At 40.8% G+C, this 60,948-nt stretch overlaps 4 protein-coding genes and 1 long non-coding RNA gene across 7 annotated transcripts in view; 3 read left to right on the top strand and 2 right to left on the bottom strand.

Annotated features, from left to right (window-relative positions):
* Window positions 1–390: 390 nt before the first annotated feature.
* On the top strand, window positions 391–16,356 carry LOC125305673. The gene is made up of 12 exons (XM_048260579.1): window positions 391–557; window positions 2,474–2,551; window positions 2,786–2,867; window positions 3,560–3,688; window positions 8,223–8,368; window positions 9,516–9,632; window positions 11,787–11,985; window positions 12,069–12,352; window positions 13,755–14,015; window positions 15,077–15,193; window positions 15,742–15,835; window positions 16,219–16,356. Exons 1-12 carry the CDS (start codon window positions 555–557, stop codon window positions 16,305–16,307), a joined length of 1,599 nt encoding a protein of 532 aa, XP_048116536.1. The 5' UTR covers window positions 391–554; the 3' UTR covers window positions 16,308–16,356.
* Window positions 16,357–22,389: 6,033 nt separating this feature from the next.
* LOC125306342 lies at window positions 22,390–27,999 on the bottom strand. Of its 2 annotated transcripts, XM_048261655.1 has the most exons (9): window positions 27,924–27,999; window positions 27,453–27,770; window positions 27,138–27,342; window positions 24,204–24,358; window positions 23,718–23,846; window positions 23,443–23,474; window positions 23,032–23,131; window positions 22,796–22,833; window positions 22,390–22,693 (listed from the first exon to the last, which is right to left on the bottom strand). In XM_048261655.1, the coding sequence occupies exons 1-9, from the start codon at window positions 27,967–27,969 to the stop codon at window positions 22,556–22,558; spliced, it is 1,161 nt and encodes a 386-aa protein (XP_048117612.1). In that variant the 5' UTR covers window positions 27,970–27,999; the 3' UTR covers window positions 22,390–22,555. The 2 variants fall into 2 exon arrangements, with proteins under 2 accessions (XP_048117612.1, XP_048117613.1); XM_048261656.1 differs by lacking the exon at window positions 23,718–23,846.
* Window positions 28,000–28,782: 783 nt separating this feature from the next.
* On the bottom strand, window positions 28,783–31,137 carry LOC125305863. Its single transcript, XM_048260895.1, has 4 exons — window positions 30,699–31,137; window positions 30,211–30,546; window positions 29,545–29,841; window positions 28,783–29,292 (listed from the first exon to the last, which is right to left on the bottom strand). Exons 1-4 carry the CDS (start codon window positions 30,739–30,741, stop codon window positions 29,174–29,176), a joined length of 795 nt encoding a protein of 264 aa, XP_048116852.1. The 5' UTR covers window positions 30,742–31,137; the 3' UTR covers window positions 28,783–29,173.
* A 4,335-nt stretch (window positions 31,138–35,472) lies between these two features.
* Window positions 35,473–36,204, top strand: LOC125305865. Its single transcript, XR_007195468.1, has 3 exons — window positions 35,473–35,756; window positions 35,881–35,928; window positions 36,025–36,204. It is a non-coding gene; the product is annotated as an uncharacterized LOC125305865 (long non-coding RNA).
* Window positions 36,205–44,086: 7,882 nt separating this feature from the next.
* Window positions 44,087–60,948, top strand: part of LOC125305864 (glutathione S-transferase kappa 1-like) — an 18,544-nt gene continuing 1,682 nt past the window's right edge. The window contains exons 1-6 of one of the 2 annotated variants that reach the window (XM_048260897.1): window positions 44,087–44,319; window positions 54,366–54,443; window positions 54,639–54,720; window positions 55,607–55,735; window positions 56,298–56,443; window positions 56,693–56,809. In XM_048260897.1, the coding sequence (XP_048116854.1) occupies window positions 54,366–54,443; window positions 54,639–54,720; window positions 55,607–55,735; window positions 56,298–56,443; window positions 56,693–56,809 (552 nt within the window). In that variant the 5' untranslated portion in view covers window positions 44,087–44,319. Of the gene's footprint in view, window positions 44,320–52,231; window positions 52,452–54,365; window positions 54,444–54,638; window positions 54,721–55,606; window positions 55,736–56,297; window positions 56,444–56,692; window positions 56,810–60,948 lie in introns of those variants that run through there. The other variant, XM_048260896.1, reaches the window with a different exon arrangement.

Here is a 60,948-nt window from a genome sequence, read left to right as displayed (position 1 = left end):
ATGGAAATTGATATATAGCCATATGTTACCCACAAACTAAAAACACATCACAGAAATTACATTTCGTATGGACATCATAGGCTGTTGGGTGTGTGTGTGTGTCATAGGCTAACACGCCTGTTACTAGTGTAACCGTAGGCTATTTTCTCAATCTGACTAATGATTTGGGATGGGAAGCATGACTAAATTAAAAAAACATCCAGCCCTCTCACTTCGTCCCTTTAAGCCGGCCTTCCACATTTCACCTTTTTCCAACGTGTCCGCTGTCCGAGTAACTGCTGGTTACGCCCTTGGAAGTCGTAAAGTCTTTTATAGAGTACATCTCTGCATAAAGTTTGGGATGTTCGGAAACTGGCGTCATGGGATCCCCACATGCAATGCGTCATGAGCGGAGTGTGGTAGCCTATGACTGCGCCCTGAAGGGAGAGAGGGGATGGAACTCGATTTTTTTAAATCCGCGCACATAAAATGATTGACGTAGAATTCTGTTGACAGCTGATTTCTGAGGATAGACCTACTCACAACAGAAACTGGACCTTGAAGTGCATGGCGCTATGGTAGGCCTAATAGTTTACTTTTGACATTTGAAGTTCCCTTTTGGTAGTTTCAATGCAGAAGTGGGATTTAAAAAACAACAACAACGTTCTAAAATATGTACATAGTTCACCGTACGTTTCAGTTTATTATTAGCCTATATATGATTATCGTAGCGGGATTAATGTTTTTGGAATTGTGGAAAACATGTGTTAAATAAAGCTAACGAAACATGCTTCTGCAGGCAATGAGCTATTGTTCTATATGTAATATTCCCAGAGCATAATGCTGCCTCTGCCTCTGCATTTCTATGATATGCAGGGTTAGGGCAAAGATCCTTGATTACTCCGCTTTAACCCTCTCTGGTTAGGGCCTCCTCGTAGATCAGACTGCTGGTCCGCGGAACAGCGAAGTTATAATTTAATAGCTATGCTATAATATATATATATATATATATAGCTATGCCCGGTGCTTCTGTCACGTCGGATAATTTGCGACACAATTGAATTGGATAATGGAATTGTGGGGCCGAAAGAGAAAAAGAAACTAAACATTTTCCAGATTAGGAAATATTTGTTAATTTAGTGTTATCAAATAAAGAAAAGAGGCATAGCCTACAATTGGGTGGTAGTGATGTGAGCGCTCATACAATGTGTGCGCGTGGGCGCAAGTAAAACTGAACCACGAGATAACGTGGGTAGAAGCAACAAACAACGTTATTTAAAACAACGAGTGAAGTGGATCCTTGCTGTCCATGAAAACAGCACAGAGACTGGCTAGTCTATAAAAACAACAATGGAATAGCAGGTCTTTGAATTGACACTATAAGTTGCCTACAGTATACAACACAATTAGGCCTATATTCCCTTTGCAATTTTTTTTCTTGAGGCAGGCTTCAAAAGTTTATTTTGAATATTAGTTTAGGGCTTTTTTAGCCTAATCTCTGCCTATGTCTTTTACATTTCCTTAAATAGATATTACAGTGGAGGCCTAGCATGCACTAGTAGCTCAGTGATATAGACATGGACAAATGTATGAATGAACTGAAGTCACTTAGCCTGTGTATTTGTTTGATCAAGTTGTTAGATGTCATGTTAGGCTACTATAGAAGCTTTAAAAGGATGTTTACGGATGTTTGGCAGAAATGTTAATGTAAAAAAAATAGTGGCCCATCATAGCCTACTTCTCAAAATTCCACACTGAGGTAGAGGAGTCGCCTTCAAGCCTAACTCCTCCTAACCCCAAAAGTGCTCCCGATGTGCAGATTGACACCGTGGCATGGCCGCCATGGCAGGCCGAGCTGCAAGCTGCAACCAGGGGCTTCTCGTGGCTTCTCGTGCTTTGAGTGCTCGGAGGAGTGGAAAAGCACTATATGATGCAGTTTACCATTTACCATTAGTAAACTAACAGTAGACCTACTGTATACGTTCACTTGTAGTGCACCTAAAACTTGACTACTTTTACACCTTAAAAATATTTTATGTATACTATAATGAACTAATAGTTTACTTACAGTATAGTTCTCAGTACTTACAATTTTACTATTATAGACTGAAAGTGGGCCAATTTAGTCTGAATAAGTATTAGATAGATAGATAGATAGATAGATAGATAGATAGATAGATACTTTATTGATCCCCAGGGGAAATTCAAGGTCTCAGCAGCATACATACAACACAAACACTTTCATATTAAAATAGTACATTTACAAGTATACCACACACACATTTAATAAACTTAGGCTAGTACATAAAGTAAACTTGGGAATTATACTTCAACTGCACTGAAGTTTACTTAATATAATTAACTTTAAGCATACCTTTTTTTGGTGAGGGAAACCTCCTTGTTCTCCTTGTTTCTCTCTTGTTTACAGAGGACTGTGTGTGTTTGTTGCCAGTATTCCCTTTAACGCTATCTGGAAATTATCTCTTATTCCTAGATGTCAAGTTACAGCAAACCAAAACTGGTGGAATTGTTTTATGATGTAATATCCCCTTACTCATGGCTAGCATTTGAGGTAAGTGTTAATATTGTTGTGTCGATATTGTTGAATATCAGTTTTTAATGTTTTAATTGCTTACCCATACTACATGATTGTTTTTAAACTGATAATGTAGGTAGGTTTAACTCATGGGGATCAGTAAACTGATAATGTAGGTAGGTTTAACTCATGGGGATCAGTAAACTAATAATGTAGGTAGGTTTAACTCATGGGGATCAGTAAAAGTGTTCATTTTACCGTCTGCTTTAGGTGTTCTGTCGGTACAGGAACGTATGGAATATCAATCTGAAGTTGCGACCTGCCCTTCTGGGTGGAGTCTATAAAGGTGCCGGTAAGGAAAAGCTCTAATCCTCTACAAACCAACACAGAGATGTAATTCTTCTGCTAATTTCATGACATGTCAGCCTGTATAGCTGATAGTAACACAATCCACTATATCTTGCTTTTTGTTGGCTGTAATATAGTATCTGCTTTGTTCTCTTTAAAAAAAAGAACTTTAGTTTCTGTCATTTCTTTTATTAAGACAGAGCAGTTTCACATTAGGCTACATCTTTAATTGTATCTTCAATAACTCCAATCGTATAGTACTGTAACTCCAATCTTATAAATGTACTGACTCTTATCTAATTAAGCAACAATACTGACACCTAGTGGCAGCAAATAAATGCTCCAAATCCCACTCTACAAGTCTCATATCTTACAGTAACAGGTTGCTTCACATTTGGGGTGCGAGTTTGACAGCGTATGCAGAGCGAATTCAGAAGGTTGGCAGTCAGGCCGAAGTTAACTAATGGGTCTCACCCATTTCAAAGTCCCTGCCTTCACGAAGCTTGCCGCTACCTATATTGCCGACGAACTCAGGCCCTTGGTCTAAGATTATGCTTTAGCTTGTATGTGTAGAACGGTAAACTGATGGCATTTCCTTCCCAAATCACCCCAGCCTTTGATTCCATCAAAGTTGTTTAGAAATGGTGCAATATAAATGAATCAGCTCAGCTCACTCCACTTCACTGTCTGTTGTAGGTAACAGGAGTCCTGATGAGGTTCCTAGAAAGTTCCACTACATGGCAGCAGACCTACTCCGCTTGGGCTCCTACGCCAGAGTTCCACTCAGAGTTCCTGCTCAGCCTGTCAATGTTTTGATGGCCAAAGGTACAGTATGCTCAGGATCATATAGATTTCAGCTTTCATTCAGATCAGCTCCGATTTAACCCCAAAGAGTTTTTTGTACCTTAAAATAATGTTTCCAAATCGTTCCAGTGGTTCATCAACTTGTAACAGGGTGAACGGCACTTCTGCATTCGTTTTGCGGCCCTTTATTTTTCTATAACCGCACTATGTAAGTTTGCCAGATCGGTAGCGGATCTGTAGTTCGATGGAATGAGACATAAGAAACTACAAATTTGACTTGCATCTGATGTCGCAATACATCGTACTTTCATAACATCATGCAACATATTCTACCTTGTCTGTGGACATTGTTATTTGCAAAGCCTGTGCTGGATAAACTAATAGTGCGTGCGACAGAGGAAAAGTTCTTTGGTGTTGCTTTAAATGCTTTTATAGTCAAAAGATTAACATGATATTAAGATTGAGATACTTCATCTTTGCACCAATCTGTTCTGTTCTTATCTTGTCATAACATCTCTTTGCTATTCTCTGGTGATAATTATGACCGCCAAGAGCTTGCCGGGCGGGTCATATAGGTTTAGTCAGATTTTTTTTTTTTTTTTTTTTTTTTTCTTTTTAGCATGCCCAAATTTCCGTCAATGATTCCCGGGACACTGAAAGACCGGGGTACACGAAACTTGGTGGGCATGTAACCCCACATGGATAGCATGGAACCATCATTTTTCGTTTTGATCTGTAGCCCCCCCGCTGGACTGGACCCCCCGAAAGGAGGGTAGGGCAGACACAGTTTTCTGTGAATATCTCGAAAACTGTAGGGTTTAGCAGGACCATTTTTTTTTTGTATGTTGATCTCAAGGGGCCATGTCAACCTATTCCATAACCACTCATTTCATGTATAGCGCCACCTAGTTAAACACAAAAAAGTAAAAATGAGGTGTTGTAATTGAAGGTATCTGTGACCTAACATAGTCAAAACTGCACGAAATTGGAAGTGTAGTATCATTATGACACCCTCTGTATGCACGCCAAGTTTTGTGGAATTCCGTTCATGGGGGGCCACACAATAAATTAATTTATGTTAATATACACCAACAGGCCTGTAGGTGGCCGGAGACAGTTTTCTGTGAATATCTCGAGAACCGTAGGGCCTAGGAGGTCCACCTTTTTTATGTATGTTGGTCTTAAGGGGGCATGTCAACCCATCCCATTACCACTTATTTCATGTATAGCGCCACCTAGTTAAAAATTAAAAAGCAAAAAATTAGGTGTTTTCATCACAATATCTCTGGCTGACAAGGTCAAAACTGCACGAAATTAAAAGTGTAGGATCATTATGACACCCTCCGAATGCATGCCAAGTTTTGTGTACTTTCGTTCATGGGGGCCTTACAATAAAATAATTTATGTGTACATTTAGTGACGTACACCAACAAGGATTCCCGGACACTGAAAAGACCGGGGTACACTAAACTTGGTGGGCATGTACCCCCACATGGATAGCATGGAACCGTCATTCTTCGTTTTGATCCCCGCTGGACTGGACCCCCCCCAAAGGAGGGTAGGGCAGACACAGTTCTCTGTGAATATCTTGAGAACTGTTGGGCCTAGGATGACCAATTTTTCCGTTATGTTTGCCTCCAGGGGTCATGTTAACCCATTCCATGTGCACACATGTGCATAAACAGATACACACGCACACACATACATTTACAGTAATCATACGTATGACACATACTCACACAGTAGACATATGTACGCATGCATGCACATGCACAAACACACATACGCAGGCAAACACACAAGCACGCACATACACACACACACACACACCCACACACATAAACATAAATTTGTACACGCACACAATTCAAGAATTTTTCCCCTGTCATCTACTCCCTGAATTTTTGGTCATTGATACCGGGACACGAACCACCGGGTACATGAAATTTGGTGGGTATGTAGCCCCACTAGACTTTTACGGAAAAATTTCATTTCGTCCCCGGGGACCACCACCAACCCCCCCCCCCCCCCCGTGCTGGGCCCCCCTGAACCGCAAAAAAACAAAACAGTTTTTCCTAAATAACTACCTGAACCGTGGCACTGAGGATGAAGAATCTTTTATGGTATGTTGGTCTCAAGGGCCCACATCAACCTGGCTCATAATCACTCATTTGTGATTTGCACCCCACCCCGGTAAAATGAAAATGCAATATTATTCTGCTTTTAATCGCCCTATCTTCAGTTAAGATGTTCAGAACTGCACCAAATTTTATGTGTATGATTGACCTGGCATTCTCGAGGGGTATGCCAAGTTTCAGAGAATTTCATCCATGGGAGGGTCTAAAAATTAGGTTATGTGTACATTTAGTGACTGTACACTCATTGGCCTGTAAATGGCGGTGCACACATATACACATGCACACACACAGGCACCCACATACTATCGGTATTAGAACGGCCGATACATAATTACAAATTCAGTAGGATTAAAAGAAAGCCAAAATAAATATTCATCATCATCATCATGGCTGCATTTTCAGTATTGGCGAGAAGTAGTCGCTTGTCCACTAGATGGCGATCGTTGCAGTGAGACGTAATTTTGTTGGAAGTTAAAAGTGGGTTGGAAAAACAATGGACGCCCATACAAGGACTGTAATTTACCGCAGCAAACATCTAATAAGGATAGGACGATGTTCACATGAAGTGTAATTCCCATTTCTTCTTGAAGCCAAAATAAATCTGAGGATGTTTATCGGACATGCTTGGTTTTACTGCAGGTAATGCTTAATCTTGTAATATCAATAAGGACCTAGGTAATGTTACCAAGCAAGCGTTGGTTGAGTGATGGAGGCATTTGATTTTTTGCATTTGTAGAAAACTATAAATGCGGTTATACCAAGCAAATGTATAGCAGCACTGTTTGTATCTTTCGACTGTCATTTATTGCACGTGCTACAAAATCATTCTGTGCAATGGAAGATTTACCAACGCTACACCGGGTCTGATACAGTTTTGCCTATACATGCGGAGACTGAGACGCCTGTTTATTTTGTTTTAAGCAGGGTGTGAGAGGGGAATCGATGTGCTTTGATTACAGCTTGGTAGTTGTAGTCTGTGAAATTAAAAAAAAGCACGTGTGTGAAGTATCCAAACAATGACACCTTCATTTCATTATGGCTGCTTTAGCAAAACACCTTAAGCTACTGTGTAGTGGGTCCCATTTAGAAGTGGCTACTTCATTCGCGCTTTCCTTGACTCATGGAGCTGCGTGAATGTTATTACAACTTTTCGCCACGATATGACAGTTTAAGTCCACTTGATACTGTAAGGCGTAAGCCATTGGTTTCCAAAGGAGATTTTATTTGTGTCGCCAGCATAGCCTATTGACAATTTATGTTGTAAATAGGCCTACCTTATAATCCTACCTGTAGCTTAGGAAGCTAACAGCTTTCTATTAGGATCTAGTTTGTTAGTTACCGCTTTGTCATAACTCCCTGATGCATTTTTGCATTTAGAATAGCCAGAGCGTGTATATCTCAATCGAAAATTAAACAATATCGGGTGCCTATGGACTAGGCTGGGTGAACCCAGCCTGATCTGCCCGCTATTTATTTTTTGATTTCTTAAAAGATTGAGCTTGGTCTGATGAAAGCCAGACTAGCCATGGACCTCAATGCAAACAATGGCCTCTTAACAATGTTAAACAATGCAAGGGAACATGAATCAGCCTATATTTGCACTAACAATAACGACAAAAGCTCTTCAACTTTGGCCCGTTAAAATGTGTATGAACAGTCTAGCGAATGCATTTCATCAAGGCCTATTTGGACATGTCAGTTATTTGCACCACTGGTTAGATGTAAAACAGCATTTCGTTTCAGACTAGGCTACTGTTACTTAATTTGTGCATTAACAATAACGTTTCAGACTACTGTTACTTAATTTGTGCATTGACAATAAAGTATTACATGAACTAAAGATGACTAAAATCTTATGTAGAAGAAGAAACATTCACAAAAAATCCATCCATCCAAAAATGACCTTTGTTTTTGATAGCTGTTGAAAACGGCATGGAACTGACAGAGATGTTTTTGTTTAAAAATACATAAAAAATAAATAAATAAATACATAAATAACATTATGCTGATACCTTTTGCTTTTCCCAAATACAATGTAGCCTACAGGTGTAAGTGACCTTTCATCAATCCAGTTGCAATGGATCAACTGTGATGAACTGCCCTACTTGTGATTGTTTAGAGATTTTAAAACAATGCTACATCTTCTTTGGCTATTCTACAATCTATTCACCTTTTCAGCACCAGTAGGCTACTTTCTGTGCAGCCGCACACACACACTCAGGCATGCCAAACAAGCATACACAAAAGTTTCAAGAGTGGGGGATGGAGTAAAATATGGAGACAAATTGAAGTGTGATTTATTTTCGCGGAACGGATGTACAGGACTGAGCGGTGGTCATATTTTGTACCGCTATGCGGTACATCTAGTTATTTATCTGCATTTGTCTGTGTAACATGTTTCTGCCGTTTGCTTTCAGGTTCTCTGGAAGCCATGCGCTTTGTGACTGCAGTGGCTGAGAAGGAGACAGGTGGAGATGCCCAGGTGGAGAAGGTCTCCAGGGAGCTGTGGATGAGAATCTGGAGTAATAGCCAAGACATCACCCAGCTCAGCTCTCTTGCAGAGGTACCATATTAATAGCTACACTATATCCCATCCATCACACATCTGATGTTTGTGTGAATGTTGTGTGTACATGTCTGTGTGTTTAGTCAGGTGTGTGTCTTCAACTTGTTTTTTTTAAATTAAATTAACGTTAATTTTTAATTTGAACACCAATAACTGACATCAGTGATTCAACAGTCCCACCCATCACATATCTGATGTATGTTTGTGTGATTTTTGTGTGTACATGTCTGCGCGTTTACAGCTTTGATCCTCATATCAAATCACTCACTAAAACTGCCTTTTTTCACTTCCGCAACACTGCACGCCTCCGACCCTTCCTCTCTGCTAGTGATGCACAGTCTTTGGTCCACTCCTTCATCATGTCCCGTCTAGATTACTGCAACTCACTTTTCCTTGGTCTCCCCACTAAAACCCTTCAAAGACTACAATATATTCAAAACTCTGCAGCTAGGCTCCTCACCCATACCAGACGATCAGTACACATCACCCCCATTCTCCATCAACTCCATTGGCTACCAGTTCCGTCCCGGATCAAATACAAAGTACTACTACTCACCTTCAAAGCCCTCCACAACCTTGCTCCCCCCTACATCTGCGACCTCCTGACCCCTTACACTCCTCCCCCGCTCACTCAGATCCTCTGACCAAAACCTCCTAGTTATCCCCCGCACCAGACTCTCCACCCTGGGTGGCAGGTCCTTCAGTGCCTTGGCCCCCAAACTCTGGAACTCCCTCCCCCAACCTCTTTGTGACTGTCCATCTAACCTTCTTCAAAGCACATCTCAAGACCTTTTTGTTTATTGATCACTTCTCTTCTACACCCAACACATAGCTCCATACACATAGCTCCATACACATAGCTCCATACACATAGCTCCATACACACAGCTCCATACACACAGCTCCATACACATAGCTCCATACACATAGCTCCATACACATAGCTCCATACACATAGCTCCATACACATAACTTGTCTTGTTGTATTGTTATTGTTTTGTTATTGTTTGTCTGTCTGTTGTTATGCTTTCCTTCTACTATGTTAAAAGCGACCTTGGGTTTGAGAAAAGCTATATAAAAATAAACATATTATTATTATTATTATCTGATATGTTGATTTGCATACATGTTTTTCTCACCACAGGTGGGTCTAAATGCTGGACTATCTGACAAGAAGGTACAAGAATTACTGGAAATGTCTCAGAGTAAGGCAATCAAGGACAAGGTGTGGACAACTACCCAAGAAGCCCTTGATTATGGGGTTAGTTCCTTTACATCCACTTTGATTTGCCTGTGTAAAACTTTACTTTATCTAAGGCCACATCTACACGAAACCAACGGGTGTTCCTTTAAATCCACTGTGATTTGCCTGTGTAAAACTTTACTTTATCTAAGTATCAGAAATGTGTTTCTCGTACAACTATGGAGGCTAGCTTTGAACTAACATGGTACGATGCATTGTTCAACTAACCAACATCTAACTGTTTCCCAAAACCAAGTCAGACCAATATAGTACTATCTTGAACCATGGTTTGAACCATGATAGTTTCCCAAATGTATAGTGATTAGTACTAATGTGGTTAATGACACACCTATACATGACAGAGACTTGTGATGGACTACCAGTTTCATCTGTGATTTTATTCATTTGTTCATATAGGCTGACCTTGTAAAAGTACTTTTGGGCCTTTGGGCTTAGTAAAGAAACAGTTTCTCGATTATTGGTCAGGCTCTACTAAAGATATTCTTTTCTGATATACCATTGCTCACAGTGTCTTTTTTTACCACCCCTCCTTAATGTCTTCTTAGGGTTTTGATTTCCCCTCACAGTCTGCCATGTAAACGGAGAGGCCAAAATCTTCTTTGGATCAGACAGATTTGAACTAATGGCTCACTGTCTCGGGTCAGTAAAACCCACTTGGTAGTATTTGTTAACTAAGCATTTAGAGTTTTAGTATTGTCAAAATGAGTTGATCATATCGATATCTTGCACAGATGGTAAACTGATGATACATGGGGCAACTTTTTGAGCAATGGTGCTGGGCAATGTTCCTCATTATTGTGGTTCTGGCATGTTCCCATTGATACTGGGCAACACTTTCTTTTCTGGAGAACTTTAATCATCAGTAGGCAAATCATCATGGTTATCCAATCAGAATAAATGGAACTGGTTATGTGGTTGCCCAGCAACATTGCTCAAAAGGTTGTTCCATGACTCATCACCTTTAGCCGTATTCAAATCTTCCATGTCTATTTCTCCAATCGTGTCTTTGTCATGTGTTGCAGGTGAGAAGTGGATGGGACCACAGCCTGTGCACCCGTCAGTAACTCTCAGTCAACAACCAGCCTTTATGAGAGCAGCCATGGCCCATTGAGACTTTCTCTTTGGACAGAGACATTGATATCTTCTTTAATGAATTGGATATGGGACTATTGTTTACTTAAGTACATGCTCCTACCGTGCTAATTTAGCCCCAGGCTACCACACCCCAACTCAGACCCAGTAGCAGCACTACTACCGTGCTAATTTAGCCCCAGGCTACCACACCCCAACTCAGACCCAGGAGTCAGTAGCCCTTGGTTGTGGAAATGAAAAAGAAAGTGACTATTAAAAATAGTTTGTGTACATATTACAGATATTTCAGTATTTATATTAATGTCAAGTCAACTTATATATATAAAATAAAATATGTTATTCTTTTCTAAATATGGTGTTCTTAGTTCTGTGAATCTCAGAAACCAATAACTTGGCTTCTGATCTCTTTGTCCAGAGCACAGATGACCAGTTATAAACAAACCTTCTGATGTCCAGAACACCAATGATAACTCACTGTTATGCTTTTGGGAATGCTGCATGCATTCTTATCACAATATGTCTATGGTCATGGTTATGGTTACTGGTTCTGCTACTGTACACTGTCATGTACAATCACTAGTAAACACATAGTGTGTGTGTGTGTGTGCTAAAAGCCCAGACTTCCAACTCAGCGGTTAGAAGCGTTCTTAAGGTTAGGGCTGTGAGGTTTTACACGCCAAGAACTAGCATGCTAGTTCAGGTCATTCCGCTACATTAATAGGCCCATGCCCTGCCTATTGAAAACCGCTGCTTTAACCCAATGAGAGTGACATCTCCCATTCCCTTTAACAGCAAGCAGTGCAACTTTGGTATTTTGACAGCCGCGCATTTGAAGGAATCTGTTTGCATGCGAGAAGTCCATGTATGGAACAGAGGAATTCCAGTAAACCTTGCTTTACTAAAACCTGTTTGTGACTAGCATAGCCTACACGCATCTGCACTCGCCTATTATTTGAACTCATATGCAAAGTGAAACTAACTTCACCGTGGACTCATATGGAATACATGTAACTTTTATCAACTGGATGTGAATGTGATCCTTCATGTATGATGTCATAGAGCAGTGAAGAACAAGTAGATCAGCTTGAGAGTGAACAAGTAGATCAGCATGAGAGTGAACAAGTAGATCAGCATGAGAGTGAACAAGTAGATCAGCATGAGAGTGAACAAGTAGATCAGCATGAGAGTGAACAAGTAGATCAGCTTGAGAGTGAACAAGTAGATCAGCATGAGAGTGAACAAGTAGATCAGCATGAGAGTGAACAAGTAGATCAGCATGAGAGTGAACAAGTAGATCAGCATGAGAGGAACAAGTAGATCAGCTTGAGAGTGAACAAGTAGATCAGCATGAGAGTGAACAAGTAGATCAGCATGAGAGTGAACAAGTAGATCAGCATGAGAGTGAACAAGTAGATCAGCATGAGAGTGAACAAGTAGATCAGCATGAGAGTGAACAAGTAGATCAGCATGAGAGTGAACAAGTAGATCAGCATGAGAGTGAACAAGTAGATCAGCATGAGAGTGAACAAGTAGATCAGCATGAGAGTGAACAAGTAGATCAGCATGAGAGTGAACAAGTAGATCAGCATGAGAGTGAACAAGTAGATCAGCATGAGAGTGAACAAGTAGATCAGCATGAGAGGAACAAGTAGATCAGCTTGAGAGTGAACAAGTAGATCAGCATGAGAGTGAACAAGTAGATCAGCTTGAGAGTGAACAAGTAGATCAGCATGAGAGTGAACAAGTAGATCAGCATGAGAGTGAACAAGTAGATCAGCATGAGAGTGAACTTTATCACACATGCACTGAAACTCTCTTATTATCTCTCATAGCTCATCTCATCTCTTTACAGTAATACCTAATCACTTTCTTTTTCTGCCACTGACTTCCACACACACACACACACACACACACACACGCACACACACACACACACACACACACACGCACGCACGCACACACACACACACACACACACACACGCACGCACACACACGCACGCACACACACACACACACACCATCCCTTACATAACTGCGTTGAACTGGTTTTGCTGCCATCTAGACCAGGACTTCCTGGAAGAAAAGGGGGAACCTTACAGAGCGTGTATATCTCAATCGGAAAATTAAACAATATCGGGTGCCTATGGACTAGGCTGGGTGAACCCAGCCTGATCTGCCCGCTATTTATTTTTTGATTTCTTAAAAGATTGAGCTTGGTCTGATGAAAGCCAGACTAGCCATGGACCTCAATGCAAACAATGGCCTCTTAACAATGTTAAACAATGCAAGGGAACATGAATCAGCCTATATTTGCACTAACAATAACGGACAAAAGCTCTTCAACTTTGGCCCGTTAAAATGTGTATGAACAGTCTAGCGACGCATTTCATCAAGGCCTATTTGGACATGTCAGTTATTTGCACCACTGGTTAGATGTAAAACAGCATTTCGTTTCAGACTAGGCTACTGTTACTTAATTTGTGCATTAACAATAACGTTTCAGACTACTGTTACTTAATTTGTGCATTGACAATAAAGTATTACATGAACTAAAGATGACTAAAATCTTATGTAGAAGAAGAAACATTCACAAAAAATCCATCCATCCAAAAATGACCTTTGTTTTTGATAGCTGTTGAAAACGGCATGGAACTGACAGAGATGTTTTTGTTTAAAAATACATAAAAAATAAATAAATAAATACATAAATAACATTATGCTGATACCTTTTGCTTTTCCCAAATACAATGTAGCCTACAGGTGTAAGTGACCTTTCATCAATCCAGTTGCAATGGATGAACTGTGATGAACTGCCCTACTTGTGATTGTTTAGAGATTTTAAAGGTTTTATAACAATGCTACATCTTCTTTGGCTATTCTACAATCTATTCACCTTTTCAGCACCAGTAGGCTACTTTCTGTGCAGCCGCACACACACACTCAGGCATGCCAAACAAGCATACACAAAAAGTTTCAAGAGTGGGGATGGAGTAAAATATGGAGACAAATTGAAGTGTGATTTATTTTCGCGGAACGGATGTACAGGACTGAGCGGTGGTCATATTTTGTACCGCTATGCGGTACATCTAGTTATTTATCTGCATTTGTCTGTGTAACATGTTTCTGCCGTTTGCTTTCAGGTTCTCTGGAAGCCATGCGCTTTGTGACTGCAGTGGCTGAGAAGGAGACAGGTGGAGATGCCCAGGTGGAGAAGGTCTCCAGGGAGCTGTGGATGAGAATCTGGAGTAATAGCCAAGACATCACCCAGCTCAGCTCTCTTGCAGAGGTACCATATTAATAGCTACACTATATCCCATCCATCACACATCTGATGTTTGTGTGAATGTTGTGTGTACATGTCTGTGTGTTTAGTCAGGTGTGTGTTTTCAACTTGTTTTTTTTAAATTAAATTAACGTTAATTTTTAATTTGAACACCAATAACTGACATCAGTGATTCAACAGTCCCACCCATCACATATCTGATGTATGTTTGTGTGATTTTTGTGTGTACATGTCTGCGCGTTTACAGCTTTGATCCTCATATCAAATCACTCACTAAAACTGCCTTTTTTCACTTCCGCAACACTGCACGCCTCCGACCCTTCCTCTCTGCTAGTGATGCACAGTCTTTGGTCCACTCCTTCATCATGTCCCGTCTAGATTACTGCAACTCACTTTTCCTTGGTCTCCCCACTAAAACCCTTCAAAGACTACAATATATTCAAAACTCTGCAGCTAGGCTCCTCACCCATACCAGACGATCAGTACATATCACCCCCATTCTCCATCAACTCCATTGGCTACCAGTTCCGTCCCGGATCAAATACAAAGTACTACTACTCACCTTCAAAGCCCTCCACAACCTTGCTCCCCCCTACATCTGCGACCTCCTGACCCCTTACACTCCCTCCCGCTCACTCAGATCCTCTGACCAAAACCTCCTAGTTATCCCCCGCACCAGACTCTCCACCCTGGGTGGCAGGTCCTTCAGTGCCTTGGCCCCCAAACTCTGGAACTCCCTCCCCCAACCTCTTTGTGACTGTCCATCTAACCTTCTTCAAAGCACATCTCAAGACCTTTTTGTTTATTGATCACTTCTCTTCTACACCCAACACATAGCTCCATACACATAGCTCCATACACATAGCTCCATACACATAGCTCCATACACATAACTTGTCTTGTTGTATTGTTATTGTTTTGTTATTGTTTGTCTGTCTGTTGTTATGCTTTCCTTCTACTATGTTAAGCGACCTTGGGTTTGAGAAAAGCGCTATATAAAATAAACATATTATTATTATTATTATCTGATATGTTGATTTGCATACATGTTTTTCTCACCACAGGTGGGTCTAAATGCTGGACTATCTGACAAGAAGGTACAAGAATTACTGGAAATGTCTCAGAGTAAGGCAATCAAGGACAAGGTGTGGACAACTACCCAAGAAGCCCTTGATTATGGGGTTAGTTCCTTTACATCCACTTTGATTTGCCTGTGTAAAACTTTACTTTATCTAAGGCCACATCTACACGAAACCAACGGGTGTTCCTTTAAATCCACTGTGATTTGCCTGTGTAAAACTTTACTTTATCTAAGTATCAGAAATGTGTTTCTCGTACAACTATGGAGGCTAGCTTTGAACTAACATGGTACGATGCATTGTTCAACTAACCAACATCTAACTGTTTCCCAAAACCAAGTCAGACCAATATAGTACTATCTTGAACCATGGTTTGAACCATGATAGTTTCCCAAATGTATAGTGATTAGTACTAATGTGGTTAATGACACACCTATACATGACAGAGACTTGTGATGGACTACCAGTTTCATCTGTGATTTTATTCATTTGTTCATATAGGCTGACCTTGTAAAAGTACTTTTGGGCCTTTGGGCTTAGTAAAGAAACAGTTTCTCGATTATTGGTCAGGCTCTACTAAAGATATTCTTTTCTGATATACCATTGCTCACAGTGTCTTTTTTTACCACCCCTCCTTAATGTCTTCTTAGGGTTTTGGATTTCCCCTCACAGTCTGCCATGTAAACGGAGAGGCCAAAATCTTCTTTGGATCAGACAGATTTGAACTAATGGCTCACTGTCTCGGTCAGTAAAACCCACTTGGTAGTATTTGTTAACTAAGCATTTAGAGTTTTAGTATTGTCAAAATGAGTTGATCATATCGATATCTTGCACAGATGGTAAACTGATGATACATGGGGCAACTTTTTGAGCAATGGTGCTGGGCAATGTTCCTCATTATTGTGGTTCTGGCATGTTCCCATTGATACTGGGCAACACTTTCTTTTCTGGAGAACTTTAATCATCAGTAGGCAAATCATCATGGTTATCCAATCAGAATAAATGGAACTGGTTATGTGGTTGCCCAGCAACATTGCTCAAAAGGTTGTTCCATGACTCATCACCTTTAGCCGTATTCAAATCTTCCATGTCTATTTCTCCAATCGTGTCTTTGTCATGTGTTGCAGGTGAGAAGTGGATGGGACCACAGCCTGTGCACCCGTCAGTAACTCTCAGTCAACAACCAGCCTTTATGAGAGCAGCCATGGCCCATTGAGACTTTCTCTTTGGACAGAGACATTGATATCTTCTTTAATGAATTGGATATGGGACTATTGTTTACTTAAGTACATGCTCCTACCGTGCTAATTTAGGACCTAATCAGGCTACCACACCCCAACTCAGACCCAGTAGCAGCACTACTACCGTGCTAATTTAGCCCCAGGCTACCACACCCCAACTCAGACCCAGGAGTCAGTAGCCCTTGGTTGTGGAAATGAAAAAGAAAGTGACTATTAAAAATAGTTTGTGTACATATTACAGATATTTCAGTATTTATATTAATGTCAAGTCAACTTATATATATAAAATAAAATATGTTATTCTTTTCTAAATATGGTGTTCTTAGTTCTGTGAATCTCAGAAACCAATAACTTGGCTTCTGATCTCTTTGTCCAGAGCACAGATGACCAGTTATAAACAAACCTTCTGATGTCCAGAACACCAATGATAACTCACTGTTATGCTTTTGGGAATGCTGCATGCATTCTTATCACAATATGTCTATGGTCATGGTTATGGTTACTGGTTCTGCTACTGTACACTGTCATGTACAATCACTAGTAAACACATAGTGTGTGTGTGTGTGTGCTAAAAGCCCAGACTTCCAACTCAGCGGTTAGAAGCGTTCTTAAGGTTAGGGCTGTGAGGTTTTACACGCGCAACTAGCATGCTAGTTCAGGTCGCCTCCGCTACATTAATAGGCCCATGCCCTGCCTATTGAAAACCGCTGCTTTAACCCAATGAGAGTGACATCTCCCATTCCCTTTAACAGCAAGCAGTGCAACTTTGGTATTTTGACAGCCGCGCATTTGAAGGAATCTGTTTGCATGCGAGAAGTCCATGTATGGAACAGAGGAATTCCAGTAAACCTTGCTTTACTAAAACCTGTTTGTGACTAGCATAGCCTACACGCATCTGCACTCGCCTATTATTTGAACTCATATGCAAAGTGAAACTAACTTCACCGTGGACTCATATGGAATACATGTAACTTTTATCAACTGGATGTGAATGTGATCCTTCATGTATGATGTCATAGAGCAGTGAAGAACAAGTAGATCAGCTTGAGAGTGAACAAGTAGATCAGCATGAGAGTGAACAAGTAGATCAGCATGAGAGTGAACAAGTAGATCAGCATGAGAGTGAACAAGTAGATCAGCATGAGAGTGAACAAGTAGATCAGCTTGAGAGTGAACAAGTAGATCAGCATGAGAGTGAACAAGTAGATCAGCATGAGAGTGAACAAGTAGATCAGCTTGAGAGTGAACAAGTAGATCAGCATGAGAGTGAACAAGTAGATCAGCATGAGAGTGAACAAGTAGATCAGCTTGAGAGTGAACAAGTAGATCAGCATGAGAGTGAACAAGTAGATCAGCATGAGAGTGAACAAGTAGATCAGCTTGAGAGGAACAAGTAGATCAGCTTGAGAGTGAACAAGTAGATCAGCATGAGAGTGAACAAGTAGATCAGCTTGAGAGTGAACAAGTAGATCAGCATGAGAGTGAACAAGTAGATCAGCATGAGAGTGAACAAGTAGATCAGCATGAGAGTGAACAAGTAGATCAGCATGAGAGTGAACAAGTAGATCAGCTTGAGAGTGAACAAGTAGATCAGCATGAGAGTGAACAAGTAGATCAGCTTGAGAGTGAACAAGTAGATCAGCATGAGAGTGAACAAGTAGATCAGCTTGAGAGTGAACAAGTAGATCAGCATGAGAGTGAACAAGTAGATCAGCATGAGAGTGAACAAGTAGATCAGCATGAGAGTGAACAAGTAGATCAGCTTTAGAGTGAACAAGTAGATCAGCATGAGAGTGAACAAGTAGATCAGCATGAGAGTGAACAAGTAGATCAGCATGAGAGTGAACAAGTAGATCAGCATGAGAGTGAACAAGTAGATCAGCATGAGAGTGAACAAGTAGATCAGCATGAGAGTGAACAAGTAGATCAGCATGAGAGTGAACTTTATCACACATGCACTGAAACTCTCTTATTATCTCTCATAGCTCATCTCATCTCTTTACAGTAATACCTAATCACTTTCTTTTTCTGCCACTGACTTCCACACACACACACACACACACACACACACACGCACGCACGCACACACACACACACACACACGCACGCACGACACACACACGCACGCACGCACGCACGCACGCACACACACACACACACCATCCCTTACATAACTGCGTTGAACTGGTTTTGCTGCCATCTAGACCAGGACTTCCTGGAAGAAAAGGGGGAACCTTCCTGGTAAAGGCTGACTTTGGTCAGACGCAGCCAGTGGGCGTTGCCCTTATTTCCATGAGAACCAGGTTCATAACCAAAATAAATCTCCAACAGAAAGCAAAAGCGATATCAAAACAAAACCTTGTAGCCTAGGCTATGCAGACAAAAACAGTATAAGAATGTATAGACACTCACAAACAATGACATTTCTAAAGAACAGAGAGGTAGGCCTACTATTGGTGTGTTCAAGGGATATGTTTCCCAGTGAGAGAGTCAACGTGAATGCCATCTCATGTGGGAACAACAAACTTGGGGAAGATTTGGGGAACAGTTTCCCAGTTATGGATTTCACTTTTCGTCACTGTTTAAATTTCGTCCAAATAGACTTTTTGATGTAAACTTGGATAATAGCTATAGGACCATCTCTGCATAACACATCTGAATGCACCACTATTCAGGCTATATGGCCTACCATACCACTGAACTGGCCTCTAGTATAGCCTATCCCATGGCCTCTAGTATAGCCTATCCCATGGCCTCTAGTATAGCCTATCCCATGCTTCTCAAAGGGCAGTGACATGGCAGGTGGGGCACGATGAATAGGAGGAAATGTGTATTTTTGTGCCTTTTTTAAACGCTTTTCCTCATTGACGATAATGATCATACACTTAGAACAAAACAACTGCATATAAACAGAGATCAGCATACATCAGATGCAGGGCACCGGAAGGAAATGTAACATGGAACCATAGAATGAATAGGCCTATAATGTTTTAATGTCATTATCATCTTGCTGGGGCAATAGGGGACAGGTGGGGCTTCCCAGAGTGGAGAATGAAAAAGAAAAAGTAGTACACTATGTACTACTATGTAGTATGGTTTATACACTATGTACTACTATGTAGTAAAACTTTCACAAAAGACTTGGATAATTTAAGTCTCAAATATGGGCTAGTTATCATGACCGCCACTGAATTTTTGGTCAATGATAACCAGGACACTGAAACACCGGGGCACATGAAATTAAGTGGACATGTAGCTCCACTAGACTTTTACGGAAAAATTCCGTTTGGTCCCCGGGGGCCTCCCCCCCCTCCCGCACTGGGCCCCCCGAAACCCAAAAAATGCAGTTTTTCCTAAATAACTACCTGAACCATGGCACCGAGGATGAAGACATTTTGGTTACACTTTACTTGACAGTATCGACATAAGAGTGACATGACACTGTCATGAACATGTCATAAAGAAGTCATAAACGATTATGACATAACGCCTCTGTCATTAAGTGTCATTCGGTTTTTGTCATAACAAGTTAGGGTTAGGGTTAGGATTAGGTATAGGTATGAAATAAGGTATAAAATAAATTAATTTATGTGTACATTTAGTGACTGTACACTCATCGGCCTGTAGATGGTGTTGAGCGAAGGGTTGCTGGTAGAGGATAAGGAAAGGAGCTACAATTAAGTCAAGTCAAGTGCAGGACTGTCTTACACACACTCTCTTTCACACTTTTTCAGATGACCTCAGTAAAACCAGCCAACATCCTGAACAAACAACACCAGCCTCAAGAGCACCACAGCATGCCCGACGCCTGCCATTTATAGACATAAATGCAACAAGAGATTATTTGCACGTACAAGTGCTGCGTACAAGCAGACGAATAGGTCAGGGCTGAAGACATGACAAACGTGACAGAGGCAGAAACTTCAACATTGCACAACACCTCGGAATCACACAATTCTGATATTATTGTGATCATGCAGAGAGTGAGTTCTTCAGAAATTTTAGTAGACAGTGCACCTGGGAGAAAAGCTGATCAACCCACAACATAATCGGCCTCAAGAACAGCAAAGCCCGTGGGTCGTATAGACAGATATACCAGATTATTGGTGTAAATGACTGTGTTGCAGAAAAGCAGATGATCAGGTCAAGGCTGAAGACGTGACAGAGGCAGGAACTTCAACATTGCGCAAAACCTCTGAATCACACAAGTCTGGTATTATCTTGATCATGGACAAAGACACTTCAGTAGACCGTAAGCACTCTCTTTAGACTCTTAGCGCCCTGAAGTCTACATGGTATTGAACTCTAGAGAGCCTTTGAAGGGTTTAGGACAATGTCAAAAACTTTTTCTTCATTGTAAATTAAACATGACATAAAATAATAATGAAAAGGTTGCCAAGCTAAGCTATGCTAACAAAGCTATGCATTTGAAGCACATTGTAGTTCACTTGGATGATGAAGATGGTGCTGGCATAATGGATGTGAAGTCATTTACTCTGAGCAGTAGAAGCTCAACAAAAGCAAACTTATAACCACTGGCAAACAAACAAATAAGGAGCCTCAGTGGGGTATTTTAGATTCTGCTTAGGAAATCGCCTCGTCTTAATCTGCATTGGCATTTGTACTCGTTGTGAGTATGTAGGCCACAAGAAGTAATTAGGGACTTTTTTTGTTGTTGTTGGCTCACAGGACATGCTATCCGGCGATAAAAGATTCCATTCACTATGCCAAGCTAAGCAAGTGGTGGCACTGCCAGACTGACACAGTGTTCCTTTAATATGTTAGGAAGTCAGTTGTGCTGCCGGACTAACACAGTGTTCCTTTAATATGTTAGGAAGTCAGTTGTGCTGGTGGATGCCACCACTTCTTAATTCTGAGAGGTGTAGACATTGGTTTTCCTTTAGATTGGTTTTGATAAGTTAAATAATGGTGGACATAGTATTTTAAAACAGCTGTTGAGGTCGGCTATTGAAAGAACTTTAAGAGAAGTAGGCCTAAGGATTTTATTTTTCTACCAAACAAGTCATACATTTATCAACAGCTTATTGATTTTTGCATCAGTTGGTCAATCTGTTTTCTTTCCATCTTCGTGTTGGAGAAAAATAGGCAGATGAAAATTCACATTCTTTCTCCTTTCCATACCCCCTAAAGAAGTCAATGAAGTATTTCTTTTGAGAATTAGCAGGTCACAGCCAGACTAGCAATCTTGAGTTCAGATCCACCCAAATGGAAATTAAGATTTTTGGTGTAATTTTGTTTTGTGTAACCCCCCCCATAAATAAACAAGTAAATAAATACACAAATGAACATTATAGTGCATTATTATATGTATAGGCATGCAGTAGTCATGCAGACGACCCTTTCCTGAGATAGAGACACATGAGCACTGGTGGTCACAGAGTGACATCTTGTGGTGTTTTACTTGCCCGTGGCATGTGCAAAGGTGCAATGCACAAATGTGCAAGTTCATGCAGCTTGCCAAGATATGTGTTTGACTTGAAAGAGGAAAAGAATGTGCATTAGTATGGTGAGGACAGCTGGTTATGGTGAAGATGGCCTATGCATGGTTAGACACGTCTTTATCGCCTTCAGTGTGCAGGCTCACCAAGGTGGGTGGGAGTGGGTTGACTATAACAGAAAGAGAACAAACAGACCATTAAGCTATCACAGGGGGTGTTGACATTGTGTTGTGCACTAGAAACCTGTGAGATATGTTTTCATTGTTTTGTGCACAAGAAACCCGTGAGATATGTTTTCATTGTTTTGTGCACAAGAAACCTGTGAGATATGTTTTCATTGTGGTCATTCTCTCACCCACAGTCTCATTTGCTGTGGTCACCCACACAGGCTACTGACACATTCTGTTGTATAATTCTGTTATGTTTCAAACACGGACTACATTATGTTTTTTTTTTTTACCTGATTTCTCTGCAGGGTCTCACGCTTAACTGACATTTATAGTAGGCCTACTCTGTCGCTCGTGCAACATGTAAAAAAATTGTCAGAAGAAGCATCTCTGTTGTTTAACATGTTTATTTTCATCCATGGAGTGCAATTTTGACCAAGTAACCAATGCGCAATATCATACAGAATATTGACTTTAAAGTAATTATTTGAAGTGAGAGTAAGTGAGAGTAAATTGTAAAGCTTGCACTCTTGCAGAGCATCCTGTGGTCCGGTGCCTTTGTATTTCTCTTTTTATCGCCTTAATTCACCAAATCATTCACGTGTCATGAGTGTGAACTGTGCTGTAAATGTGAGCGTGCCAGTCTCTGTTTTTCTCTCTGCGTCGTCTCCCAGGTCTTGGTGGCGGCTGCTGAAAGCTCAGGGCAGAGTATGTCACACTGGTTGACACATCACTCTAGAGAGAGGGAGTGAACAGAAACACTCAGAAAGGCAAATTAGAAACGTCTATCTTAGCTCTGTCCCACACACCACTGTTCTGAAACACTCACACACTTACTTGATGAGCAGATGAAGACACTGTATTGTGAGAATGATCTGATGAAACACACAAACACAATCAGTATTCTTCCAAAGCATTGCTTTCTGACTCATCAAACACACTATTCAAATGAACATAACACATGATAGATAGATAGATAGATAGATAGATAGATAGATACTTTATTGATCCTCCAGGGGAAATTCAAGAATAGATAGATAGATAGATATTTTATTGATCCACATTGATCCCACATTTTAGGACGCTGTACACTTCTGAACCACTGTTTGAAGGTTGTCCTGTGGATGTGGGAAGTTGGGTGAGCTGTAATCTCGCTCCTGAGCCAGCACCATCCTGTCAGAGTGAACACGGAGGATTCAGGATAATTGTGTACACATATAAACACCACATTAAAATTGTGTACACATATAAACACCACATTAAAATTGTGTACACATATAAATAATAATAATAATAATAATAATAATATTTTTTTTTATTTGTTACATAGCGCCTTTCAAAGCACCCAAGGTTGCTTTACAGAGTAAACACAGTAAATAATAATAATCAGCACACACTAGACAAACATATAAGGCAAAAAATGCCGGACAGAGCGGCATTTAAACATTAAACACATTAAAATTGTGTACACACATAAATCTTACCTGAGAAGGTGAGCTGGTGGTGACTGAAACTCCTGCACAGTAGAGCAGTAAGAAAATAAATAAACTCAGTTAGCCATCACAATGATTCTGCCAGAGAGTACATACCTTTGACTTTATCATGTATAATGTTTATATCAAATGTCTGAAAGCTTAATGTGTATTTCACCTACATTGTCAGTTAAAATAGAAACATTTCCTGCATATTTCAATACATTGTAATGATAAGATTATGAAAGAGCTCTTGACATTGCGTGTTTCCCTTATGTGCAGCAAACCTCTGTGTGAGTGCAGGAACCAGTGAGAGGTGAGTAGGACCAGAGAAAACACACACAGCAGGACAAGAGACACGACCGCATACAGCACAGCAGAACACCACTCTGGAACACACACAGCAGAACACCACTCTGGAACACACACAGCAGAACACCACTCTGGAACTGGAGAAGGAACATCACACACAGCAGAACACCCCTCTGGAACAGTGAACACACACAACAGAACACCACTCTGGAAAACACACAGCAGAACACCACTCTGGAACTGCGGAAGGAACATCACACACAGCAGAACACCACTCTGGAACTGGAGAAGGAACATCACACAGACCACTCAGGAGACCTCACAGACATCACAGACCTCACACAACATCACACAGAACACAGAACACCACTCAGGAACATCAGTGGACCTTATGACATCGGGGGGGCATTAGTTCATCTCAGTTACGTCTAGAAAGACCTCAGGTAGTAAAGAGATGTTACCTGTATTATTGTCCAGAGAAGACATGGCACTCAATGTGAAGTTGTCATGATGCACCTCACACCACCATTCCTCTCCAGGCCCCTTGGCATTCTGGGTAATGTGGAGGTTCTTGCCAGTGGTCACATTTATTTGTAGCCGGCTTCCAGCAGTGAAACTATTTTAGAATGAACAGACAGGAAACACATTATCTCTTTTCTTCAAAAGCCTCAATGGCTTCATCAATAAATTATGGAAAAACGTATTATTTTATTAACAAATCTATATAATAAACTACTGCATAAACTACTGCATTTCTGATATCAAAACCACAATTCTTATTTACAGATGTCTGGTGATAAACATATTTAATCAATAAATAGAAGTCTTCAAATAGAAGTCTTTGATCCTGTTGTGCAGCTAGAATTTGATCCAGTTGTGCATAGCCTCACATTTTGATAATTGTGATGCTATAACACAGAAATTTTTAGTAGGCAAGAAAATAGAAAATAACTATAATCAATAATTATTCAGTCTAATTTCTCTTTCTTCTTCTAGGCCTACTAATAACAACAACAGGCATAATAATAATAATAATAATAATAATAATAATAATAATAGAATAATTATATTTGTTATTTTGGCTGTATAATTCTGTGAATGATGTAGCGTTCATAGGGCAATTCCATGCAAAGGTCATCCTTACCATGGAAAAAAAGTCGTGCATACACAAATAGAACTGTTGTTAAAATCTTCATTTAGGTCTATATTTTATTGTCTGTAACTGATCTGATTGAATTTGATGGAGAATGACACTCTTTTCACATCATAAATATGGTGTGCAACCATACCAGAAACAACATTTTTCACATGGTAATATTATACATATTTAAAAAGTGGATAAATAGACCCAAGGTTCAAACAAATTGTGTAATTTGACAAATTCCACATTGACAAGGGAATGGTAGAGCAATGTCTATGCTCAGCTTGCCTTTAAGAGCGCAACTCCTTACATTTGTAAGGCTTTTGTTTTTAAGTCAGCAAGTTCCATGGCCATGTCACATCCATAACGTTTTATAGGAAAAGTTTATGCTACACATACAGTGTTGATGTGACAATGCCCATAGTGTCTGTGCAAAGCTGATTTATATCAATGTAAAGTGTGATAACCAAATTGTGCCCCTTTCTTACTTTTAAAACCTTTAATGGTGCGTTATGGATGTGACGTTATGGATGTTACATTATGTAAATTTACAAGACTGGAGACTTTATTATACCTCAAAGCCGATAAAACGTCTGTTCTGGCATGTCAGTTTCAATGCATTTCACCTTAGTGTTTACAATTGACATTTCAAAGATTATTAGGTTGATGAAAACCACAGGGAGGCCTCGCCTAAGCATTAGCAAAACAAACATAATATTAAAATACCTCCAGAGATTAGCCTAGCCATAGCCTATTTTCAAGTGGCCTAATAAAAATCTGAGCCATTATCTTCCCGTAACTGTCATGCTGTTGTTGTACAGTAACTGGATTATCGTGTTAGCTGGTGAAGATGGCTGACTTTGCAGCTGGAGTTAACATAGCATCCTCCTTCTGTTGCAGATCTGTTCAGCCTGCCGTTCATGTCTGCTTAACACAGTTTCATTTTAAATGACGCGATATGCCAGCATTTGGAGTGTCAGGTCCTCTGTAACTAATACCCACAGAGTAACATGAGTAACGGCAGCAATAAACTAGATGTACCACATAGCGGTACAAAATATGACCGCCTCTCAGTCCTGCATATTCTCTTCGCAAAAATAAATCACGCTTGTCAATTTGTCTCCATCTCCTACTCCTGCAACTCATGTGCATGTAAATGAGTGTGTGTATATGTTAGTTTGCTTTTGTTTATAAGAGTGTGTCTGTGTGTGTCTGTGTGTGTGTGCATGTGCGCATGTTCGTTTGCGTGCCTGTGTTTGTGTGTTTATGTGTGTGTGTGTGTGTGTGTGTGCATGTGTTTGCATGCGCACATGCGTATGCGTGCCTGTGTGTGTGTGTTTATGTGTCTGCATTCATATGTGTGTGTGTGTGTGTGCTTGCCTGTCTGTATGTGTTTATGTGTGTGTGTGCTTGCCTGTCTGTATGTGTGCGACTGTGCGTGCGTGTGTGTGTGTGTGTGCGTGTGTGTGCATGTGCATGTGTGCACGTGCGCGTGCATGTACTTTATGTGTGCAAATCACAAATGAGTGGGTATGGGTTAGGTTAATGCGGGCTCTTGAGACTAACATACCATAAATATTTTGTCATCTTGGGTGCAACGGTTCAGGTAGGGCTAGTTATTTATGGGAGTGGCCACCAAGTATCATGTTCCCTGGTGTTTCAGTAACCCGGGAATCACTAACCAAAATTGATGACGGTAAAAGAAAAAAATTAATTCCTTTTATATTTTAAATGACTTGTTGTCCTGATTCTTCCTGTGGATCTTAGTGGGCACTGAGGAAGCAATACTTTCATTGCTAGTTTTTCATGATTACTATTTCAATTGTTTCATATCAAAATTCACTACTTAATTATGTGTTTTATGTAGTTTGTCGAGGACTGGTTCAGACACGTCCCATCCATAACGTGAAACCGTCACATCCATAACGCCAGTTTTTCCTACATAATGCATTACGAAAATGACGCATAGTTTCAAAAACACACTTTTTGTGTTCATTCAAGTCTCCTTCATGCTACATATATCATAGTTTCGGCAGTTTCCTTAAAAATTCACAGAGTTTGTAGAAAACCTGTAATCTCTCACAAAAGTGTGTCCATTTCATGTCACATCCATAACGCTGATAAAATGGCTTGTATTCTTAGGATGAAATTGATTTTATGCAATTTGAGGATTTCTCAGTATTCAGAGGACAGAGGTTACATTAAAATGTATGCAAATTAATTCACTGATAGCTATATATAGCTATTTTGTTACCCTTTGCTTGTGTCAGATACCCAGGTCTGACCAGATGCCACTCGTCCGTGGGATGAATGCCACATGATGATGATATTCGGAGAGAGCAAACCAGTCACAAGGCATAGCAGAGATCCATGTTGAAGCTCATATAAATTTGGTTTCATTGTAGATCTTTTGAATTCTCTCAACAAAGTCACTTCACTCCTGTTGCTCCAGCTCTCATCTGAAACACCATTATCAGGTAAAAACCAATAAGGCTTCGATGTGACTGAAAGACATTTTGCCTAGTTATATATCCCTGCCTTTAATCCATCGGTTTATTGACTTTCTTACCTTTAATTTGAAGATATGTAGCCTTTCCTCTAAATGTGAGAACCGATGCCGTGTTCTTGTCACAGTAATATCGCCCCTCATCATCTCTCGTCACCCGTTGAATAGTCAACTCAATTTGGGAATTGTTGACAATTTTCTGAGAGATTCGACAAGATTGTCCACAGCCGGTGTTTATAATTGTCACACTGCCATTCACAGCGACTTTCATCCAGCGAATGAAATTAGCCTCACACGGTATGAATGTCGGGCAAGGACAGGTAATTGAAACATCTTCACCAACCTTTGCAAGTATTAACCTCCTCTCACACGCAGAGTAATCTGCAAAAATAAATTAAACAATTGGTTGAAGTTTTTTAGCCTGTATAGGCCTATGTTCGTTAGACAATCAAATTTAACCTCAACCAATAGACTAACACTGCTGCATCCAGAAAGATATAGGCTTAAATATGATAACAACGCAAAATGACTTACCAAGGATAAAGACAAGGATGAAAATGGCTATGCCTAATATGGCCATATTGTTTTGACTAAATCTGTGTCTGTCTGCTGCGCAAATTAGGGTCGATTTGTCCACGTAACATAAAAGCTGCGTAATAGCCCTTGTGGTCTGCAGACACCTTTGACACCGATGGTAGAAAACAATACCTGTTGGATGAAACCACATTTAGAAAACAATAGCACTGTTGGATGAAACCACATTTAGAAAACAATAGCACTGTTGGATGACATTTGGAAGCCTGTCATGAATTGGTCTGTTCAAGCAATGTGGTTTCCATGTCCATTTTCTTCAAGACCGTGCTAGATTATAAACACAGTTTTCACCCTGATGGAGACTGAGAACCTTAGATCTTAGTGTCTGATAGTGACACAACAAAAGTTAGCCTAACAGGCGTATTCACTTATTTTTGCAATTAGGCTTATATCTCTTGTAAATGAACGATATTGTTCGTAGGCTGTCTACTTTATTTTACGACTTCTGTATTTTATGACCTAGAGTATGTCAAATGCCCTTATTTTTAGGCTATGTTATCGAACATCAACTTGATTTAGACCAGTCAGAAACAATTGGTGTATTTACAATATTTCACCTGATTTGACTGGAAATTCAAATGTGCCAAAAGTAAGTGAAGTAGTTGATCTGTGTGGGACGGTGCGTCTGCAATGTCGCGCCAAAATATATGTGCAAGTTCCCACAGTCACCCATGAAGAAGACAGTGGGTGGTGGTGGGTGATGAGGCTGTGGTGTTCTGAAAACAAGTAGGCCATCAAAGGTTTGTACAAAAGGTGTTGCTGTTATTTTGTTTACAGGAAACCCAGAGAATTGTTCCGTTAGGCTACTGTCACAGCCACATTTAATTGTGTTAAATAACACCTTTACAGGCCTGATACATTTTATTTTAACAGAAATGAAAGCAATTCCAATGTAAAAAAACACCAATAATACATTATTTTTCCAACAATATCTTCAATTTATCTAACCTTATGATTTACATCACATGTAACATTCTGCATCTCTTGATCCCGTGAGGGAAATTTCATTCTAGCCTACATCTTTACAAAATATCCCCGCCCCAAGCTTTTGCACTTTAGTAACAGTAGGTTATGTGTCTTTTTTTGCTGGCAAAGGAAGGAGAGGGGTATTTCAACTGATAGTTATACAATGTAAGGAATGAAAGACGTTGCGTTCCACACATCGCAGGTTTCAAATGTTCTGCTTTGCATCATGCAGCTCTGAGTCGGCGGAGTCTCCGTGTCCAGAGGATGGCTGCCGCCATTGTGAGCAGAAACAGGAGAAGACACGGAGGACTGAGGAAAACCAGCCAGTCACACGCAGTTGCCCCTGTTGGAATAAAACAGTAGGCCAAAGCATGTTTTTTAGCGTGTCACCTACCCTCTTTCCCAACAAGGCATAGACTACACACACAAACTTTTTGTTTTGTTTTAATTCAGACAGGGTATTTAGATAGCCCACACCAGAGATTAGCACAAAATCTAAACGGCATCAACAACATCCAACCATAAAAAGATTAAAGATTAAAGAATAATGGGGTAAGTAGCCTATCAATAGTCCAAGCATGACTAAAACCCCTACCATTACGCGTGTCTACTTCATTGGAGCTGAAGAGAACGCGTGTCCCGTTCTTTTGGTGACACAGACATGTCACAGCAAGTGTAGAGTTGAGTCTGATGATGGACCATCGCGTGAAGACTCCATCAGCGCCAATCCGTTTTGCTGTCATACCGTCCAGCGTGCTCACTGATCCGTTTGCCTTGATTTGCCAATACGGATCGCTCCAGTTCGCACCTGCCCCGGTCACCTCACAGAAAAACAAGGGAGAGCCAAGGTCATCAGCCCCGCGGTACAAACGCATGGCCGGGCCAGAAGGGTCTGGCAACAGAAAAAGAAAGAATCAGAAGCTGATAACATTGTCAAAATAATATTTAGCCTACGCATTTGCGTTATTTCTTCAGGAAAATAACCAAATGCCGCACGCGTTAAGTTTAGGCTAATTCAAACAGTGCACACATTGCATTATATAATAACAATGCATTAGGCCTAGTTTATGTTTTTGTACAACTTTCAACAGAAAAAAAGCATTTCGCGTGATTTTAATCATTGGCAGCCTAGGTATCAGACCTCTAGATAGCTAGAATAGCCTAGGTCTCTGCTGGTCAAGGTCAACCAAAACGAATGCTTGAATACACACATTCGTAGACTATATTATGCGCATTTGTAAAAAAAAAAAAACTGACCTACCTGTTACAACCAAATACTGCGCGGAGCCGCTAACGTGCGTCCTCTTCCTATTGATATGCAGGGTGGCGAAGTAACGTCCTGCGTCTGACATTGTGGAGTTCCAGAGAGTCAGTGAAGTTTTACCCGAAGCGTCTGGAAGTGTTCCTCGGCCACGCTCAAAACTCAGTGAAGACTGGGTGAAAAGACAGAGCATATCAATGTCTCCCACAGGGCTCTCGTGGTACCAGATAATAACCGGATTGTGTGCTGAGGTCTGTAGCTGGCTGTAGATGGAAACAGTGGACCCGGTAACAGCAAACACAAAATCACTCGGATCAGCCACAACATGTCTGATATCTGGAAAAAAAGAAAGCAAATGATTACTATCTATCAATCAAAATATTTGTAGGAGACGGCACGAAAACAGTGACGTGCCGCTGAAAGAGTATAGGCCTACTACTGTGCGATTCTCATGATCAAACTCCAGATCGGGTGTATAGGCTACTCACTGATGGTGAAAATTAACGTGGAAAAACAGAGAATTGAATTCATGGCGAGCGGTATCTTACTCTTGGTCGTTCTCTCTGTCTGGTGTAGGCTATGAACCCAAGATTATGACACCCGGCTTGAGACATCCTCTCGTTTTCAGCGCTTGAAAGCTTCGTACCCACCCGTCTGATGGTGTGATTAGATTATTACATCCACTTTGTCTTGAAGAAAGTAGCCTACTGTCAGACTGTCGTATGATAAAATGTTTGTACAATATTCACACACACGCGCGCGATATACAGTTTTCATAGCACATTGATATCGGGGACTTATCATAATAAATTTTGAAAGTATGTCCATAGAACATTTTAGCTATGACCAAACGCCAAAGAGCTCAGGGCTTTGGACAACTATTCAGTGTTTCCCACATTGACTTATTTGTGGTGGCTCATCACATCAACATTGACCACCACACAATGATTTTCCAGGTTGTACTAGCCTAAATTGTGCTTAAATCTGGTTAGCATCATAACCACGCTGTGCTAATTTGTTAAAAAGTTAATTCTGCAAACCAACCACCACAAATGGAATTCAATTTTCTCTGAAACACTATTGGTTAGGATTCTCATTGGACCCCTCCTTTTCCATAATGTATTAGGCTACATTTGTTTTTTATGCATTGAACAGATCACTGCACTTTTAAAAAGCAATCTTTAACAAAACTATCCATAAATATTAAGGGTTGAGCAAAGACTAAGATATGATGAAATTAACCTCACACAATGTATGTTTTATATTTAAAAAGATTAAATGTAAATGTTCAGTTGTCTTTTAGCATGTTTGCTTAGACTCCTACAAAATGCCATGGTTTAGCTTTAGTTTGATATTGTGATTCGTTTTTATTATTAATCCAAAATTAAATTAAATGCAGTGCTCTATATGACAAAGAATGCATAAATAAATACATAAATAAATACCCGATAACACTAAAGAGTTACAATTATATTATCATGGTAGGCCTAGGTCAGGTCAGTCGTACAGTTAGTTATTTTCAGTTATTTTCAGAGTTGAAAGGCCTTACCTTTACAAGAGTGAAAAGGGTGACAGTGTGGCTGAGAACTTGATACTCTTGTGGTTAGTAGATAGATAGATAGATAGATAGATACTTTATTGATCCCCAAGGGGAAATAGGTCTCAGTAGCATATACAGACATCACACACAACATTCACTAACAGCAGAAAAAATAATTAAAAGTATATAATATAAAAAACATAACTAAGCAATAAGGACAGTAGAAGATAAAGAATATACTAAAATACAAATTATATAACACTAAATCTAAATCAAGTCTAAAACAGTTACTTTGACAGAATGAACAAGAATAGGGACAGCATGCCCCCTAGTGGTAAGTCTGTGCAGGTAGCCTATAAGCTTTCATTTGGGATGAACTTTCATGCAGTATATAAACACAATGCAAGTGTCAGAAATAACTTCATAACTTACACAAATAAACATGTTGTGTTTTTTTTATCAAAGGGCAGGATTGTTCCAAAATAAATCTGCGAAAAGCCATGTACTGTAAGGTTGGTCTCATAAGGAATGAAAATAATTCTTCAAAATGTACCATGGCTACATGCATTAAACACAAGAGACTGATGAGGTGGAATAGCCTACATTTATGTTTTTGAAGTGCTAACCAAGAAAATCCTTTTCAGCCCAGGTGATAAGCAGGGGTGAAAGTATAGTTTTAAATTCTTGTCGTATAGCCTATACGAAAATGGAACACGATAGTTCACTAGCGTTTCCGTAGGTCGGCAGAGACTACCTGCCCAGTGCAACGAAAAGGTATGCTGAAACCAAAAGGGCTATGGCAAATGGTAGGAACAACGCCTGCAAACACCAAAAAATGCAGTGGGAGAAATGCAAAAAAAATGATTTAGGGACTGTTCGTTATTTATTTAAGAGGTCACCGGAGGAGTTTTGGGAGCGTTAGTCAAAAAAGACGTCACCCTCCCTCGCCAGCAAGAATTTTTTTTCTATGACCCTCCAAAGTGATTGAGAAAAAACACATGACCCTCCCCAACAATTTATTGGTGCCTTTTGTACTGGGTCAATTTGGGAGCTACCACTCCTTCCTTGAAATGCCTTGAAAACTACTCTACTTTCATACCAATACCCAAGAAACCCCGCCCCTCCGAACTCAACCACTACCGGCCAGTTGCACTCACCTCAATAATCATGAGATGCCTGGAAAAACTGATCCTCAGAACCCTCCTCCTAGCTGTCAGCCCACAGCTGGACAGCCACCAGTTTGCCTACAAGGCCAGGAGAGGGACGGAGGATGCTGTGGCATGTCTCCTCCACTCCCTCCTCCAACATCTTGAAACACCTACAAACTTCGCCAGATTACTCTTCATTGACTTCAGTTCTGCCTTCAACACCATCCAACGCCACCTGATGATCAACAAACTCCACCACCTGCACGTCCCCCCGACCCTCATCCACTGGATCCACAACTTCCTCAGTGACCACAAGCCGTCAAGATTAATACAGTCACATCACCACTCACCACAATTAACACCGGCGCCCCGCAGGGGTGTGTCCTAAGCCCCTTCCTCTTCACCCTCTACACCAATGACTGCGTCAGTCCCACACCCATCATCACACACTTCAAATACTCTGATGACACTGCTGTACTTGCACTTCTCAATGACAATAACTCCATATCTGCATACCAAGACTCCATTTCTCACCTCACACAATGTTGCACTGACAACTACCTTCAGCTCAACATCAGTAAAACCAAGGAACTTGTAATCACCAACACCAGAACACCATCTGACACAATCCACAACCCCAACTGCATCAACAACGACACCGTAGAAATAGTGGACTGTTTCAAATACCCTCACTCACCCTGGACAATAAACTCAGCTTTGAGCAACACACCACTGACATACAAAAGCAGTCAACAGAGACTCTATGCCATCTGTAAGCTCAGATCACTTTCTGTTGTCCCCTGTCACTTGCTCCTCCTGTACAAAAGCATAGTCCAGCCCATCCTCCTCTACTGCCTTCCCTGCTTTTTCAACATGCTAACTGCTGCCAACAGAAACAGACTCACACGCATCACCCATAAAGCAGCCAAAGCAATAGGCCTCCCCACCCCTAATTTATCAGACCCCAACAGCACACTCACCAAGAACAGAGCACGGACCATCGCTCATGACCCCACCCACCCCCTCAATCCCTTCTTCATTCAGCTTCCATCAAAACGCAGATACAGGGCTATGGGGTGGAAGCGAGTACGCTTCGGGAAAAGCTTTGTGCCCTCTGCAATAGCAGCACTTAACAACAGATCACAGCGGTGATGGATCACTGTGCCGCCCTCATTCCTCTGTAATGTCAACTGGTGATGGTTTTCCTGTTTGTATCTGTGTAATGTGATGTATATGTGCTGTTTGTGTGCTGTTGTGATATATGTGGGTGGGGTATGTGGTGGCAGGGTGGTGGGTGGTGGGTGAAGAACCGTGACTGTGTGTATCTATGTATTTCATGTCTGTGAGGCTTGTATGGTATGTGAAAACAAATTTCCTATGTAAGGACAAATAAACTAACTAACTAACTAACTAACTAACTAACTAACTTGAAAAGGCTGTCGTTTGCACAATTGCACAAATAATCACCAGGACCGAAACATACCTGTCAACTTTTTCCAGGTTTATATCACGTATTTGAACTTTTTTCCCCGCTGTCTTAGGAGGAGGGCCGTCGCAAGGGGGTGCGAGGCCCTTTCACTTACGTGCGTGAAATCACACGATAGCTTAGGCTACTTTACACGTAGCCTATACCTGTCGGTGCATTTTAATAATAGGCTAATAGGCCACACCAGCTTGTCTTTAAGAGGGGGAATTAGGCTACCTATTAGCTGAGTCACATAGGCTATTTGGCCATAAGCCGTTTATCATAGGCTACATCACGAAACCAAACTAATGTAACAAAGCACTTTAACAGGGTGAATTAGTTGGGCATGAATCATTGTGCTGAACGCTATTTGTCAATGAGCAGAAACACACTCGACATTCAAACCATTGATAAGATGTGCACTAGGCTATGCAACTGGTCTGTAGGCTAACATTGGACAAATAATGAATAATGACATTGACTCGCCATATCCTGACTCAGAATAAAAAAATATTTGCTTGCATTTTGCCGCAGACTGTTTGAAGACCCTTCCATGTATGCTCCATATAGAGGGCTAGACGCTGTCGTCCTGTTTAACTGATTACATACACAAATGTATCTGTGAGAACTGTATATGGCTAGTGACAACTGTATGCATGCACGTAGAGTCATTATAATGATGTGTTTTGGTTGTGCTAGGTAGCCATGTGTCTGCCCTGATGTTGCTAACTACTCTGCATAGGGGGATGTAAGCAGTTAGTGTATGGGGCTTAGGATCAAACAATTAAACGGGGATGCTGGTTAGAACCGGAGACTTGGTGTCTGATATTGCCAACTACTATGCATATCAGGATGTAAGTAGTTAGTGTATTGGACAAAGGATCAAACAATTAAAAACGTATTGGCAGGGGGTGGCGACTGTCTGGATCTGCATTTGTAATAAGGCCTATGGCATACAGTAGGCGGGGTGATGAGGGTCATGGTCGATGTTCCGTTGACCAATTGAAGGCCAGGGGGCCAAACCTACAAACTAATGTAATGACATATTACCGGCCTACATTTTGAATGGTCAGCCCCTAAGGTTTAAAAAAAAAATCCTGTTAGAACATTCTGCCAGGTATTCATCAGTCTTCATCATTGACTTGTCTGTAGTCAGAAGATAGCTGTGCAGCATGGACCTCAGTACATGTGAGTATGTATTTGCATTAAGATCTATTTACCCTTACTGTCAATGGTTGTCTATAACACACATGAAATACTTTAATTGCCATTAACGCATTTTTGTTTTTTTTTGTTTTTGTTTTTAACAGTTTGTCAATCCTTGGTGGTTCATTGAATACAACTGGTGATCCTATAGCATCTAATGTTAGACCCGGATATCTAAGCCTACTTTGTAAGTCCCCCCAAGCTAAATATTACCTTGTGTGGAGATTTGTATTTGTTTATTCCTGTTTCCTATTCTTTTTATTAGTAGGCTATTTGTTAATAGTGTATTCTGATTGTTTCTACATTTTCAGTGCATGGTGATATACTTGACAAGGCAGAGGGTGATTGTGCTTCTGAAGGTATGGTTTCCCTGGAGTTTACTGCTTGATATCGTGTCTTAATCTAAAAGTGTTTCTTTTTATATTTACACATTCAATATCCATTCTATTTCATAGCCACGAGACCGGTTCTATCTGATGATAATCAGGTCATCAGAGACTCCGACACTTCAGACACCCCGATCGGTATATCCAATTCGTGTTCGCCAGGCAGAATGGACTCTGTTGTTGATGGACAACTGTAGACTTGTTTACAGCACCGCAGACTTGTTTACAGCACTGCAGACTTGTTTACAGCATTGCAGATTTGTTTACAGCGTTGCAGCACTGTAGACTTGTTTACAGCACCGCAGACTTGTTTACAGCACTGCAGACTTGTTTACAGCATTGCAGACTTGTTTACAGCACTGCAGACTTGTGTACAGCACTGTAGCATTGCAGACTTGTTTACAGCACTGCAGACTTTTGTACAACACTGCAGCATTGCAGACTTGTTTACAGCATTGCAGACTTGTTTACAGCACTGCAGCATTGCAGACTTGTTTACAGCACTGCAGACTTGTTTACAGCATTGCAGACTTGTTTACAGCACTGCAGACTTGTTTACAGCATTGCAGCATTCAGACTTGTTTACAGCATTGCAGACTTGTTTACAGCACTGCAGCATTGCAGACTTGTTTACAGCACTACAGCATTGCAGACTTGTTTACAGCATTGCAGACTTGTTTACAGCACTGCAGACTTGTTTACAGCATTGCAGCATTGCAGACTTGTTTACAGCATTGCAGACTTGTTTACAGCACTGCAGCATTGCAGACTTGTTTACAGCACTGCAGACTTGTTTACAGCATTGCAGCATTGCAGAATTTTTTACAGCACTGCAGACTTGTTTACAGCACTGCAGCATTGCTGACTTGTTTACAGCACTGCAGACTTGTTTACAGCACTTCAGCATTGCAGACTTGTTTACAGCACTGCTGACTTGTTTACAGCATTGCAGACTTCTTTACAGCACTACAGACTTGTTTACAGCATTGCTTACAGCATTGCAGACTTGTTTACAGCATTGCAGACTTGTTTACAGCACTGCAGCATTGCAGACTTGTTTACAGCATTGCAGACTTGTTTACAGCACTGCAGACTTGTTTACAACATTGCAGACTTGTTTACAGCATTGCAGCACTGCAGACCTGTTTCCAGCACGGCAGACTTTGTTTACAGCACTGCAGACTTGTTTACAGCATTGCAGATTTGTTTACAGCACTGCAGACTTGTTTACAGCTTTGCAGACTTGTTTACAGCATTGCAGCACTGCAGACTTGTTTACAGCACTGCAGACTTGTTTACAGCATTGCAAACTTGTTTACAGCATTGCAGCACTGTAGACTTGTTTACAGCACCGCAGACTTGTTTACAGCACTGCAGACTTGTTTACAGCATTGCAGACTTGTTTACAGCACTGCAGACTTGTTTACAGCATTGCAGACTTGTTTACAGCACTACAGCATTGCAGACTTGTTTACAGCATTGTAGACTTGTTTACAGCACTGCAGACTTGTTTACAGCATTGCAGACTTGTTTACAGCACTACAGCATTGCAGACTTGTTTACAGCACTGCAGACTTGTTTACAGCATTGCAGCACTGCAGACTTGTTTACAGCATTGCAGACTTGTTTACAGCATTGCAGCACTGCAGACTGTTTTACAGCATTGCAGACTTGTTTACAGCATTGCAGAATTGTTTACAGCACTGCAGACTTGTTTACAGCATTGCAGCACTGCAGACTGTTTTACAGCATTGCAGACTTGTTTACAGCATTGCAGACTTGTTTACAGCATTGCAGACTTGTTTACAGCATTGCAGACTTGTTTACAGCATTGCAGCACTGCAGACTTGTTTACAGCATTGCAGACTTGTTTACAGCGTTGCAGCACTGTAGACTTGTTTACAGCACCGCAGACTTGTTTACAGCACCGCAGACTTGTTTACAACATTGCAGACTTGTTTACAACATTGCAGACTTGTTTACAGCATTGCAGCACTGTAGACTTGTTTACAGCACCGCAGACTTGTTTACAGCACTGCAGACTTGTTTACAGCATTGCAGATTTGTTTACAGCGTTGCAGCACTGTAGACTTGTTTACAGCACCGCAGACTTGTTTACAGCACTGCAGACTTGTTTACAGCATCGCAGACGTGTTTACAGCACTGAAGACTTGTTTACAGCATTGCAGACTTGTTTACAGCATTGCAGACTTGTTTACAGCACTGCAGACTTGTGTACAGCACTGTAGCATTGCAGACTTGTTTACAGCACTGCAGACTTTTGTACAACACTGCAGCATTGCAGACTTGTTTACAGCATTGCAGACTTGTTTACAGCATTGCAGACTTGTTTACAGCACTGCAGCATTGCAGACTTGTTTACAGCACTGCAGACTTGTTTACAGCATTGCAGACTTGTTTACAGCACTGCAGACTTGTTTACAGCATTGCAGACTTGTTTACAGCACTGCAGCATTGCAGACTTGTTTACAGCACTACAGCATTGCAGACTTGTTTACAGCATTGCAGACTTGTTTACAGCACTGCAGACTTGTTTACAGCACTGCAGACTTGTTTACAGCACTGCAGCATTGCAGACTTGTTTACAGCACTGCAGACTTGTTTACAGCATTGCAGCATTGCAGAATTTTTTACAGCACTGCAGACTTGTTTACAGCACTGCAGCATTGCTGACTTGTTTACAGCACTGCAGACTTGTTTACAGCACTGCAGCATTGCAGACTTGTTTACACCACTGCTGACTTGTTTACAGCATTGCAGACTTGTTTACAGCACTACAGACTTGTTTACAGCATTGCTTACAGCATTGCAGACTTGTTTACAGCATTGCAGACTTGTTTACAGCACTGCAGCATTGCAGACTTGTTTACAGCATTGCAGACTTGTTTACAGCACTGCAGACTTGTTTACAGCACTGCAGACTTGTTTACAGCATTGCAGACTTGTTTACAGCACCTAACCTCAAGATGAATGTCTGTTCTGCATTAAAACAAGCGCACAAGTTTGAATTCTGGTATGGCAAGAAGTGTTGTCAAATTATCGTACGGCAAGAAGTGAGAATAACCAAACAACTAAACTCACACAGCACATTGCTTTCTGCCCAACTGGTTGGCTATTGATGCCTTTTTCATACAATCTGTAGGAAATCAGTGATAGACTGAAACAACTGCAAAGAAGCCTAATGCCATATCAACTATCAAACTTAATGCAATGACGGAAGGATTACTATTTTGATATAAAATAGCCTATTAACAAGTAAACTAACACCAATGGAGTTTTTCATACTTATATCAAAACTATAGAGACAAAGAAACCTCAAGCAGTTTTTATCATGTGAGAAATGGAGGGAGAAGAGCCACCAAGAGATTTCAGGAAAAGAAGGCCTAGTTTGAGGCCTTCTCGGCCTAGTTTGAGGCCTTCTCAAGTGAGAGATTTCAGGAAAAGAAGGCCTAGTTTGAGGTCTTCTCAAGTGAGAGATGTCAGGAAAAGAAGGCCTCGTTTGAGGCCTTCTCAAGTGAGAGATGTCAGGAAAAGAAGGCCTAGTTTGAGGCCTTCTCAAGTGAGAGATGTCAGGAAAAGAAGGCCTCGTTTGAGGCCTTCTCAAGTGAGAGATGTCAGGAAAAGAAGGCCTAGTTTGAGGCCTTCTCGGCCTAGTTTGAGGCCTTCTCAAGTGAGAGATGTCAGGAAAAGAAGGCCTAGTTTGAGGCCTTCTCAAGTGAGAGATGTCAGGAAAAGAAGGCCTAGTTTGAGGCCTTCTCAAGTGAGAGATTTCAGGAAAAGAAGGCCTAGTTTGAGGCCTTCTCAAGTGAGAGATGTCAGGAAAAGAAGGCCTAGTTTGAGGCCTTCTCAAGTGAGAGATGGTGAAGCCATAGCAGGTCCTGATAAATGCTATTCAGGTGATTTAGAGATCATGTGAACAAGGGCGTAGGTTTGGTCTCAGCTTTGGTAGGGACACATCCACAACTCCTGTTGTCACGATACCAACATTATTGTTTCAATACCAATAGCAAGTGAAGATTAAAGATTAAAATTTGATTTGTGTGATTTGTGAGATCATTCACCTCAGTGGTAATCATAGAATTTGATTGACCCTCCACACACACACACATAGAAAGTGATGGTTGTCATAGGTTTCTTTTTCATATTTTGTAATTCATATAAACTATAAATTTATATTGATAATTATTTATAGTATTTTATGATCTACATGATTACTAATAGCTAAACATATTTAGTAATTTGATTACATCATATTGATATTTAAATTATTAGACTACACTTGTCTATATCATCACATTTGGTGTGTAAATCTAATTGAGTGCCTGTCACTTTAAGAGGAACGTGAATGCTGAAAAATAGTTAGGGATATGTGGATTCAATTCAGCATGTTTGCTATGTCATTAGATAAAATAAATGTTAAAAAAACTAACAAGTCAAAGGAAATCTTTCTGGGATGAGATCATAGAAGAGATAAGTGTCTCGCAATGTTCATTTATGAGTATGGAAATGCACCAGTTTATCTTTTATTTCTTTGCATTGTGCAGGCTACATTCACAAATACATTAGCCTACATAAACAGAATATAGGAACAGGAAAATGTCTCGGATCCATTGTTTATTGTGACTGCAAGATCGGTAGCCCAATTAGCCTAACAGTCAGTGATGGTGACTTATAGCCTATGTGACTGTCCGTGCGGCACACCCTTATTCAACATGAATCCTAACTTTGGTTGAAAGATTACAGAAGCTAGCTTAGCTGTGACAATATCATGGGTAATATCCTAACAGCTAATGCTATTGTACACAGTAAAATACGCATTTGAAAGCCTGGTCACCAGTTGCCAGTTTGTATGGCTAATTATTTTGCCTAAACTGCAATGAAAAAGCTTCCTATTTTGGGGTGGCAAAGCTGATCTACAAACCACAAAAAGGGGCAAAGATGGACATGCTGAAGGGCAAAGGGAATATCACAATGTTTTACTCTGGCCTTTTTTGGGATAGGCTATGTATTGGCAGACAGCCCTAACTTACCGTTGTCATTAACACACCCGCTCGCTTGACTGCCGGTGCAAACAAGTACAATAGCCTTTTGAAACTTTCCGTGCGTGTAGGCCTATTGTAGCGTGCATGTCAGATAACCCTTCCCCCTTCCCTGTTTTTCAGCAAATCATATGATGACGTTTTTTGTACTGTTGTGCTGGCTGTCGGAATGATCAGCAGCACAAATAAGTTCGCTAAAATATTGGTGGGGACAATTCTGTCATCTTAAAATATTGATTAGGACTAGTCCTTAGCGTCCCACCCTAAATCTACGCCCATGCATGTGAAGGCTCTTTGATGTGCTATTCAGGTGATTTAGAGATCATGTGAAAGCTATCTTTGATAATGTGAAGGCTATCTTTGATAATGTGAAGGCTCTTTGATGATGATGTGAAGGCTCTTTGATGTGATTATTTGTAGTCTACACCCCTTATCTCTCTCTTTCTCTCTCTGACCCTGCAGACACCCACAGGCACATCAGGCACATCTAAAACACCCACAGGCACCCACAGGCACATCTACAACTACACCAACAGGCACATCTAAAACGTATCATGTAATCGATGTGATGTAGGCTTAGCCTAAACTGACCGACAGCAGTGAGGTAATTTTTTATTTTAAAATAGGCCTAAATTATTATTTCATAGATAATTATAAAATGCTCACGGCTAATTGTAGGCCTACAATTTTGCAACTAATTGAAAAGTGCTTCAGTACCTTTAGCGCCCCCGCTCTGCACGTGTCGGTAGGACAATGAGAGATTGACAGGAAATGACTGGAAGAGGGAGACTGGAACCTGCTTTCCCGCCGTGGGCACTTGGGCCTGTTTATGGTATGGGCACTGCTGCGCCACAGCACAACGCCCGCCGTGGGCACTTGGGCCTGTATATGGTATGGGCACTGCTGCGCCACAGCACAACGCCACCCCACCCCACCCACAGACACAGTTTATCAGAGGTTCCTCTGAAACCATCAATCAATAGATGATACGTAGTCTACTGCACGTCCGGTGATGTGAGTAATTGTAATCAAAGGTTACAACAGCTATTGTAGACTACAAGCGAATCATGTCGCACACAGGATATGTTGCAACAAAGCTTCTAAAAGAGACACTCCTCCATTCTGGCAAAAGGTTGCTAATATTTGAGCAAAACCAGCTCATTAATTGTCATCAATTTAACATTTAAATACCAAATTAAGTTTTGGAAAAAATGCATAAAGTAAATATTAATGCTATTCTATGTTTATTGTACATATAGGGAGAACCAGAGTGAAAGTAACAGATAACCAAATTATGCACAATGATGATTGCGACAGGCAAGCAAATAAATCAGTTTTCTGTCCTGAATTAAGGTTATTCCCAGTATGTGAAAAAAAACATATTTTTGCTCTGACATGAGAGCAATTCAAGTATGCCACTATGAATGACCTGAAATAATCAATGCATTTCACCCTTACACTTTGCCCTAAAAAACATTAATCACATTATTTAGAATAAAATCACAGAAACAGATGTTGGAGATCAGAGTCTTTTCCACAAACTGGGCCTTTAATAACTGAAACCTGGGCAAGATACCTTAAATAAAACTGCATGATCAGGTATGAAATTATGCTGTTGAAATAAAAAGAAAGTTAAAATTAAAAAGTTAAAAGTGTAACTGTGATGATTTGGAATAGATTCACCATGTCAGAAATGGTAGTTACATTTGTAGTGCTGACTGGACAATGACGTCCCCGACTGACGATGGGTCGACCCGGGTTCGATTCCCGCTGTTGCGAGTCCGTGTCGCTTTGGATAAAAGCGTCTGCTAAATATCAGTCAACCAAAGTGATTTCATACATACATAGGAAATATCTTCAATTCCTTGTGCTATTTTCCACAGTGGCTGATCAACGGCCAAGCCTATTTCAGTTTACACATGAAGTAAGATTCAGTTGTGGCAGTTGCAAACACGCCCCATGTGCAGCATGCGTGCCACAGCGCCCAATCAACACAGCATGCATGCCATAGAGCCCAATCAAAACAGCATGCGTGGCACAGAGCCCAATCAACACAGAAACACAGAAACAGAGCGACGACATTGCAGTGAAGAGTAAGTGGCCTGCCACAGCTTCATTCCAGAGCTGGTTTGGATGTTTGGCAGTAGTACCGCACGCACAGTCATTAGGCATTAGTCATGAATTAGGCTTGCTCAGACAGGTCCATAGATCACACTCAGCATGAGTAAATCACTAAACTGACATTTGAATGCTCAAAATAACAAGCACCTGTATTCAGTTATAATGACTTATTCATACCGAGTTATAATAACTCACCAGGATCAGGTGGAGTTGAACCTCTGGCTGTTGAAGTTGCCGACACTGAAACACAATATACAATATCAATTTGCTATGGCTCTACCATCAAATATATGTATAGGACTAGATGTAAGTTTTATCACCAAGAAGTGAATTATGATCCGTCATGTATGTAGCCTAAGGGATAACGGCCGCCGAGGTGTCCTGTTATACGGAATTAATGGACGAGGGCACTCCTCCGCCCGAGTGAGTGAACTTTTGACTCTGTTTTCTGACTTTTACACACACAAAAACACACACACACACACACACACACTTACACACACACCCCCACACACACACACACACACTTACTCACATCTACCTAAGCAGTGGGATACAACACTTCTCATTGCATCATAAAACAGAATATCATAATCATTCATAAGTATAAGTATATACCTTTTACATGTTAATACAGCATTTAAACAAACAAAATTGTACGATTTGAAGCTGCTGTATAAGAGAGAGCTTGTAGTGGTGCTACACAACATAAGGACTAAGGACAACAGTGATTTCACCAAACTGCATTACTGTAACCTTTCCTACCTGAAGGCTGTGGCGTACATCCCTTACATAACTGCGTCAGTAACTGGTTTTACTGACCAGGACTTCCTAAGAAGAGATGGAACGTTCCGAGCAAGTATTGACAGCAATGGGCATGCCCATATTCCCATGACAACAAGGTACCAAAATAAATCTCCAACAGAAGGCAAAAGCATGTCGAATGCCATCTCATGTGGGAACAACAAACTTGGGGAAGATTTGGGCAACAGTTTCCCAGTTATGAATTTCACTTTTCGTCACTGTTTAAATTTAGTCCAAATGGACTGATAACTTGGACAATAACTATAGGAACACCTCTGCCTGACAGATTTGAACACACTTCTATTCAGGATTTATGGCCTATGTTACCATACCACTGAACTGGGAGTGTTCCAAGTACGTGGTTTAGTGACAAACCTGGGTAAGTTAACTCGTTCGTTTGGACTAATGGTTCGGTGATTTTTGATAGTGTGAACGGTTTGTTAGAACTCTGGAGCAGTTTAAATGCTATCTGTTCCAAAACCAGGAAATAAACTGCCATTTCTGCGACGTTGCCAAGCGATATTGGTAAATAGAAGCTAGTGTTTATGACAAACGGATCCAGGTCAGCAAACTAAAATGTAATGTGAACAGAGACCGGCTGGGTCAGGGCTAAGGGAGAGTAATCGCACTCAGCAACCTTAGTATCCCCTTGGGTTTAGTAGCCCCTTGGTTCTTGGTGTGGAGCAGGCCCTTCAAGTGGGGAATGAGGCATGACAGGTGGGGCGAGACATGGCAGGTGGGGCGATTAATAAGAGCACATTTGTCTTTTTTGTGCCTTTCTTTGTGAAGACTTTTCATATCAGATGCAGGGGACCGGGAGGATAATGTAACGTGGAACCATAGAATGAATAGAATGTAACGTGGAACCATAGAATGAATATAATGTAACGCAGAACCATATAGAATGAATATAATGTAACGCGGAACCATAGAATGAATATAATGTAACGTGGAACCATAGAATGAATATAATGTAACGTGGAACCATATAGAATGAATAGAATGGTTTAAAGTCATTACCATTTTGTTGTGGTGATAGGGGACAGGTGGGGCTTTCAAAGTAGAGAATGACAGAACAAGGAAAGGTTATTCCAGTGAAGTAATATCCCAAAGTCATACAGCCTTCCCAAGTATTTTTTACTCTCTTGACTACCATCCCTTACAAAAAAGAACTATAGGAATCTTTCAATACTTCTGATATGTGGCAAAATGCTATAAGACCATGGACTATAAGAACACTTGGCCTAGACTAGTAGAGGGTCAGGATATTATAGAGGTAGTCTATTACAGAACATGATTCTAGCTCTTATATTCTTAAATTCTAAAATCTTATAGTATTAAAAGTTATTTTCTGTGGGGGAATGTAGCCTGTTACAAGAATAACCACACCTATTGTCTCAATCTGACAAATTATTTGTCAGTAGGGATAAAAAGTGTCCAGCCCTCACACTTTGACCCTTTGGCCCTACCCAGCCGGCCTTCTACATGTCCCCTGTACTTTTCCGCTTCCTGAAGTATCTGTCAGCATAGCCTACGTCAAGTGAATTCATGTGGAATTGCCAAAACGGGAAAGTGTGTGACAGCATTTCCACTAGAAATAAATTGGTTCCGGTCTGCGTGACCGGCAAGGTTTCAGTTTCCTGGACAATTGGGCAAAATGCCGGTGGGCTGGCCTTGTTTCACTGCCTCTAGAGTGCCACTAAGTTTGAAGGACGTGTCTTAATGAGTACCCTTCTAGTGTCGTAAACACAATGCAAGACTCTATAAGGTGCCCTTTAAAATGGTCTATACATGGCATTTCCTGTGTGCCCTTCCATTGGAAAAGGGTGTCATTATGGAGTGGCCTCTATGCTGCCCCAGTGTTCCAAAGGGTGTCATTATGGAGTGGCCTCTATGCTGCCCCAGTGTTCCAAAGGGTGTCATTATGGAGTGCCCCCTCTGCTGCCCCAGTGTTGAGGCAGAAGACGCTTGGTGGCCGTCCACAACGTTATAAACTTAACCTAAATAGTCGGCTGCTGTAAGCTACAATCGGATTTTTTTGTATACCCCTGTTGTCTCAATGATAATAACATCTCATTTCAGACTATATTTCAAAGTTTGACGTTCATTTGGATTATTAATATAACATCGTATTTTGTCATTTTTGGTGAAGACATGCATTCCGTTAGGGATATTGAACATATTTAACATTCTCTAATCATCGTGATTTCGAATTGGTGCAGTTTTCAGCACAAAAATTCATTTTATTCTTTTGCTCTTTTGCATTGCTCTATGCTGTTCTATGGTGCTTTCTGCCTCTTGGTTGCGCACGCATGTTTTCGTGACATTCCATAGAAATCCATGTATAGAGTGTCCCAGTGACTTCCGTTTTATTTCCGCTACAAGGGACCTGTCTTTCAAAAAAATATGAACAGGAGTTAATGGAGAGATAACAATTATTTTTTGGTCCAGTTTGAATTGTGCCACGAATTTCACATATGATGTGTGTGAATTTAAAAGATAATTTTTCACGTCAAGAAAGTACTGTTGTTCGGTAGACTTCAAAAGTTATGTTGGTTTTGTGTGAATCCGCTCAGTGGACTACATCTCTCGTCTCGAACGATGTACGTCACCAACGTAATAAAACGATAAGATTGGCTGTTATGCTAGTTAACGGTTGCATCTTGCTGCCTGCTATGTCACTTAACACAGGGCTCTCAAGTGTCACGCATTGAACGTGACAGTCACTCATTTCAGTCTTTTGTCACGCTCTCCCGCCACACATTGTATTTCTCACGCAGAAAAACTATTTATATATTTAATATGCTGCGGCAGCGCCCAAAATGTCTCTGGCCACGCCGCTCTCACTATGGAACCGGCAGGAATCAAGCGCGTCTCCCCTGGAGTTGAGCCTGCCACTTATCAGCCAATCAAAAATAACGAGAGGGGCTACACAATAGCCAATCAGAAAATAACTGTATTGTATGTGGGTAAGATTTAACGCAACAACCAATGAAAAACGCGTATCCTGGAATTGTTAAACGTGAATTATTACAGTGCATGAAAATGCACTGTACTGTTCTTCCTAGGCAACTTCTTATTATTATTATTCCGCTTACCACTTTTTCCGTACGCAATTTCTCTTGAACAGTTTAACTTAGAAACTTCATTCAAACTTTGTAATGTAGGTCTTCAAACAGATCGGGTTGCTATGTCTTTTCAACTTTGAAACTTTTATACTTTTTAAACTATTAAAGAAAAAGTTTTTAAAAATCCCCATAGACTTAACATTGCCGATTGTGACATCATAATACGGCCGTTAAGCAATTAGAATCCTATGGCAGGTGTTCAGGCCACCTGGATCAACTGCCAGTCTCAGGCTTTAACCCTTAAAGGTGTAGGTTTTTGAACGTTCTAAGTTCCGCAACAATTGAAGGTTCTAAAATTCTATGTTGAATTCAATGAACCCAGATATTCTTTAGAACGTTCATTTCTCAACATTCTCCTTTAAGGGTTAAGCATACAAACTGGCCCTATTAAGACTACACATCCTGTTCAATTGCTTCCTCTGCCAAAAACTGTTTCAAAATAAAAGTCCTCACTACAATATTTCACTATTAAACAATTTAACCCTTTAAACTACTGAACTTTTTAACTGTTCAGCCATTGTAACTGTTACTTGTCATCAACTATGACTCCTACCCACTGTAGCTAGTTAGCATAGTTAGCATGTTAATATTGTTAGCATGCTAGTTAGCATTTTTAGCAAAACTGCTAAAAATGATTAGCTAAGTTAGCTAAGTAACATGGCTAACATAGTTAGCATGTTAGCATTGTTAGCATGCTAGTTAGCATTTTTAGCAAAACTGCTAAAAATTATTAGCTAAGTTAGCTAAGTAACATGGTTAGCATAGTTAGCATTTTAGCATTGTTAACATGCTAGTTAACATAACTGCTAAAAATGATTAGCTAGGTTAGCTAAGTCACATGGTTAGCATAGTTAGCATGTTAGTTAGCATAACTACTAAAAATGATTAGTTAGGTTAGCTAAGTCACATAATTAGCATAGTTAGCATGTTAACATTGTTAGCATGCTAGTTAGCATAGTTAGCATAACTACTAAAAATGATAAGCTAGGTTAGCTAAGTCACATGGTTAACATAGTTAACATGTTAGCACTGCTAACATAGTTAGCATGTTTAGCAAAACTGCTAGAAAACATTAGTTAAGTTAGCTAAGTAGCATTGCTAGCATAGTTAGCATGTTTAGCAAAACTGCTAGAAAACGTTAGCTAAGTTAGCTAAGTAATATGGTTAGCATGTTAGCATTGCTAACACTGCTATAAAACATTAGCTAAGTAACATGGTTAGCATAGTTAAAAATCTTAGCATAACTGCTAGCAAACATTAGAGCCATCCCAACTTTCAGTTATCGTCAAATATCTACCTATACACAGCCATTAAACTATTTGAATATCAACATTAATTAAACTGCTAGAAAACATTGGCTAAGTTAGCTAAGTAGCATGGTTATTATGTTAGCATTGCTAACACTGCTACAAAACATTAGCTAAGTAGCATGGTTAGCATAGTTAAAAATCTTAGCATAACTGCTAGCAAACATTAGAGCCATTCCAACTTTCAGTTATCGTCAAATATCTACCTATACACACCCATTAAACTATTTGAATATCAACATGGCACTGTGTGTTGCCCACCCAAGCACTGTGTGTTGCCCACCCAAACAAAGTCAAGATTTTTTCAGTTGTGCATCTGTGCAGTGTGTAGCCTCAAACCCAGCTTGGATGTAGATGAGTTGGTGTTGAGTGTAATGGTAGCTTGTACACAGCTGTGCAGTGGGTCCATGTATGTGTGTTAGGTAAATCCCCCTCCTGATGCCATATAGCATACCTGTCAACACTCCCGTTTTTCCCGGGTTTCTCCCGTATTTCAAGGTCATCTCCCAGCACCCTCCCGTTTTGTTATTAACTCCCGTAATTTGCATGGCCATCAAACTTCAACTTTTAAAATCATTGATGCATTCAGGTTGCCAGATTGTGCATGAAATACACCCTACACATACACGATCACTTAGTTTCAATTTCAACCGTTTTGTCATAGGCTAAAACCTGGCAACCCAAAACCCAAATAAGGAAGCGGGTGCCAACTGCGCGGGTCTGAGTCTCGTCGTAAGCAAGCGGGCTAGATGAATGGCCTACTCCAGAACTAGCTGTTGTGAAATTGTTGGGAATTTAATTGATGAACACATCACATAAACTGTTATTGAGTGTTGTTGATACACTGAACTTGTTCCCTCGGAACCAAATCTGACAGCAAGCAGCTTTGGAGTTTTGGAAGTAGGCTGCAGGCAGGCAGCTGGCGGATACATAACTGGCATGCGTAAGGTAATGGTAAGGTAAAAGCAACGACCGAAATACAGTGTTAAAACACGTGTATGAAACGTATTAAATATGCAAACACAGATCCGGTATAAACACTGACCCCCCCGGGAATGGGAAGATTGGGGGCTCTTCCAAGGAAGGCAGAGGGCAGCCTATGATCTTTTGGGCTGTGCCTATGATCCCTTCCTGCCTATGATCCCTTCCTGTCTGCTGCCGAGCAACCCGCATACCAAGCTGTGACGCAAAAGGTGAGTATGCTTTTAATGATAGACCGGTAGAAGGACACCAGCAGCTTCTGTTCAAGGTGGTTTTTCCTGAGAATTCTCAGGAAGTGTAGTCGCTGTTGGGCCTTTTGAGTTATTATAATTGGTAACAAAATAATAACAAAGTAAAAATAATTGGCATGATTGCAAAAATATGCACTTATGAAGTATTTTGATACAAATGACAAAATATGAAATACTGAAATATATTTTAAATATATGTATCAGAAATACTGCCTATTCCTGGCGTTTGGCTGCAGCAACACAAGCTAGGTAGTACCGATTTTTTTGTTTTTGTGTTTTGTGTTAATGTCCATTTTGATCCAATTTGACCACTTTGCTATGCTGCCCACCCAAATGTATTAGGTTAGAACCGGCCATGCAGAGGGCCCCGGAGCCCAAGCCTCTGCGTGAAGTCGCTACTGTGTTCTCCACCCCTCATATCTGTACAGGGCCCCTCAGTCAAATAACACAGGTTATGTTAAGTGATATTATGTCTTAATTGGGCTCCTCAACCACAGCCTATCGTTATGATATTCACCCCTGATATCTGAATTGTGTTTCAAACTGCACCAAATTGATGCATTTAAACATTAAAATATACAAAAAATACAGGGGAGCATGCCCCTGGACTCTTCTAGGATTGCACAACATCAGAGGAATGCAGGTTCAGCCAATAACCAAAATGTTTATTTCTATTTTGTTTGGTAAGGATTACAATGTATGTAAATTAGTGGTTCTCATTCTTCAGAATTTCAGTGGTAGCCTACCCTAATGTTAATTTAATTCTGGGAACTACTGATGAAATTGTGAGCGGGTGTGTCACGATAATGACTGTTGTTGATGAGGGCGTGGCCCAGTCCAGTAAACTGGGGTGTTGGGGTGGGTGCCTTATGTAATAGGTTAGACCTTATACATACTGTATGAATCACATAATTGCACAATAGATCTAGGTTATCGAATTACAGTGTAAATCTATTCAATTTATTACACACTGGTATTGAGGGTCTCTAGAAGCCCCTCCTCTCCCCCTTGGTCTTGACCCCTGTCTCCCCCCTTCCTCTTTCCTGTAATATCTTTATGGAGAGAGGTAGGTTGACTGATTGCAGCCTCATAAGCAATCTTATAAATATTTCTATTAAATATTGTCATCCATAAGATTGCTTCACTTTATATTGTTTGTATTCAGTTAATGTAGGCCTATATTATTTGTGAGTTATTTTTGTGAATTTACTTTTTAAATGCATTGTTTACGTCCGTCTAGCCACATGCCAAAAATAGCCCTACAGCGATGTACAGTAGTTAGGTAGCTGGGATAGCACATTAGCACCTGTAATATAGTTGGTAGCCTATGTGTGAACTTTTTCAGGAGCTATTGGCGAACTCACCCTGCACTGTATGCTTTGCTGTGCGTGTGTGCAGGTATGTTTTGTTATTATTCTTCACTTTACATGCATTTTTGTTTGCCTGTGTAATATCTTTATGGAGAAAGGAGCTATTGGCGAACTCACCCTGTATGCTTTGCTGTGCGTGTGTGCAGAATAAAACTTCAGCAGTAGCCTATCCCGTGCTCGTTTTGGGTCATCTTTATTAATAATCAACACAACGCAGAAGTCTACCCAGTTACACTTAGCACACCTGTGCTGCATTTGTTAATGAGGGATGAGATAAATGGCTGCCGTGCTGGGACGTGGGCAATCTTTTCTGCGTCGGTACTGTTGACAAATCATTTTGGGTATAGCACCATTAGGCCTAAATTAGGGAGTATGTGCCCTTCTAGTGCGATCGTGGGTATACTCCGACAAATCCCACGTCCGGCAGCAGTGGTGACGGAGTCAGCAGTCAGCCTAGGCCTATCGCCTTGAGGATCTATCTATCTATCTATCTATCTCGATCGTGTGTGAGAGAGGGTGGGGAGAAAGAAGCGCTCCTTCTGTTGCTGGATAGCCTAATCCGAGCCTCAGCTGTGGCCGGGAATAAGGGTGTGATAGCCTACGTAGCCTTTGCTGTGTCAATTGTGTGTTGATGCAGTGTTTATACACAGTGGTTTTATGTAGTCTACTTTCGTTTTTGTGATTGAATTCTTGAATTTCCCCTTGGGGATCAATAAAGTATCTATCTATCTATTTGTGATGGAGATGAACTGTGTTATTTATTGCCATTGAGCACATGTGCACTTTCTGTGTGTAATCCTCTGCTAATTCCCAGGGGACCAAGGGCACTTTACAACAGGAGTTTGCTCTCCCCCCTAAATGTAACTTTCTATAGTGATTCATTGTACAATAAACCTACCCTTTCTAGTGGACTCGTGTTCTCAGTACCCGGGTTCAAATAAAGTAACCTGCACGCTCTACAGGCCTATATATTTTTTTTGTTTGCTGTACATTAGGCTAATGATGCTGAAGGAGCCAAACAAAACAGCTGTGTAGCCTACGTGGCACAATTTTGGTTGCCCCTACCAAATCTTACAATAGATTTTGAAAAGTTGGCAGCTCTGTATGCATATTTCTATTTTGTTCGTCTTCAGTTTATATCAGAAAGTCACAAATGTCTGCAAGCGGCCACATCTGTCGAATAAACGTCATCAATCGTGAAACGCTTTCATGCATGGACAAACATTTAACACCGGGAACTGTAACCAGACAACGGAAACCATGGCGACGTGCAGTTTGACCAAGGAGCACGCTGCATCACATGCCCATGACTCATGTCACGCACGCACCCTGAAGGGAAGGGAGGGGTATTAGGCAAATGAGACACCTTAAAAGCTAACCGGTCTCACAGATACAATGATTGTCGTACCATTCTGTTGACTGCTGATTTCTGAGGATAGACTACTCACACGCTGGACCTGGAAGAGGCTCTATGGTAATATTTCACTATTGACATTTCAAGTTAACTTTTGACAGTGTCAGTGCAGAAGCTGAAGCAATGCATTTTGTCCATTTTATACGAACTTCCTCAGTCTAACTCTTGCATAGTTTCCCATGTACTTAGGCAAAGGTTAGCCTATAAACTACCATCATTTGTTCTTATATTTTAATAGCAATAGAAGTAGCATCATGTTTGTTGGTTGTCTAACGTAACACTATGAAACTTGAGGTAGGATATCAGGCAACTAGTTTTACATCATCATCGTGACATTAGCTCATGGTGTTACACTTGGCTTTTTTTTGTGTCATTTTCTTGTCTGGTTGTTGGGGGTCAAACTCATATTAGGCAGTGGGCCGGATTTGTTGGAATGAGACCCGTGGGGGCCGCCATTGTCATGGTATTATCATTTTTCTGCATGCACTTTTTCCAGCATGATTTGTAGTCAATTTATCATAGAGATATTGGTTATTACACATTGTTCAAGACAACTGGATGTGAATATCTTTTCCCCCCTTTAATCTTCCCTTCCGTATGAAACCTGCTGGCGGGCCTGATCTGGCCCTGGGCCTTATGTTTGACACCCCTGCTCTAGGCTATTATGCACATTTATAGGAAAACTTCATATCTACCATCATCACTGGAAAACAATAAGGAGACATAACAGGGCATAGCAGCAAAAATGACAAAATAACGTTAAAACAGAATACAGAACTACTTACGCATCTTTGTTAAACCCAATTTAACACAGTATGGTAGGCCCTACTGGAGATGGGTTGGTGTGGAGAGTTAACATCCAACATCAAAACAGTCCAGTGTAGATACTGTTACTACAATGTAGGCTGGACAGCAATAACTATGAATGAAACTGATGAATGCCCCTGAACACATTCATACAGCTACTGTCCAAAATGGGAAAATAACTTCACACAATATGTCTTTTAATGTGTGTGGATGAAAGGCCAAAACTTATTGAGTTCATGTGGAGCAGCCTTTAATGTGGACAGTCAGGCTAAAGAGAGAAATACTACTGTGTGTTCATATTTACCTGTTTATGTGGACAGGACCTACAATTATTTTGTGACTGTGTCAAGGCTTCTGCTGAGAATCAAATAGTTCCCATACAAATAGAACTTGAAAGTTTTTATTTTGATTATGTTTAGCAGGGTTAGTGTTGTTTTCCTGAGCATGAATGGTGCTGTTACATAAGTGTATCAGGGTTAGTGTTGTTTTCCTGAGCATGTGTTTTGCTGTTACATAAGTGTATCAGTGTTAATGTAGCCTGGAAGCTAGCCAAAATGTAAACCCGCCCACAAAATTTGAGGTTGGACTTGATTTAGTCTGGCTTTATGAAAGCCGTGCGCACTGCGCACCAAACAAACCGTTAGGGCTTTATATGATGAGGGACACATGAGCAACGGTACCTAGTCATTCATGTCACCTGAGCGCGCTTCCCTCGATTTTGTATACAACAAAAAGGCTGTCCCTAGAGAAGCTAGACGTTTACATTCCGCTATCACGTCTGTTGATAGACAACAAATAGACAACAGCAATTGACCGATCCCTAGCCCCACCTATAACAGTCTAGCATCAGCTGCACAAGCTCAGAGTCGCGTCTGCTGGTGATGTGCCCAATGAAGCTTTGGAGCTTGTGTCGAGTAGAAAGGGCCGTGCCAGATGAAGTCCCGGTTCGAGGCGTGCGTCGTTTCCATTGTAGTGCATTGTGTAGTAGGGCTTGAATTGTGTCCTGAACGAGCCAAGATACAGTCCACTACTTGTGAAAGGTTATTGATATTTGAACTCAAATGTCAGTTACAGCGATCCCCAGAGGACCGTGTGTGGACTGCAGGACTGGACTGTGTGTGTTTGTGGCCAGTATTCCCTTTAACGCTATTGATCTCTTGTTCCTAGATGTCAAGTTACGGCAAACTGAAACTGGTGGAATTGTTTTATGATGTAATATCCCCTTACTCATGGCTAGCATTTGAGGTAAGTGATGATATTGTTGTGTCGATTATTGTTGAATATCAGTTTTTAATGTTTTAATTGCTTACCCATACTACATGATTGTTTTTAAACTAATAATGTAGGTAGGTTTAACTCATGGGGATAAGTAAACTAATAATGTAGGTAGGTTTAACTCATGGGGATCAGTAAAAGTGTTTATTTTACCATCTGCTTTAGGTGTTTTGTCGGTACAGGAACGTATGGAATATCAATCTGAAGTTGCGACCTGCCCTTCTGGGTGGAGTCTATAAAGGTGCCGGTAAGGAAAAGCTCTAATCCTCTACAAACCAACACAGAGATGTATTACTTCTGCTAATTTCATGACATGTCAGCCTGTATAGCTGATAACACAATCCACTATATCTTGCTTTTGGTTGGCTGTAATATAGTCTCTGCTTTGTTCTCTTAAAAAAATAAATTTAGTTTCTGTCATTTCTTTTATTAAGCCAGAGCAGATTTCACATTACATCTTTAGTCGTATCTTCTACTAACTCCAATCTTAAACGTATTGACTCTTATCTAATTAAGGAACAATACTGACACCTAGTGGCAGGAGATACAAATCATCACACTACAAGTATTATATTCACCTTCCTAAAATAATGGCATAAGTCATTATTTGACATTTTTTTCTTTGCTTAAATCATCATTCAATTTTTGGTTCCGTTTTTTGTATTTTCTGAAAAATTATGCCATTATTCTAGGAAGGTGAGGAAGAGGAAGTGGGGCAGCTGTGGCCCACTGGTTAGCGCTTCGGACTTGTTACCGGAGGGTTGCCGGTTTGAACCCCGACCAGTAGGCACGGCTGAAGTGCCCTTGAGCAAGGCACCTAACCCCTCACTGCTCCCCGAGCGCCGCTGTTGATGCAGGCAGCTCACTGCGCCGGGATTAGTGTGTGCTTCACCTCACTGTGTGTTCGCTGAGAGTGTTTCACTAATTCACGGGTTGGGATAAATGCAGAGACCAAATTTCCCTCAAAGGATCAAAAGAGTATACTAGATATCTTAATAGGTTGTTTAACATTTGGTCTAAGATTATGCTTAAGCTTGTATGTGTAGAAAGGTAAAATGATGGCATTTCCTTCCCAAATCTTCCCCAATATAAATGAATCACCTCAGCTCACTCCACTTCACTGTATGTTGTAGGTAACAGGAGTCCTGATGAGGTTCCTAGAAAGTTCCACTACATGGCAGCAGACCTACTCCGCTTGGGCTCCTACGCCGGAGTTCCACTCAGAGTTCCTGCTCAGCCTGTCAATGTTTTGATGGCCAAAGGTACAGTATGCTCAGGATTATATAGATTTCAGCTTTCATTCAGATCAGCTCCGATTTAACCCCAAAGAGTTTTTTGTACCTTAAAATAATGTTTCCAAATCGTTCCAGTGGTTCATCAACTTGTAACAGGGTGAACGGCACTTCTGCATTCGTTTTGCGGCCCTTTATTTTTCTATAACCGCACTATAAGTTTGCCAGATCGGTAGCGGATCTGTAGTTCGATGGAATGAGACATAAGAAACTACAAATTTGACTTGCATCTGATGTCGCAATACATCGTACTTTCATAACATCATGCAACATATTCTACCTTGTCTGTGGACATTGTTATTTGCAAAGCCTGTGCTGGATAAACTAATAGTGCGTGCGACAGAGGTAAAGTTCTTTGGTGTTGCTTTAAATGCTTTTATAGTCAAAAGATTAACATGATATTAAGATTGAGATACTTCATCTTTGCACCAATCTGTTCTGTTCTTTTCTTGTCATAACATCTCTTTGCTATACTCTGGTGATTATTTATCTGCATTTGTCTGTGTAACATGTTTCTGCCGTTTGCTTTCAGGTTCTCTGGAGGCCATGCGCTTTGTGACTGCAGTGGCTGAGAAGGAGACAGGTGGAGATGCCCAGGTGGAGAAGGTCTCCAGGGAGCTGTGGATGAGAATCTGGAGTAATAGCCAAGACATCACCCAGCTCAGCTCTCTTGCAGAGGTACCATATTAATAGCTACACTATATCCCATCCATCACATATCTGAAGTATGTTTGTGTGATTGTTGTGCGTACATGTCTGCGTGTTTAGTCAGGTGTGTGTCTTCAACTTGTTTTTTTATTAACTTAACGTTAATTATTAATTTGAACACCAATAACTGACATCAGTGCTTCAACAGTCCCACCCATCACATGTCTGCGCGTTTACATCTGATATGTTGATTTGCATACATGCTTTTTCTCACTACAGGTGGGTCTAAATGCTGGACTATCTGACAAGAAGGTACAAGAATTACTGGAAATGTCTCAGAGTAAGGCAATCAAGGACAAGTTGTGGACAACTACCCAAGAAGCCCTTGATTATGGGGTTAGTTCCTTTACATCCACTTTGATTTATTTGTCACTGCCTGTGCAAAACTTTACTTCATCTACGGCCACGTCTACACGTCCCGTTATCAAACCATGCTGCTTAGGCCACGTCTACACGTCCCGTTATCAAACCATGCTGCTTAGGCCACGTCTACACGTCCCGTTAACAAACCATGCTGCTTAGGCCACGTCTACACGTCCCGTTAACAAACCATGCTGCTTAGGCCACGTCTACAGGTCCCGTTATCAAACCATGCTGCTTAGGCCACGTCTACATGTCCCGTTATCAAACCATGCTGCTTAGGCCACGTCTACACAAAACCAACAGGTGTACATTTTCTTACCGCTTTCACACCTTTAACGATACCGGTAAAAACGCAAAAATCCTTGCGTCTACACAGAGGTGAAAGCGGCTAAAAGTGCTGTAGTGCATACGCCAGACCAGTGGATGGCGCCGTGACTGTAGTGCATACGCCAGACCAGTGGGTGGCGCACACACAGAGGTGAAAGTGGCTAAAAGTGCTGTAGTGCACATGCCAGGCCAGTCGATGGCGCCGTGACGGCCGTGCAGAAGCATTTTTACACATTTAATTAGAAGACAAAGCTTTGTTAAAGCAGTTAGTTAAAGTCACATTAAATAGGGAAACTACAGACAATTCTGTTTTCAATTCAACTGAAAAACTCATTAAAGTTAATTTTCAAGGTATGTGACTGCTATGTGGAATTTTAAATGTTTTTACGTTTTGCATTAGTTGAGCATGTTACACTGGAGAAATCGTTAACATGCATTAGTCATAGGTTGTAGGAAGCTAATGTTTAACTAAGTTAAGCCAAAGTCCTTTTAGGCAAGCCCCTCCACTCGGCGGCCATATGACAACGCTTTTTGAGCACTCGTTGGGCATCCATTTCGGCAGACATGATTGGCTCAATGTATTTACATGTCGACGTTTTGCCGAGGAAGGGGTGGGATATGTGTAGACAACGGCCATATTGGCGTGACAAACTAGCCCCATGCATTTCTATGGAGTATTTTTGGAGTGCTGTGTCTCCACATTAGAAAGTTTCTGGTTAAGCTAATGGTGTGCTTCTAATTTAGCCACAAAAGGCTGATACCAGATCCCGTCTACAGAGAGCCTGTTCACTTCCTATTAAGTGCCATTGTATCGAATTTGGTTGTAGTTCCACCAGAGTTCCACTGGGGGCGATCGCCGATGAGTGCAAAATGAATGGGAGTTAATGGAGCTAGACGGTTAAATTTGTCTCTTTCACCTGATTGTCGTTGAGAAATCTCAGATTTGATTGTAGTTTTTGCAAGTTCAATATGGATTATAGGTTGAAGGTTGAATGAACGAGTACTTATGTCCTTTCGATTTCTTACAGGTTGGGTCGTTGTTGCCCATAACACCCTAGCATTGTGCTAATGAATGACGTCATTGACATGTTTGAAAGGCTTTTTAGAACAATTAAGTGACTTTAAAAATATAATATTCAGGAGTGTGTATTTTCTTTTGCCTCATTCAAATTACTAGACAAAAAATGACATGGATTTGGAGGGGTACAGATCCATAGAGCTCCATTCATTCTGCACTCGCCTGCGAGGGGTACAGATCCATAGAGCTCCATTCATTCTGCACTCGCCTGCGAGGGGTACAGATCCATAGACTCAGTAAACAAAATAAAGTCCTGGCGACGTCCCATAAAGGTCCCCTGGCGAACGTCACCTGCTCGACATTGTGTAGGGTTCCCTTTACGTACCGCGGACCTCTGTTCGGGAGGTCTAAAAGACGTCCACGAGACTTTGAGAGGACGTCCTGTAATGGTCACCGCAACGTTATGCGCGTGACGTTTATATTTCCGCGATGATAAAAAAAAAAAAAATATGAAGTGCGATTTAGTATGGTAGGCTATTACATCCATTACATGTAAGTCTCAGCGTTGCTAGGAGAGAGGTAGACGGAACATGAACACGCATTAACGACTTGTTCTACAACTACACAATCAACTTCACTCACTTCATATTTTCACGCATGTATGAAATCACGTCCTCCGACATGGACATTTATACCGGGCTAGCATGTGCTGCTTTCACATCTACGGTGTCATTTTCTTAATAAACTAATACGTTTTAATGGGCATATCCCGTAGCATCTTGTTCAAAACATCATCAGAGTAGGCCTAGGCTAGCCGAAGATAAATTGTTCAAACCATATTGTTTCAAAATATTAAAAAGTAATAATAGCCAAAAATACTAAATGAATCGTAATGCATGCTGGGAAGCAAAACTCAACATGAAATAAAGTAGCCTACATGAAACATAACTAGAATGCATTGACGTTATATCCACTCGTTTTCTTGGACCTGTGATCAAAGAGGGACAGCCTATAAATGTAAGCCTATCTTCCTGGAACATTGCAGATAAAGAAAAATGTATCGTTTTCTCTGAATGCTCTTTGTAGCCAACTTTAAGATGAAATAAATAGATTCCAGATGTTTCTATGCTATACCATTGTTTTATTAATAAACAGTAAGGCTCTGGTGAGGCAGAGAGATTGCTCCTCGTCAGAAATCTCATCGGATATGTGCACTCTTTGCTGTTTCCACAAGGAGCTGCTGTAACATCGGGGACAGCTATGTGTGACACTTTTAAACGCGAGCATGCGTCAAATAAATTACAATGACATTTAAACAAGTCATGAAGAAGCAGTATCCTTAATTCTTCTGCAATGTAGCCGTGTGTGTGTTTCTAAAAATAAAACAGATAATAAGTACGTGACTACGTTAAATAAACCACTGCCTATTTAGAGCATGTTACATGCATCACTTAATGACAGTTATCTGAAGAAATGCGCATTGTAGGCTAAGCTAGAAGCTAAGAACAGCGACTTCGCTAACCTTACACCAAGCATTACATCAGCTAACATGAATTTGATAAAATTCCTTCCTTAGTTTGTAACATTATACATTAACGTTAAACTCAAAATGTATGTGCTACATAATTCAGTATGTCAGACATGCTGAATTATGTAGCACATACATTTTAAGTTTAACGTTAACAACCCTTTTCCCAGTTTATGAAGTTGTGCGTCTATGAGCAAAGTAGACATATACTTTGCTCATAGACGCACAACTTCATAAACTGTATGATATGTTGCCTTAGACTGCGGTAGGCTAATGCAGCTACTGCTAGAGAGACTAGATAGATAGATACTTTAGTCATCCCCAGACGTGTAACGTGAAGTCGTGCATGGATATGATGTCTCCGTCCTGCAGGCGGTAGCCAGAGCGCTCTCAACTCCGCTGCCATGTGTGAATAAACAAACGTCCCCCCCATGTCCCCGGTATAACGTTATTGTCGGGTCCTTAGAAGCTATTTGAAATGACCAAATGCAAATGTCATCCGAGGGACCTGACGGTGACATCCCCAGAAAGTCCTGCACCGGACGTCACGCAATAACCAAACGATAACTTGCTCCGGAGGTCAATAAGGTCACCGGAACATCCGCTAGAGAACATGACATTCGGGACCAATCGGGGACGTCGTGAATGTCGGCATAAGGTCCGGGGGACGTCCCGTGTTTGTCGGGGAGCTCCATTCATTCTGCACTCGCCTGCGAGGGGTACAGATCCATAGAGCTCCATTCATTCTGCACTCGCCTGAGAGCACTGCCACGTGGATCAGAGGAGAAACTGCAACAAGTTCAGAAATCGGAAGTTTTCCGAGAGTGGAAGTTCCTCCCGTATCATATATAATAATAATAATAATAATAATAATAATAAATACATTCTCTGCTGACACCGTGTGCACATAAATCATGACAGGGAAAAGAAAAACATTTTAATATGACAAATTTTGGTTTGTTCTGACAAGCAGAATGTCAGAATTACCGGCTTTGCTGTCTACACGGCAAAAGTTAACCGGCTGTTTAAAAAAATCTCACATCGGAACCCGGTTTCAAAAAATATTGGTTACAGCCTCCTAAAATGCCAGGGTCATTTAGACGCAAGGCCTAACCGATAAAACAAATTCACCGGTTTCAAAAAAACCCAGCGTCATGTAGACGGGCCCTATGTCTATCAGCAGTTTGTTTCTCATACAACTATGGAGGTTAGCTTTGAACTTGGTACGATGCACTGTCC

The sequence above is a fragment of the Alosa alosa genome, chromosome 13 (genome assembly GCF_017589495.1).
Source record: "Alosa alosa isolate M-15738 ecotype Scorff River chromosome 13, AALO_Geno_1.1, whole genome shotgun sequence".
NCBI classification, from domain to species: Eukaryota; Metazoa; Chordata; class Actinopteri; order Clupeiformes; family Clupeidae; genus Alosa; species Alosa alosa.
Note: the sequence above shows the minus strand (reverse complement) of the source record. Positions and strands in the feature narration are given on the sequence as shown.

Coding starts and splice junctions, on each gene's coding strand:
- LOC125305673 (XM_048260579.1), top strand. Junction 3,689..8,222: donor CAATGTTTTGATGGCCAAAG/GTACAGTATGCT, acceptor GTTTGCTTTCAG/GTTCTCTGGAAGCCATGCGC. Junction 9,633..11,786: donor AAGAAGCCCTTGATTATGGG/GTTAGTTCCTTT, acceptor ATGATGTCATAG/AGCAGTGAAGAACAAGTAGA.
- LOC125306342 (XM_048261655.1), bottom strand. CDS start 27,969: ATGGCCATATTAGGCATAGCCATTTTCATCCTTGTCTTTATCCTTG. Junction 23,132..23,442: donor CCACCAGCTCACCTTCTCAG/GTAAGATTTATG, acceptor TCACTCTGACAG/GATGGTGCTGGCTCAGGAGC. Junction 22,694..22,795: donor TGTCTTCATCTGCTCATCAA/GTAAGTGTGTGA, acceptor CCCTCTCTCTAG/AGTGATGTGTCAACCAGTGT.
- LOC125305863 (XM_048260895.1), bottom strand. CDS start 30,741: ATGAATTCAATTCTCTGTTTTTCCACGTTAATTTTCACCATCA. Junction 30,547..30,698: donor CACGTTAATTTTCACCATCA/GTGAGTAGCCTA, acceptor CTTTTTTTCCAG/ATATCAGACATGTTGTGGCT. Junction 29,293..29,544: donor TGAAGTAGACACGCGTAATG/GTAGGGGTTTTA, acceptor TTATTCCAACAG/GGGCAACTGCGTGTGACTGG.